The 72,089-nt window shown below is 44.1% G+C and overlaps 1 long non-coding RNA gene across 1 annotated transcript; it reads right to left on the bottom strand.

Moving 5' to 3' along the window:
• Positions 1 to 18,295: 18,295 nt before the first annotated feature.
• LOC307181226 lies at positions 18,296 to 51,141 on the bottom strand. Its single transcript, XR_013826179.1, has 4 exons — positions 51,096 to 51,141; positions 45,730 to 45,840; positions 42,282 to 42,433; positions 18,296 to 18,322 (listed from the first exon to the last, which is right to left on the bottom strand). It is a non-coding gene; the product is annotated as an uncharacterized lncRNA (long non-coding RNA).
• Between the last annotated feature and the right edge of the window lie 20,948 nt (positions 51,142 to 72,089).

The following is a 72,089-nucleotide window of genomic DNA, read 5'->3' as shown; positions in this document are numbered from 1 at the left end:
CCTGTTTGGCCCAGTTTGCAATTTCTGCGGAAGATGAACAGGAATAGTGAGAACCAATGAGAGGCTAGCTGGAGGTGTCTGGACGGGCAAATTTAACTCTCATTTCCCACCAGGAAGAGGAAATAACCAAAGGCTCAGTGCACCGTGCCGGAACCAGATTAGGGCCTGAAGCCATCCTGCGGTGTTGCGGCCAGGTCACAAGAAAGCGAGTTGAAGAAAGGAGCTCAGGGGCACTGTAATTCACAAACCTGCAGAGTTATAAATGACAGCTATCGTCCAAAAATAGACTGAAGTAAGGCTGCCAAGAGGACTTGAAAGCGGGGCAGAATTGCAGGAAACCGATTTCAGGAGGTAGACTGGAATTGCATTGAAAGCATAGGAAAAGAGGCAGAACGTCCACAATGATGCACTTGGCCAAAAAGGGCGTATGCGTTTTTTCCTGAATATATTCAGGAAAAAACGCATACGCCCTTTTTGGCCAACCAAGCAAGCTTGCAAAGGAAATCTGCACTACAATGAAGTCTCACTTCCCCCCGGTCAAAAGGGCCATCTGAAAAAAGTGTAAAATCCAGAAAGGCAGGACAGGCCATGGAGAACTGGGAGCCTTGTTATGCTGATGGGCGGGATGTAAATTGCCAACAGACACTCGGGAGAAGTGTATGGTGTTTCCTGAAACATCTAAAAAACAAAGCAACAGAGCCTAGGGCACTTCCACTTATGGTCCTATAGCTTAGGGAAATTAAAATCAAAAAGACACAGCCACCCCAAAGTTTGGGACGCCTCTGTTTACAAGAACCTCGTTTACAGTACAAGTTCAACATCGCAGAAAGTGAAAAATGGATACAGAAGTTGTGGTATTTACTTACAAAGCAATATCACTCAGCAATGAAATCTATGTCATCAGGCCCTTAGCAGCATAATGAGTGGATTCAGGTATGATGATTCTAACTGAAATAAGTCACACAGAAAAAGAAACATCATAAGATATCAGTAATACACGGAATGTAAACTTGGCTACACAGGAACAGAATTACAGAACAGAACAGGGTCTCAAATTTAGAAAACCAACTTATGCTTGCTTAAGGGGAAAGGTGAGTTGGGGTGCTGCATAAAACCAGAGATTGAAATGAGCACAGATAAAGTTCCTTAAGCCAAATATGGAATAGACAAGAGCTACTCCTTGCTCAACGAAATGGACTGAACACCGCATATTAAACGCCTAAGAATGTACCTGACTAGTAAGTATCTTAAAACCTATGGATTGCTATGTCTCCGAAAGAGAATCAAGCATGTGTACAGGGGCATAAACGCAGCAGTGATAGGATTGGAGATGTTCGGTGAGCAAATGAAGACCCTTTGAAGTCATATTGCATGGTACCCATTCCACGGGTTTCAACTACCCAGGTTTAAGGTATTCTTCCTTCAGCTAAAACATGCATGTGGAACCTAGAGTATGATCAACCATGTGATCGGGAGACGTGTTCAAATATGTCTCAGTTTTCGTACCCTGGTACTCGGATGCAACATTCCAGATGCTTTACTAACACTCTCCCCACTTGGAGAGTCAGTCCCTTTAACCTCCTGTTTGGCCCAGTTTGCAATTTCTGCGGAAGATGAACAGGAATAGCGAGAACCAATGAGAGACTAGCTGGAGGTTTCTGGACGGGCAAATTTAACTCTCATTTCCCACCAGGAAGAGGAATTAACCAAAGGCTCAGCGTGCCGTGCCGGAACCAGATTAGGGCCTGAAGCCATCCTGCGGTGTTGCGGCCAGCTCACAAGAAAGCGAGTTGAAGAAAGGAGCTCAGGGGCACTGTAATTCACAAACCTGCAGAGTTATAAATGACAGCTATCGTCCAAAAATAGACTGAAGTAAGGCTGCCAAGAGGACTTGAAAGCGGGGCAGAATTGCAGGAAACCGATTTCAGGAGGTAGACTGGAATTGCATTGAAAGCATAGGAAAAGAGGCAGAACGTCCACAATGATGCACTTGGCCAAAAAGGGCGTATGCGTTTTTTCCTGAATATATTCAGGAAAAAACGCATACGCCCTTTTTGGCCAACCAAGCAAGCTTGCAAAGGAAATCTGCACTACAATGAAGTCTCACTTCCCCCCGGTCAAAAGGGCCATCTGAAAAAAGTGTAAAATCCAGAAAGGCAGGACAGGCCATGGAGAACTGGGAGTCTTGTTATGCTGATGGGCGGGATGTAAATTGCCAACAACCACTCCGGAGAAGTGTATGGTGCTTCCTGAAACATCTAAAAAACAAAGCAACAGAGCCTAGGCACTTCCACTTATGGTCCTATAACTTAGGGAATTTAAAATAAAAAAGACACAGCCACCCCAAAGTTTGGAACGGCTCTGTTTACAAGAACCTCGTTTACAGTACAAGTTCAACATCGCAGAAAGTGAAAAATGGATAAAAAAGTTGTGGTATTTACTTAGAAAGCAATATCACTCAGCAATGAAATCTGTGTCATCAGGCCCTTAGCAGCACAATGAGTGGATTCAGGTATGATGATTCTAACTGAAATAAGTCACACAGAAAAAGAAACATCATAAGATATCAGTAATACACGGAATGTAAACTTGGCTACACAGGAACTGAATTACAGAACAGAACAGGGTCTCAAATTTAGAAAACCAACTTATGCTTGCTTAAGGGGAAAGGTGAGTTGGGGTGCTGCATAAAACCAGAGATTGAAATGAGCACAGATAAAGTTCCTTAAGCCAAATATGGAATAGACAAGAGCTACTCCTTGCTCAACGAAATGGACTCAACACCTCATATTAAACGCCTAAGAATGTACCTGACTAGTAAGTATCTTAAAACCTATGGATTGCTATATCTCCGAAAGAGAATCAAGCATGTGTACAGGGGCATAAACGCAGCAGTGATAGGATTGGAGAGGTTCGGTGAGCAAATGAAGACCCTTTGAAGTCATATTGCATGGTATCCATTCCACGGGTTTCAACTACCCAGGTTTAAGGTATTCTTTCTTCAGCTAAAACATGCATGTGGAACCTAGAGTATGATCAACCATGTGATCGGGAGACGTGTTCAAATATGTCTCAGTTTTCGTACCCTGGTACTCGGGTGCAACATTCCAGACGCTTTACTAACACTCTCCCGACTTGGAGAATCAGTCCCTTTAACCTCCTGTTTGGCCCAGTTTGCAATTTCTGCGGAAGATGAACAGGAATAGCGAGAACCAATGAGAGACTAGCTGGAGGTGTCTGGACGGGCAAATTTAACTCTCATTTCCCACCAGGACGAGGAATTAACCAAAGGCTCAGCGTGCCGTGCCGGAACCAGATTAGGGCCTGAAGCCATCCTGTGGTGTTGCGGCCAGCTCACAAGAAAGCGAGTTGAAGAAAGGAGCTCAGGGGCACTGTAATTCACAAACCTGCAGAGTTATAAATGACAGCTATCGTCCAAAAATAGACTGAAGTAAGGCTGCCAAGAGGACTTGAAAGCGGGGCAGAATTGCCGGAAACCGATTTCAGGAGGTAGACTGGAATTGCATTGAAAGCATAGGAAAAGAGGCAGAACGTCCACAATGATGCACTTGGCCAAAAAGGGCGTATGCGTTTTTTCCTGAATATATTCAGGAAAAAACGCATACGCCCTTTTTGGCCAACCAAGCAAGCTTGCAAAGGAAATCTGCACTACAATGAAGTCTCACTTCCCCCCGGTCAAAAGGGCCATCTGAAAAAAGTGTAAAATCCAGAAAGGCAGGACAGGCCATGGAGAACTGGGAGCCTTGTTATGCTGATGGGCGGGATGTAAATTGCCAACAACCACTCCGGAGAAGTGTATGGTGCATCCTGAAACATCTAAAAAACAAAGCAACAGAGCCTAGGCACTTCCACTTATGGTCCTATAGCTTAGGGAATTTAAAATCAAAAAGACACAGCCACCCCAAAGTTTGGAACGGCTCTGTTTACAAGAACCTCGTTTATAGTACAAGTTCAACATCGCAGAAAGTGAAAAATGGATAAAAAAGTTGTGGTATTTACTTAGAAAGCAATATCACTCAGCAATGAAATCTGTGTCATCAGGCCCTTAGCAGCACAATGAGTGGATTCAGGTATGATGATTCTAACTGAAATAAGTCACACAGAAAAAGAAACATCATAAGATATCAGTAATACACGGAATGTAAACTTGGCTACACAGGAACTGAATTACAGAACAGAACAGGGTCTCAAATTTAGAAAACCAACTTATGCTTGCTTAAGGGTAAAGGTGAGTTGGGGTGCTGCATAAAACCAGAGATTGAAATGAGCACAGATAAAGTTCCTTAAGCCAAATATGGAATAGACCAGAGCTACTCCTTGCTCAACGAAATGGACTCAACACCTCATATTAAAAGCCTAAGAATGTACCTGACTAGTAAGTATCTTAAAACCTATGGATTGCTATGTCTCCGAAAGAGAATCAAGCATGTGTACAGGGGCATAAACGCAGCAGTGATAGGATTGGAGAGGTTCGGTGAGCAAATGAAGACCCTTTGAAGTCATATTGCATGGTACCCATTCCACGGGTTTCAACTACCCAGGTTTAAGGTATTCTTCCTTCAGGTAAAACATGCATGTGGAACCTAGAGTATAATCAACCATGTGATTGGGAGATGTGTTCAAATATGTCCCAGTTTTCGTACCCTGGTACTCGGGTGCAACATTCCAGACGCTTTACTAACACTCTCCCGACTTGGAGAGTCAGTCCCTTTAACCTCCTGTTTGGCCCAGTTTGCAATTTCTGCGGAAGATGAACAGGAATAGCGAGAACCAATGAGAGGCTAGCTGGAGGTATCTGGACGGGCAAATTTAACTCTCATTTCCCACCAGGAAGAGGAATTAACCAAAGGCTCAGCATGCCGTGCCGGAACCAGATTAGGGCCTGAAGCCATACTGCGGTGTTGCGGCCAGCTCAAAAGAAAGCGAGTTGAAGAAAGGAGCTCAGGGGCACTGTAATTCACAAACCTGCAGAGTTATAACTGACAGCTATCGTCCAAAAATAGACTGAAGTAAGGCTGCCAAGAGGACTTGAAAGCGGGGCAGAATTGCAGGAAACCGATTTCAGGAGGTAGACTGGAATTGCATTGAAAGCATAGGAAAAGAGGCAGAACGTCCACAATGATGCACTTGGCCAAAAAGGGCGTATGCGTTTTTTCCTGAATATATTCAGGAAAAAACGCATACGCCCTTTTTGGCCAACCAAGCAAGCTTGCAAAGGAAATCTGCACTACAATGAAGTCTCACTTCCCCCCGGTCAAAAGGGCCATCTGAAAAAAGTGTAAAATCCAGAAAGGCAGGATAGGCCATGGAGAACTGGGAGCCTTGTTATGCTGATGGGCGGGATGTAAATTGCCAACAGACACTCAGGAGAAGTGTACGGTGTTTCCTGAAACATCTAAAAAACAAAGCAACAGAGCCTAGGGCACTTCCACTTATGGTCCTATAGCTTAGGGAAATTAAAATCAGAAAGACACAGCCACCCCAAAGTTTGGGACGCCTCCGTTTACAAGAACCTCGTTTACCGTACAAGTTCAATATCACAGAAAGTGAAAAATGGATAAAGAACTTGTGGTACTTACGTACAATGCAGTATCACTCAGCAATGAAATCTATGTCATCAGGCCCGTAGCAGCATCATGAGTGGATTCAGGTATGATGATTCTAACTGAAATAAGTCACACAGAAAAAGAAACATCATAAGATATCACTAATACACGGAATGTAAACTTGGCTACACAGGAACTGCATTCCAAAACAGAACAGGGTCTCAAATTTAGAAAACCAACTTATGCTTGCTTAAGGGGAAAGGTGAGTTGGGGTGCTGCATAAAACCAGAGATTGAAATGAGCACAGATAAAGTTCCTTAAGCCAAATATGGAATAGACAAGAGCTACTCCTTGCTCAACGAAATGGACTCAAAACCCCATATTAAATGCCTAAGAATGTACCTGACTAGTAAGTATCTTAAAACCTATGGATTGCTATGTCTCCAAAAGAGAATCAAGCGTGTGTACAGGGGCATAAACGCAGCAGTGATAGGATTGGAGAGGTTCGGTGAGCAAATGAAGACCCTTTGAAATCATATTGCACGGTACCCATTCCACGGGTCTCAACTCTCCAGGTTTAAGGTATGCTTCCTTCAGCTAAAACATGCATGTGGAACCCAGAGTATGATCAACCATGTGAACGGGAGACGTGTTCAAATATGTCTCAGTTTTCCTACCCTGGTACTCGGGTGCAACATTCCAGATGCTTTACTAACACTCTCCCGACTTGGAGAGTCAGTCCCTTTAACCTCCTGTTTGGCCCAGTTTGCAATTTCTGCGGAAGATGAACAGGAATAGCGAGAACCAATGAGAGGCTAGCTGGAGGTGTCTGGACGGGCAAATTTAACTCTCATTTCCCACCAGGAAGAGGAATTAACCAAAGGCTCAGCATGCCGGGCCGGAACTAGATTAGGGCCTGAAGCCATCCTGCGGTGTTGCGGCCAGCTCACAAGAAAGCGAGTTGAAGAAAGGAGCTCAGGGGCACTGTAATTCACAAACCTGCAGAGTTATAAATAACAGCTATCGTCCAAAAATAGACTGAAGTAAGGCTGCCAAGAGGACTTGAAAGCGGGGCAGAATTGCAGGAAACCGATTTCAGGAGGTAGACTGGAATTGTATTGAAAGCATAGGAAAAGAGGCAGAACGTCCACAATGATGCACTTGGCCAAAAAGGGCGTATGCGTTTTTTCCTGAATATATTCAGGAAAAAACGCATACGCCCTTTTTGGCCAACCAAGCAAGCTTGCAAAGGAAATCTGCACTACAATGAAGTCTCACTTCCCCCCGGTCAAAAGGGCCATCTGAAAAAAGTGTAAAATCCAGAAAGGCAGGACAGGCCATGGAGAACTGGGAGCCTTGTTATGCTGATGGGCGGGATGTAAATTGCCAACAGACACTTGGGAGAAGTGTATGGTGTTTCCTGAAACACCTAAAAAACAAAGCAACAGAGCCTAGGGCACTTCCACTTATGGTCCTATAGCTTAGGGAAATTAAAATCAAAAAGACACAGCCACCCCAAAGTTTGGGACGCCTCTGTTTACAAGAACCTCGTTTACCGTACAAGTTCAATATCACAGAAAGTGAAAAATGGATAAAGAACTTGTGGTACTTACGTACAATGCAGTATCACTCAGCAATGAAATCTATGTCATCAGGCCCGTAGCAGCATAATGAGTGGATTCAGGTACGATGATTCTAACTGAAATGAGTCACACAGAAAAAGAAACATCATAAGATATCAGTAATACACGGAATGGAAACTTGGCTACACAGGAACTGCATTCCAAAACAGAACAGGGTCTCAAATTTAGAAAACCAACTTATGCTTGCTTAAGGGGAAAGGTGAGTTGGGGTGCTGCATAAAACCAGAGATTGAAATGAGCACAGATAAAGTTCCTTAAGCCAAATATGGAATAGACAAGAGCTACTCCTTGCTCAACGAAATGGACTCAAAATCCCATATTAAATGCCTAAGAATGTACCTGACTAGTAAGTATCTTAAAACCTATGGATTGCTATGTCTCCAAAAGAGAATCAAGCGTGTGTACAGGGGCATAAACGCAGCAGTGATAGGATTGGAGAGGTTCGGTGAGCAAATGAAGACCCTTTGAAGTCATATTGCACGGTACCCATTCCACGGGTCTCAACTCTCCAGGTTTAAGGTATGCTTCCTTCAGCTAAAACATGCATGTGGAACCCAGAGTATGATCAACCATGTGAACGGGAGACGTGTTCAAATATGTCTCAGTTTTCCTACCCTGGTACTCGGGTGCAACATTCCAGATGCTTTACTAACACTCTCCCGACTTGGAGAGTCAGTCCCTTTAACCTCCTGTTTGGCCCAGTTTGCAATTTCTGCGGAAGATGAACAGGAATAGCGAGAACCAATGAGAGGCTAGCTGGAGGTGTCTGGACGGGCAAATTTAACTCTCATTTCCCACCAGGAAGAGGAATTAACCAAAGGCTCAGCATGCCGGGCCGGAACTAGATTAGGGCCTGAAGCCATCCTGCGGTGTTGCGGCCAGCTCACAAGAAAGCGAGTTGAAGAAAGGAGCTCAGGGGCACTGTAATTCACAAACCTGCAGAGTTATAAATAACAGCTATCGTCCAAAAATAGACTGAAGTAAGGCTGCCAAGAGGACTTGAAAGCGGGGCAGAATTGCAGGAAACCGATTTCAGGAGGTAGACTGGAATTGTATTGAAAGCATAGGAAAAGAGGCAGAACGTCCACAATGATGCACTTGGCCAAAAAGGGCGTATGCGTTTTTTCCTGAATATATTCAGGAAAAAACGCATACGCCCTTTTTGGCCAACCAAGCAAGCTTGCAAAGGAAATCTGCACTACAATGAAGTCTCACTTCCCCCCGGTCAAAAGGGCCATCTGAAAAAAGTGTAAAATCCAGAAAGGCAGGACAGGCCATGGAGAACTGGGAGCCTTGTTATGCTGATGGGCGGGATGTAAATTGCCAACAGACACTTGGGAGAAGTGTATGGTGTTTCCTGAAACATCTAAAAAACAAAGCAACAGAGCCTAGGGCACTTCCACTTATGGTCCTATAGCTTAGGGAAATTAAAATCAAAAAGACACAGCCACCCCAAAGTTTGGAACGGCTCTGTTTACAAGAACCTCGTTTACAGTACAAGTTCAACATCGCAGAAAGTGAAAAATGGATAAAGAAGTTGTGGTAATCACTTACAAAGCAATATCACTCAGCAATGAAATCTATGTCATCAGGCCCTTAGCAGCACAATGAGTGGATTCAGGTATGATGATTCTAACTGAAATAAGTCACACAGAAAAAGAAACATCATAAGATATCAGTAATACACGGAATGTAAACTTGGCTACACAGGAACTGAATTACAGAACAGAACAGGGTCTCAAATTTAGAAAACCAACTTATGCTTGCTTAAGGGGAAAGGTGAGTTGGGGTGCTGCATAAAACCAGAGATTGAAATGAGCACAGATAAAGTTCCTTAAGCCAAATATGGAATAGACAAGAGCTACTCCTTGCTCAACGAAATGGACTCAACACCGCATATTAAACGCCTAAGAATGTACCTGACTAGTAAGTATCTTAAAACCTATGGATTGCTATGTCTCCGAAAGAGAATCAAGCATGTGTACAGGGGCATAAACGCAGCAGTGATAGGATTGGAGAGGTTCGGTGAGCAAATGAAGACCCTTTGAAGTCATATTGCATGGTACCCATTCCACGGGTTTCACCTACCCAGGTTTAAGGTATTCTTCCTTCAACTAAAACATGCATGTGGAACCTAGAGTATGATCAACCATGTGATCGGGAGACGTGTTCAAATATTTCTCAGTTTTCGTACCCTGGTACTCGGGTGCAACATTCCAGACGCTTTACTAACACTCTCCCCACTTGGAGAGTCAGTCCCTTTAACCTCCTGTTTGGCCCAGTTTGCAATTTCTGCGGAAGATGAACAGGAATAGCGAGAACCAATGAGAGACTAGCTGGAGGTGTCTGAACGGGCAAATTTAACTCTCATTTCCCACCAGGAAGAGGAATTAACCAAAGGCTCAGCGTGCCGTGCCAGAACCAGATTAGGGCCTGAAGACATCCTGCGGTGTTGCGGCCAGGTCACAAGAAAGCGAGTTGAAGAAAGGAGCTCAGGGGCACTGTAATTCACAAACCTGCAGAGTTATAAATGACAGCTATCATCCAAAAATAGACTGAAGTAAGGCTGCCAAGAGGACTTGAAAGCGGGGCAGAATTGCAGGAAACCGATTTCAGGAGGTAGACTGGAATTGCATTGAAAGCATAGGAAAAGAGGCAGAACGTCCACAATGATGCACTTGGCCAAAAAGGGCGTATGCGTTTTTTCCTGAATATATTCAGGAAAAAACGCATACGCCCTTTTTGGCCAACCAAGCAAACTTGCAAAGGAAATCTGCACTACAATGAAGTCTCATTTCCCCCGGTCAAAAGGGCCATCTGAAAAAAGTGTAAAATCCAGAAAGGCAGGACAGGCCATGGAGAACTGGGAGCCTTGTTATGCTGATGGGCGGGATGTAAATTGCCAACAGACACTGGGGAGAAGTGTATGGTGTTTCCTGAAACACCTAAAAAACAAAGCAACAGAGCCTAGGGCACTTCCACTTATGGTCCTATAGCTTAGGGAAATTAAAATCAAAAAGACACAGCCACCCCAAAGTTTGGGACGCCTCTGTTTACAAGAACCTCGTTTACCGTACAAGTTCAATATCACAGAAAGTGAAAAATGGATAAAGAACTTGTGGTACTTACGTACAATGCAGTATCACTCAGCAATGAAATCTATGTCATCAGGCCCGTAGCAGCATAATGAGTGGATTCAGGTACAATGATTCTAACTGAAATAAGTCACACAGAAAAAGAAACATCATAAGATATCACTAATACACGGAATGTAAACTTGGCTACACAGGAACTGCATTCCAAAACAGAACAGGGTCTCAAATTTAGAAAACCAACTTATGCTTGCTTAAGGGGAAAGGTGAGTTGGGGTGCTGCATAAAACCAGAGATTGAAATGAGCACAGATAAAGTTCCTTAAGCCAAATATGGAATAGACAAGAGCTACTCCTTGCTCAACGAAATGAACTCAAAACCCCATATTAAATGCCTAAGAATGTACCTGACTAGTAAGTATCTTAAAACCTATGGATTGCTATGTCTCCAAAAGAGAATCAAGCGTGTGTACAGGGGCATAAACGCAGCAGTGATAGGATTGGAGAGGTTCGGTGAGCAAATGAAGACCCTTTGAAGTCATATTGCACGGTACCCATTCCACGGGTCTCAACTCTCCAGGTTTAAGGTATTCTTCCTTCAGCTAAAACATGCATGTGGAACCCAGAGTATGATCAACCATGTGATCGGGAGACGTGTTCAAATATGTCTCAGTTTTCCTCCCCTGGTACTCGGGTGCAACATTCCAGATGCTTTACTAACACTCTCCCCAGTTGGAGAGTCAGCGCCTTTAAACTCCTGTTTGGCCCAGTTTGCAATTTCTGCGGAAGATGAACAGGAATAGCGAGAACCAATGAGAGGCTAGCTGGAGGTGTCTGGACGGGCAAATTTAACTCTCATTTCCCACCAGGAAGAGGAATTAACCAAAGGCTCAGCGTGCCGTACCGGAACCAGATTAGGGCCTGAAGCCATCCTGCGGTGTTGCGGCCAGCTCAAAAGAAAGCGAGTTGAAGAAAGGAGCTCAGGGGCACTGTAATTCACAAACCTGCAGAGTTATAAATGACAGCTATCGTCCAAAAATAGACTGAAGTAAGGCTGCCAAGAGGACTTGAAAGCGGGGCAGAATTGCAGGAAACCGATTTCAGGAGGTAGACTGGAATTGCATTGAAAGCATAGGAAAAGAGGCAGAACGTCCACAATGATGCACTTGGCCAAAAAGGGCGTATGCGTTTTTTCCTGAATATATTCAGGAAAAAACGCACACGCCCTTCTTGGCCAACCAAGCAAGCTTGCAAAGGAAATCTGCACTACAATGAAGTCTCACTTCCCCCCGGTCAAAAGGGACATCTGAAAAAAGTGTAAAATCCAGAAAGGCAGGACAGGCCATGGAGAACTGGGAGCCTTGTTATGCTGATGGGCGGGATGTAAATTGCCAACAGACACTTGGGAGAAGTGTATGGTGTTTCCTGAAACATCTAAAAAACAAAGCAACAGAGCCTAGGGCACTTCCACTTATGGTCCTATAGCTTAGGGAAATTAAAATCAAGAAGACACAGCCACCCCAAAGTTTGGAACGGCTCTGTTTACAAGAACCTCGTTTACAGTACAAGTTCAACATCGCAGAAAGTGAAAAATGGATAAAGAAGTTGTGGTAATCACTTACAAAGCAATATCACTCAGCAATGAAATCTATGTCATCAGGCCCTTAGCAGCACAATGTGTGGATTCAGGTATGATGATTCTAACTGAAATAAGTCACACAGAAAAAGAAACATCATAAGATATCAGTAATACACGGAATGTAAACTTGGCTACACAGGAACTGAATTACAGAACAGAACTGGGTCTCAAATTTAGAAAACCAACTTATGCTTGCTTAAGGGTAAAGGTGAGTTGGGGCGCTGCATAAAACCAGAGATTGAAATGAGCACAGATAAAGTTCCTTAAGCCAAATATGGAATAGACAAGAGCTACTCCTTGCTCAACGAAATGGACTCAACACCGCATATTAAACGCCTAAGAATGTACCTGACTAGTAAGTATCTTAAAACCTATGGATTGCTATGTCTCCGAAAGAGAATCAAGCATGTGTACAGGGGCATAAACGCAGCAGTGATAGGATTGGAGAGGTTCGGTGAGCAAATGAAGACACTTTGAAGTCATATTGCATGGTACCCATTCCACGGGTTTCACCTACCCAGGTTTAAGGTATTCTTCCTTCAACTAAAACATGCATGTGGAACCTAGAGTATGATCAACCATGTGATCGGGAGACGTGTTCAAATATTTCTCAGTTTTCGTACCCTGGTACTCGGGTGCAACATTCCAGACGCTTTACTAACACTCTCCCCACTTGGAGAGTCAGTCCCTTTAACCTCCTGTTTGGCCCAGTTTGCAATTTCTGCGGAAGATGAACAGGAATAGCGAGAACCAATGAGAGACTAGCTGGAGGTGTCTGAACGGGCAAATTTAACTCTCATTTCCCACCAGGAAGAGGAATTAACCAAAGGCTCAGCGTGCCGTGCCAGAACCAGATTAGGGCCTGAAGACATCCTGCGGTGTTGCGGCCAGGTCACAAGAAAGCGAGTTGAAGAAAGGAGCTCAGGGGCACTGTAATTCACAAACCTGCACAGTTATAAATGACAGCTATCGTCCAAAAATAGACTGAAGTAAGGCTGCCAAGAGGACTTGAAAGCGGGGCAGAATTGCAGGAAACCGATTTCAGGAGGTAGACTGGAATTGCATTGAAAGCATAGGAAAAGAGGCAGAACGTCCACAATGATGCACTTGGCCAAAAAGGGCGTATGCGTTTTTTCCTGAATATATTCAGGAAAAAACGCATACGCCCTTTTTGGCCAACCAAGCAAACTTGCAAAGGAAATCTGCACTACAATGAAGTCTCATTTCCCCCGGTCAAAAGGGCCATCTGAAAAAAGTGTAAAATCCAGAAAGGCAGGACAGGCCATGGAGAACTGGGAGCCTTGTTATGCTGATGGGCGGGATGTAAATTGCCAACAGACACTGGGGAGAAGTGTATGGTGTTTCCTGAAACACCTAAAAAACAAAGCAACAGAGCCTAGGGCACTTCCACTTATGGTCCTATAGCTTAGGGAAATTAAAATCAAAAAGACACAGCCACCCCAAAGTTTGGGACGCCTCTGTTTACAAGAACCTCGTTTACCATACAAGTTCAATATCACAGAAAGTGAAAAATGGATAAAGAACTTGTGGTACTTACGTACAATGTAGTATCACTCAGCAATGAAATCTATGTCATCAGGCCCGTAGCAGCATAATGAGTGGATTCAGGTACAATGATTCTAACTGAAATAAGTCACACAGAAAAAAAACATCATAAGATATCAGTAATACACGGAATGTAAACTTGGCTACACAGGAACTGAATTACAGAACAGAACAGGGTCTCAAATTTAGAAAACCAACTTATGCTTGCTTAAGGATAAAGGTGAGTTGGGGCGCTGCATAAAACCAGAGATTGAAATGAGCACAGATAAAGTTCCTTAAGCCAAATATGGAATAGACAAGAGCTACTCCTTGCTCAACGAAATGGACTCAACACCGCATATTAAACGCCTAAGAATGTACCTGACTAGTAAGTATCTTAAAACCTATGGATTGCTATGTCTCCGAAAGAGAATCAAGCATGTGTACAGGGGCATAAACGCAGCAGTGATAGGATTGGAGAGGTTCGGTGAGCAAATGAAGACCCTTTGAAGTCATATTGCATGGTACCCATTCCACGGGTTTCACCTACCCAGGTTTAAGGTATTCTTCCTTCAACTAAAACATGCATGTGGAACCTAGAGTATGATCAACCATGTGATCGGGAGACGTGTTCAAATATTTCTCAGTTTTCGTACCCTGGTACTCGGGTGCAACATTCCAGACGCTTTACTAACACTCTCCCCACTTGGAGAGTCAGTCCCTTTAACCTCCTGTTTGGCCCAGTTTGCAATTTCTGCGGAAGATGAACAGGAATAGCGAGAACCAATGAGAGACTAGCTGGAGGTGTCTGAACGGGCAAATTTAACTCTCATTTCCCACCAGGAAGAGGAATTAACCAAAGGCTCAGCGTGCCGTGCCAGAACCAGATTAGGGCCTGAAGACATCCTGCGGTGTTGCGGCCAGGTCACAAGAAAGCGAGTTGAAGAAAGGAGCTCAGGGGCACTGTAATTCACAAACCTGCACAGTTATAAATGACAGCTATCGTCCAAAAATAGACTGAAGTAAGGCTGCCAAGAGGACTTGAAAGCGGGGCAGAATTGCAGGAAACCGATTTCAGGAGGTAGACTGGAATTGCATTGAAAGCATAGGAAAAGAGGCAGAACGTCCACAATGATGCACTTGGCCAAAAAGGGCGTATGCGTTTTTTCCTGAATATATTCAGGAAAAAACGCATACGCCCTTTTTGGCCAACCAAGCAAACTTGCAAAGGAAATCTGCACTACAATGAAGTCTCATTTCCCCCGGTCAAAAGGGCCATCTGAAAAAAGTGTAAAATCCAGAAAGGCAGGACAGGCCATGGAGAACTGGGAGCCTTGTTATGCTGATGGGCGGGATGTAAATTGCCAACAGACACTGGGGAGAAGTGTATGGTGTTTCCTGAAACACCTAAAAAACAAAGCAACAGAGCCTAGGGCACTTCCACTTATGGTCCTATAGCTTAGGGAAATTAAAATCAAAAAGACACAGCCACCCCAAAGTTTGGGACGCCTCTGTTTACAAGAACCTCGTTTACCGTACAAGTTCAATATCACAGAAAGTGAAAAATGGATAAAGAACTTGTGGTACTTACGTACAATGCAGTATCACTCAGCAATGAAATCTATGTCATCAGGCCCGTAGCAGCATAATGAGTGGATTCAGGTACAATGATTCTAACTGAAATAAGTCACACAGAAAAAGAAACATCATAAGATATCACTAATACACGGAATGTAAACTTGGCTACACAGGAACTGCATTCCAAAACAGAACAGGGTCTCAAATTTAGAAAACCAACTTATGCTTGCTTAAGGGGAAAGGTGAGTTGGGGTGCTGCATAAAACCAGAGATTGAAATGAGCACAGATAAAGTTCCTTAAGCCAAATATGGAATAGACAAGAGCTACTCCTTGCTCAACGAAATGAACTCAAAACCCCATATTAAATGCCTAAGAATGTACCTGACTAGTAAGTATCTTAAAACCTATGGATTGCTATGTCTCCAAAAGAGAATCAAGCGTGTGTACAGGGGCATAAACGCAGCAGTGATAGGATTGGAGAGGTTCGGTGAGCAAATGAAGACCCTTTGAAGTCATATTGCACGGTACCCATTCCACGGGTCTCAACTCTCCAGGTTTAAGGTATTCTTCCTTCAGCTAAAACATGCATGTGGAACCCAGAGTATGATCAACCATGTGATCGGGAGACGTGTTCAAATATGTCTCAGTTTTCCTCCCCTGGTACTCGGGTGCAACATTCCAGATGCTTTACTAACACTCTCCCCAGTTGGAGAGTCAGCGCCTTTAAACTCCTGTTTGGCCCAGTTTGCAATTTCTGCGGAAGATGAACAGGAATAGCGAGAACCAATGAGAGGCTAGCTGGAGGTGTCTGGACGGGCAAATTTAACTCTCATTTCCCACCAGGAAGAGGAATTAACCAAAGGCTCAGCGTGCCGTACCGGAACCAGATTAGGGCCTGAAGCCATCCTGCGGTGTTGCGGCCAGCTCAAAAGAAAGCGAGTTGAAGAAAGGAGCTCAGGGGCACTGTAATTCACAAACCTGCAGAGTTATAAATGACAGCTATCGTCCAAAAATAGACTGAAGTAAGGCTGCCAAGAGGACTTGAAAGCGGGGCAGAATTGCAGGAAACCGATTTCAGGAGGTAGACTGGAATTGCATTGAAAGCATAGGAAAAGAGGCAGAACGTCCACAATGATGCACTTGGCCAAAAAGGGCGTATGCGTTTTTTCCTGAATATATTCAGGAAAAAACGCATACGCCCTTCTTGGCCAACCAAGCAAGCTTGCAAAGGAAATCTGCACTACAATGAAGTCTCACTTCCCCCCGGTCAAAAGGGCCATCTGAAAAAAGTGTAAAATCCAGAAAGGCAGGACAGGCCATGGAGAACTGGGAGCCTTGTTATGCTGATGGGCGGGATGTAAATTACCAACAGACACTCACGAGAAGTGTATGGTGTTTCCTGAAACATCTAAAAAACAAAGCAACAGAGCCTAGGGCACTTCCACTTATGGTCCTATAGCTTAGGGAAATTAAAATCAAAAAGACACAGCCACCCCAAAGTTTGGGACGCCTCCGTTTACAAGAACCTCGTTTACAGTACAAGTTCAACATCGCAGAAAGTGAAAAATGGATAAAGAAGTTGTGGTATTTACTTACAAAGCAATATCACTCAGCAATGAAATCTGTGTCATCAGGCCCTTAGCAGCACAATGAGTGGATTCAGGTACAATGATTCTAACTGAAATAAGTCACACAGAAAAAGAAACATCATAAGATATCACTAATACACGGAATGTAAACTTGGCTACACAGGAACTGCATTCCAAAACAGAACAGGGTCTCAAATTTAGAAAACCAACTTATGCTTGCTTAAGGGGAAAGGTGAGTTGGGGTGCTGCATAAAACCAGAGATTGAAATGAGCACAGATAAAGTTCCTTAAGCCAAATATGGAATAGACAAGAGCTACTCCTTGCTCAACGAAATGAACTCAAAACCCCATATTAAATGCCTAAGAATGTACCTGACTAGTAAGTATCTTAAAACCTATGGATTGCTATGTCTCCAAAAGAGAATCAAGCGTGTGTACAGGGGCATAAACGCAGCAGTGATAGGATTGGAGAGGTTCGGTGAGCAAATGAAGACCCTTTGAAGTCATATTGCACGGTACCCATTCCACGGGTCTCAACTCTCCAGGTTTAAGGTATTCTTCCTTCAGCTAAAACATGCATGTGGAACCCAGAGTATGATCAACCATGTGATCGGGAGACGTGTTCAAATATGTCTCAGTTTTCCTCCCCTGGTACTCGGGTGCAACATTCCAGATGCTTTACTAACACTCTCCCCAGTTGGAGAGTCAGCGCCTTTAAACTCCTGTTTGGCCCAGTTTGCAATTTCTGCGGAAGATGAACAGGAATAGCGAGAACCAATGAGAGGCTAGCTGGAGGTGTCTGGACGGGCAAATTTAACTCTCATTTCCCACCAGGAAGAGGAATTAACCAAAGGCTCAGCGTGCCGTACCGGAACCAGATTAGGGCCTGAAGCCATCCTGCGGTGTTGCGGCCAGCTCAAAAGAAAGCGAGTTGAAGAAAGGAGCTCAGGGGCACTGTAATTCACAAACCTGCAGAGTTATAAATGACAGCTATCGTCCAAAAATAGACTGAAGTAAGGCTGCCAAGAGGACTTGAAAGCGGGGCAGAATTGCAGGAAACCGATTTCAGGAGGTAGACTGGAATTGCATTGAAAGCATAGGAAAAGAGGCAGAACGTCCACAATGATGCACTTGGCCAAAAAGGGCGTATGCGTTTTTTCCTGAATATATTCAGGAAAAAACGCACACGCCCTTCTTGGCCAACCAAGCAAGCTTGCAAAGGAAATCTGCACTACAATGAAGTCTCACTTCCCCCCGGTCAAAAGGGACATCTGAAAAAAGTGTAAAATCCAGAAAGGCAGGACAGGCCATGGAGAACTGGGAGCCTTGTTATGCTGATGGGCGGGATGTAAATTGCCAACAGACACTTGGGAGAAGTGTATGGTGTTTCCTGAAACATCTAAAAAACAAAGCAACAGAGCCTAGGGCACTTCCACTTATGGTCCTATAGCTTAGGGAAATTAAAATCAAGAAGACACAGCCACCCCAAAGTTTGGAACGGCTCTGTTTACAAGAACCTCGTTTACAGTACAAGTTCAACATCGCAGAAAGTGAAAAATGGATAAAGAAGTTGTGGTAATCACTTACAAAGCAATATCACTCAGCAATGAAATCTATGTCATCAGGCCCTTAGCAGCACAATGTGTGGATTCAGGTATGATGATTCTAACTGAAATAAGTCACACAGAAAAAGAAACATCATAAGATATCAGTAATACACGGAATGTAAACTTGGCTACACAGGAACTGAATTACAGAACAGAACTGGGTCTCAAATTTAGAAAACCAACTTATGCTTGCTTAAGGGTAAAGGTGAGTTGGGGCGCTGCATAAAACCAGAGATTGAAATGAGCACAGATAAAGTTCCTTAAGCCAAATATGGAATAGACAAGAGCTACTCCTTGCTCAACGAAATGGACTCAACACCGCATATTAAACGCCTAAGAATGTACCTGACTAGTAAGTATCTTAAAACCTATGGATTGCTATGTCTCCGAAAGAGAATCAAGCATGTGTACAGGGGCATAAACGCAGCAGTGATAGGATTGGAGAGGTTCGGTGAGCAAATGAAGACACTTTGAAGTCATATTGCATGGTACCCATTCCACGGGTTTCACCTACCCAGGTTTAAGGTATTCTTCCTTCAACTAAAACATGCATGTGGAACCTAGAGTATGATCAACCATGTGATCGGGAGACGTGTTCAAATATTTCTCAGTTTTCGTACCCTGGTACTCGGGTGCAACATTCCAGACGCTTTACTAACACTCTCCCCACTTGGAGAGTCAGTCCCTTTAACCTCCTGTTTGGCCCAGTTTGCAATTTCTGCGGAAGATGAACAGGAATAGCGAGAACCAATGAGAGACTAGCTGGAGGTGTCTGAACGGGCAAATTTAACTCTCATTTCCCACCAGGAAGAGGAATTAACCAAAGGCTCAGCGTGCCGTGCCAGAACCAGATTAGGGCCTGAAGACATCCTGCGGTGTTGCGGCCAGGTCACAAGAAAGCGAGTTGAAGAAAGGAGCTCAGGGGCACTGTAATTCACAAACCTGCACAGTTATAAATGACAGCTATCGTCCAAAAATAGACTGAAGTAAGGCTGCCAAGAGGACTTGAAAGCGGGGCAGAATTGCAGGAAACCGATTTCAGGAGGTAGACTGGAATTGCATTGAAAGCATAGGAAAAGAGGCAGAACGTCCACAATGATGCACTTGGCCAAAAAGGGCGTATGCGTTTTTTCCTGAATATATTCAGGAAAAAACGCATACGCCCTTTTTGGCCAACCAAGCAAACTTGCAAAGGAAATCTGCACTACAATGAAGTCTCATTTCCCCCGGTCAAAAGGGCCATCTGAAAAAAGTGTAAAATCCAGAAAGGCAGGACAGGCCATGGAGAACTGGGAGCCTTGTTATGCTGATGGGCGGGATGTAAATTGCCAACAGACACTGGGGAGAAGTGTATGGTGTTTCCTGAAACACCTAAAAAACAAAGCAACAGAGCCTAGGGCACTTCCACTTATGGTCCTATAGCTTAGGGAAATTAAAATCAAAAAGACACAGCCACCCCAAAGTTTGGGACGCCTCTGTTTACAAGAACCTCGTTTACCATACAAGTTCAATATCACAGAAAGTGAAAAATGGATAAAGAACTTGTGGTACTTACGTACAATGTAGTATCACTCAGCAATGAAATCTATGTCATCAGGCCCGTAGCAGCATAATGAGTGGATTCAGGTACAATGATTCTAACTGAAATAAGTCACACAGAAAAAAAACATCATAAGATATCAGTAATACACGGAATGTAAACTTGGCTACACAGGAACTGAATTACAGAACAGAACAGGGTCTCAAATTTAGAAAACCAACTTATGCTTGCTTAAGGATAAAGGTGAGTTGGGGCGCTGCATAAAACCAGAGATTGAAATGAGCACAGATAAAGTTCCTTAAGCCAAATATGGAATAGACAAGAGCTACTCCTTGCTCAACGAAATGGACTCAACACCGCATATTAAACGCCTAAGAATGTACCTGACTAGTAAGTATCTTAAAACCTATGGATTGCTATGTCTCCGAAAGAGAATCAAGCATGTGTACAGGGGCATAAACGCAGCAGTGATAGGATTGGAGAGGTTCGGTGAGCAAATGAAGACCCTTTGAAGTCATATTGCATGGTACCCATTCCACGGGTTTCACCTACCCAGGTTTAAGGTATTCTTCCTTCAACTAAAACATGCATGTGGAACCTAGAGTATGATCAACCATGTGATCGGGAGACGTGTTCAAATATTTCTCAGTTTTCGTACCCTGGTACTCGGGTGCAACATTCCAGACGCTTTACTAACACTCTCCCCACTTGGAGAGTCAGTCCCTTTAACCTCCTGTTTGGCCCAGTTTGCAATTTCTGCGGAAGATGAACAGGAATAGCGAGAACCAATGAGAGACTAGCTGGAGGTGTCTGAACGGGCAAATTTAACTCTCATTTCCCACCAGGAAGAGGAATTAACCAAAGGCTCAGCGTGCCGTGCCAGAACCAGATTAGGGCCTGAAGACATCCTGCGGTGTTGCGGCCAGGTCACAAGAAAGCGAGTTGAAGAAAGGAGCTCAGGGGCACTGTAATTCACAAACCTGCACAGTTATAAATGACAGCTATCGTCCAAAAATAGACTGAAGTAAGGCTGCCAAGAGGACTTGAAAGCGGGGCAGAATTGCAGGAAACCGATTTCAGGAGGTAGACTGGAATTGCATTGAAAGCATAGGAAAAGAGGCAGAACGTCCACAATGATGCACTTGGCCAAAAAGGGCGTATGCGTTTTTTCCTGAATATATTCAGGAAAAAACGCATACGCCCTTTTTGGCCAACCAAGCAAACTTGCAAAGGAAATCTGCACTACAATGAAGTCTCATTTCCCCCGGTCAAAAGGGCCATCTGAAAAAAGTGTAAAATCCAGAAAGGCAGGACAGGCCATGGAGAACTGGGAGCCTTGTTATGCTGATGGGCGGGATGTAAATTGCCAACAGACACTGGGGAGAAGTGTATGGTGTTTCCTGAAACACCTAAAAAACAAAGCAACAGAGCCTAGGGCACTTCCACTTATGGTCCTATAGCTTAGGGAAATTAAAATCAAAAAGACACAGCCACCCCAAAGTTTGGGACGCCTCTGTTTACAAGAACCTCGTTTACCGTACAAGTTCAATATCACAGAAAGTGAAAAATGGATAAAGAACTTGTGGTACTTACGTACAATGCAGTATCACTCAGCAATGAAATCTATGTCATCAGGCCCGTAGCAGCATAATGAGTGGATTCAGGTACAATGATTCTAACTGAAATAAGTCACACAGAAAAAGAAACATCATAAGATATCACTAATACACGGAATGTAAACTTGGCTACACAGGAACTGCATTCCAAAACAGAACAGGGTCTCAAATTTAGAAAACCAACTTATGCTTGCTTAAGGGGAAAGGTGAGTTGGGGTGCTGCATAAAACCAGAGATTGAAATGAGCACAGATAAAGTTCCTTAAGCCAAATATGGAATAGACAAGAGCTACTCCTTGCTCAACGAAATGAACTCAAAACCCCATATTAAATGCCTAAGAATGTACCTGACTAGTAAGTATCTTAAAACCTATGGATTGCTATGTCTCCAAAAGAGAATCAAGCGTGTGTACAGGGGCATAAACGCAGCAGTGATAGGATTGGAGAGGTTCGGTGAGCAAATGAAGACCCTTTGAAGTCATATTGCACGGTACCCATTCCACGGGTCTCAACTCTCCAGGTTTAAGGTATTCTTCCTTCAGCTAAAACATGCATGTGGAACCCAGAGTATGATCAACCATGTGATCGGGAGACGTGTTCAAATATGTCTCAGTTTTCCTCCCCTGGTACTCGGGTGCAACATTCCAGATGCTTTACTAACACTCTCCCCAGTTGGAGAGTCAGCGCCTTTAAACTCCTGTTTGGCCCAGTTTGCAATTTCTGCGGAAGATGAACAGGAATAGCGAGAACCAATGAGAGGCTAGCTGGAGGTGTCTGGACGGGCAAATTTAACTCTCATTTCCCACCAGGAAGAGGAATTAACCAAAGGCTCAGCGTGCCGTACCGGAACCAGATTAGGGCCTGAAGCCATCCTGCGGTGTTGCGGCCAGCTCAAAAGAAAGCGAGTTGAAGAAAGGAGCTCAGGGGCACTGTAATTCACAAACCTGCAGAGTTATAAATGACAGCTATCGTCCAAAAATAGACTGAAGTAAGGCTGCCAAGAGGACTTGAAAGCGGGGCAGAATTGCAGGAAACCGATTTCAGGAGGTAGACTGGAATTGCATTGAAAGCATAGGAAAAGAGGCAGAACGTCCACAATGATGCACTTGGCCAAAAAGGGCGTATGCGTTTTTTCCTGAATATATTCAGGAAAAAACGCATACGCCCTTCTTGGCCAACCAAGCAAGCTTGCAAAGGAAATCTGCACTACAATGAAGTCTCACTTCCCCCCGGTCAAAAGGGCCATCTGAAAAAAGTGTAAAATCCAGAAAGGCAGGACAGGCCATGGAGAACTGGGAGCCTTGTTATGCTGATGGGCGGGATGTAAATTACCAACAGACACTCACGAGAAGTGTATGGTGTTTCCTGAAACATCTAAAAAACAAAGCAACAGAGCCTAGGGCACTTCCACTTATGGTCCTATAGCTTAGGGAAATTAAAATCAAAAAGACACAGCCACCCCAAAGTTTGGGACGCCTCCGTTTACAAGAACCTCGTTTACAGTACAAGTTCAACATCGCAGAAAGTGAAAAATGGATAAAGAAGTTGTGGTATTTACTTACAAAGCAATATCACTCAGCAATGAAATCTGTGTCATCAGGCCCTTAGCAGCACAATGAGTGGATTCAGGTATGATGATTCTAACTGAAATAAGTCACACAGAAAAAGAAACATCATAAGATATCAGTAATACACGGAATGTAAACTTGGCTACACAGGAACTGAATTACAGAACAGAACAGGGTCTCAAATTTAGAAAACCAACTTATGCTTGCTTAAGGGTAAAGGTGGGTTGGGGTGCTGCATAAAACCAGAGATTGAAATGAGCACAGATAAATTTCCTTAAGCCAAATATGGAATAGACAAGAGCTACTCCTTGCTCAACGAAATGGACTCAACACCGCATATTAAACGCCTAAGAATGTACCTGACTAGTAAGTATCTTAAAACCTATGGATTGCTATGTCTCCGAAAGAGAATCAAGCATGTGTACAGGGGCATAAACGCAGCAGTGATAGGATTGGAGAGGTTCCGTGAGCAAATGAAGACCCTTTGAAATCATATTGCATGGTACCCATTACACGGGTCTCAACTCTCCAGGTTTAAGGTAGTCTTCCTTCAGCTAAAACATGCATGTGGAAACCAGAGTATGATCAACCATGTGAACGGGAGACGTATTCAAATATGTCTGTTTTCCTACCCTGGTACTCGGGTGCAACATTCCAGACGCTTTACTAACACTCTCCCGACTTGGAGAGTCAGTCCCTTTAACCTCCTGTTTGGCCCAGTTTGCAATTTCTGCGGAAGATGAACAGGAATAGCGAGAACCAATGAGAGGCTAGCTGGAGGTGTCTGGACGGGCAAATTTAACTCTCATTTCCCACCAGGAAGAGGAATTAACCAAAGGCTCAGCATGCCGTGCCGGAACCAGATTAGGGCCTGAAGCCATCCTGCGGTGTTGCGGCCAGGTCACAAGAAAGCGAGTTGAAGAAAGGAGCTCAGGGGCACTGCAATTCACAAACCAGCAGAGTTATAAATGACAGCTATCGTCCAAAAATAGACTGAAGTAAGGCTGCCAAGAGGACTTGAAAGCGGGGCAGAATTGCATGAAACCGATTGGCACAATGATGCCATCCTGCGGGGTGGCGGCCAGCTCAAAAGAAAGCGAGTTGAAGAAAGGAGCTCAGGGGCACTGTAATTCACAAACCTGCAGAGTTATAAATGACAGCTATCGTCCAAAAATAGACTGAAGTAAGGCTGCCAAGAGGACTTGAAAGCGGAGCAGAATTGCAGGAAACCGATTTCAGGAGGTAGACTGGAATTGCATTGAAAGCATAGGAAAAGAGGCAGAACGTCCACAATGATGCACTTGGACAAAAAGGACGTATGCGTTTTTTCCTGAATATATTCAGGAAAAAACGCATACGCCCTTTTTGGCCAACCAAGCAAGCTTGCAAAGGAAATCTGCACTACAATGAAGTCTCACTTCCCCCCGGTCAAAAGGGCCATCTGAAAAAAGTGTAAAATCCAGAAAGGCAACAGGCCATTGAGAACTGGGAGCCTTGTTATGCTGATGGGCGGGATGTATATTGCCAACAGACACTTAGGAGAAGTGTATGGTGTTTCCTGAAACATCTAAAAAACAAAGCAACAGAGCCTAGGGCACTGCCACTTATGGTCCTATAGCTTAGGGAAATTTAAATCAAAAAGACACAGCCACCCCAAAGTTTGGGACGCCTCTGTTTACAAGAACCTCGTTTACAGTACAAGTTCAACATCGCAGAAAGTGAAAAATGGATAAAGAAGTTGTGGTATTTACTTACAAAGCAATATCACTCAGCAATGAAATCTGTGTCATCAGGCCCTTAGCAGCACAATGAGTGGATTCAGGTATGATGATTCTAACTGAAATAAGTCACACAGAAAAAGAAACATCATAAGATATCAGTAATACACGGAATGTAAACTTGGCTACACAGGAACTGAATTACAGAACAGAACAGGGTCTCAAATTTAGAAAACCAACTTATGCTTGCTTAAGGGGAAAGGTGAGTTGGGGTGCTGCATAAAACCAGAGATTGAAATGAGCACAGATAAAGTTCCTTAAGTCAAATAAGGAATAGACAAGAGCTACTCCTTGCTCAACGAAATGGACTCAACACCGCATATTAAACGCATAAGAATGAACCTGACTAGTAAGTATCGTAAAACCTATGGATTGCTATGTCTCCAAAAGAGAATCAAGCATGTGTACAGGGGCATAAACGCAGCAGTGATAGGACTGGAGAGGTTCGGTGAGCAAATGAAGACCCTTTGAAGTCATATTGCATGGTACCCATTACACGGGTCTCAACTCTCCAGGTTTAAGGTATTCTTCCTTCAGCTAAAACATGCATGTGGAACCCAAGTATGATCAACCATGTGAACGGGAGACGTGTTCAAATATGTCTCAGTTTTCGTCCCCTGGTACTCGGGTGCAACATTCCAGACGCTTTACTAACACTCTCCCCACTTGGAGAGTCAGCGCCTTTAACCTCCTGTTTGGCCCAGTTTGCAATTTCTGCAGAAGATGAACAGGAATAGCGAGAACCAATGAGAGGCTAGCTGGAGGTGTCTGGACGGGCAAATTTAACTCTCATTTCCCACCAGGAAGAGGAAATAACCAAAGGCTCAGCGTGCCGTGCCGGAACCAGATTAGGGCCTGAAGCCATCCTGCGGTGTTGCGGCCAGGTCACAAGAAAGCGAGTTGAAGAAAGGAGCTCAGGGGCACTGTAATTCACAAACCTGCAGAGTTATAAATGACAGCTATCGTCCAAAAATAGACTGAAGTAAGGCTGCCAAGAGGACTTGAAAGCGGGGCAGAATTGCAGGAAACCGATTTCAGGAGGTAGACTGGAATTGCATTGAAAGCATAGGAAAAGAGGCAGAACGTCCACAATGATGCACTTGGCCAAAAAGGGCGTATGCGTTTTTTCCTGAATATATTCAGGAAAAAACGCATACGCCCTTTTTGGCCAACCAAGCAAGCTTGCAAAGGAAATCTGCACTACAATGAAGTCTCACTTCCCCCGGTCAAAAGGGCCATCTGAAAAAAGTGTAAAATCCAGAAAGGCAGGACAGGCCATGGAGAACTGGGAGCCTTGTTATGCTGATGGGCGGGATGTAAATTGCCAACAACCACTCGGGAGAAGTGTATGGTGTTTCCTGAAACATCTAAAAAACAAAGCAACAGAACCTAGGGCACTTCCACTTATGGTCCGATAGCTTAGGGAAATTAAAATCAAAAAGACACAGCCACCCCAAAGTTTGGAACAGCTCTGTTTACAAGAACCTCGTTTACAGTACAAGTTCAACATCGCAGAAAGTGAAAAATGGATAAAGAAGTTGTGGTATTTACTTACAAAGCAATATCACTCAGCAATGAAATCTGTGTCATCAGGCCCTTAGCAGCACAATGAGTGGATTCAGGTATGATGATTCTAACTGAAATAAGTCACACAGAAAAAGAAACATCATAAGATATCAGTAATACACGGAATGTAAACTTGGCTACACAGGAACTGAATTACAGAACAGAACAGTGTCTCAAATTTAGAAAACCAACTTATGCTTGCTTAAAGGTAAAGGTGGGTTGGGGTGCTGCATAAAACCAGAGATTGAAATGAGCACAGATAAATTTCCTTAAGCCAAATATGGAATAGACAAGAGCTACTCCTTGCTCAATGAAATGGACTCAACACCGCATATTAAACGCCTAAGAATGTACCTGACTAGTAAGTATCTTAAAACCTATGGATTGCTATGTCTCCGAAAGAGAATCAAGCATGTGTACAGGGGCATAAACGCAGCAGTGAAAGGATTGGAGAGGTTCTGTGAGCAAATGAAGACCCTTTGAAGTCATATTGCATGGTACCCATTCCACGGGTTTCAACTACCTAGGTTTAAGGTATTCTTCCTTCAGCTAAAACATGCATGTGGAACCTAGAGTATGATCAACCATGTGATCGGGAGACGTGTTCAAATATGTCTCAGTTTTCATACCCTGGTACTCGGGTGCAACATTCCAGACGCTTTACTAACACTCTCCCCACTTGGAAAGTCAGCGCCTTTAACCTCCTGTTTGGCCCAGTTTGCAATTTCTGCGGAAGATGAACAGGAATAGCGAGAACCAATGAGAGGCTAGCTGGAGGTGTCTGGACGGGCAAATTTAACTCTCATTTCCCACCAGGAAGAGGAAATAACCAAAGGCTCAGCGTGCCGTGCCAGAACCAGATTAGGGCCTGAAGCCATCCTGCAGTGTAGCGGCCAGGTCACAAGAAAGCGAGTTGAAGAAAGGAGCTCAGGGGCACTGCAATTCACAAACCAGCAGAGTTATAAATGACAGCTATCGTCCAAAAATAGACTGAAGTAAGGCTGCCAAGAGGACTTGAAAGCGGGGCAGAATTGCATGAAACCGATTGGCACAATGATGCCATCCTGCGGGGTGGCGGCCAGCTCAAAAGAAAGCGAGTTGAAGAAAGGAGCTCAGGGGCACTGTAATTCACAAACCTGCAGAGTTATAAATGACAGCTATCGTCCAAAAATAGACTGAAGTAAGGCTGCCAAGAGGACTTGAAAGCGGAGCAGAATTGCAGGAAACCGATTTCAGGAGGTAGACTGGAATTGCATTGAAAGCATAGGAAAAGAGGCAGAACGTCCACAATGATGCACTTGGACAAAAAGGACGTATGCGTTTTTTCCTGAATATATTCAGGAAAAAACGCATACGCCCTTTTTGGCCAACCAAGCAAGCTTGCAAAGGAAATCTGCACTACAATGAAGTCTCACTTCCCCCCGGTCAAAAGGGCCATCTGAAAAAAGTGTAAAATCCAGAAAGGCAACAGGCCATTGAGAACTGGGAGCCTTGTTATGCTGATGGGCGGGATGTATATTGCCAACAGACACTTAGGAGAAGTGTATGGTGTTTCCTGAAACATCTAAAAAACAAAGCAACAGAGCCTAGGGCACTGCCACTTATGGTCCTATAGCTTAGGGAAATTTAAATCAAAAAGACACAGCCACCCCAAAGTTTGGGACGCCTCTGTTTACAAGAACCTCGTTTACAGTACAAGTTCAACATCGCAGAAAGTGAAAAATGGATAAAGAAGTTGTGGTATTTACTTACAAAGCAATATCACTCAGCAATGAAATCTGTGTCATCAGGCCCTTAGCAGCACAATGAGTGGATTCAGGTATGATGATTCTAACTGAAATAAGTCACACAGAAAAAGAAACATCATAAGATATCAGTAATACACGGAATGTAAACTTGGCTACACAGGAACTGAATTACAGAACAGAACAGGGTCTCAAATTTAGAAAACCAACTTATGCTTGCTTAAGGGGAAAGGTGAGTTGGGGTGCTGCATAAAACCAGAGATTGAAATGAGCACAGATAAAGTTCCTTAAGTCAAATAAGGAATAGACAAGAGCTACTCCTTGCTCAACGAAATGGACTCAACACCGCATATTAAACGCATAAGAATGAACCTGACTAGTAAGTATCGTAAAACCTATGGATTGCTATGTCTCCAAAAGAGAATCAAGCATGTGTACAGGGGCATAAACGCAGCAGTGATAGGACTGGAGAGGTTCGGTGAGCAAATGAAGACCCTTTGAAGTCATATTGCATGGTACCCATTACACGGGTCTCAACTCTCCAGGTTTAAGGTATTCTTCCTTCAGCTAAAACATGCATGTGGAACCCAAGTATGATCAACCATGTGAACGGGAGACGTGTTCAAATATGTCTCAGTTTTCGTCCCCTGGTACTCGGGTGCAACATTCCAGACGCTTTACTAACACTCTCCCCACTTGGAGAGTCAGCGCCTTTAACCTCCTGTTTGGCCCAGTTTGCAATTTCTGCAGAAGATGAACAGGAATAGCGAGAACCAATGAGAGGCTAGCTGGAGGTGTCTGGACGGGCAAATTTAACTCTCATTTCCCACCAGGAAGAGGAAATAACCAAAGGCTCAGCGTGCCGTGCCGGAACCAGATTAGGGCCTGAAGCCATCCTGCGGTGTTGCGGCCAGGTCACAAGAAAGCGAGTTGAAGAAAGGAGCTCAGGGGCACTGTAATTCACAAACCTGCAGAGTTATAAATGACAGCTATCGTCCAAAAATAGACTGAAGTAAGGCTGCCAAGAGGACTTGAAAGCGGGGCAGAATTGCAGGAAACCGATTTCAGGAGGTAGACTGGAATTGCATTGAAAGCATAGGAAAAGAGGCAGAACGTCCACAATGATGCACTTGGCCAAAAAGGGCGTATGCGTTTTTTCCTGAATATATTCAGGAAAAAACGCATACGCCCTTTTTGGCCAACCAAGCAAGCTTGCAAAGGAAATCTGCACTACAATGAAGTCTCACTTCCCCCCGGTCAAAAGGGCCATCTGAAAAAAGTGTAAAATCCAGAAAGGCAGGACAGGCCATGGAGAACTGGGAGCCTTGTTATGCTGATGGGCGGGATGTAAATTGCCAACAACCACTCGGGAGAAGTGTATGGTGTTTCCTGAAACATCTAAAAAACAAAGCAACAGAACCTAGGGCACTTCCACTTATGGTCCGATAGCTTAGGGAAATTAAAATCAAAAAGACACAGCCACCCCAAAGTTTGGAACAGCTCTGTTTACAAGAACCTCGTTTACAGTACAAGTTCAACATCGCAGAAAGTGAAAAATGGATAAAGAAGTTGTGGTATTTACTTACAAAGCAATATCACTCAGCAATGAAATCTGTGTCATCAGGCCCTTAGCAGCACAATGAGTGGATTCAGGTATGATGATTCTAACTGAAATAAGTCACACAGAAAAAGAAACATCATAAGATATCAGTAATACACGGAATGTAAACTTGGCTACACAGGAACTGAATTACAGAACAGAACAGTGTCTCAAATTTAGAAAACCAACTTATGCTTGCTTAAAGGTAAAGGTGGGTTGGGGTGCTGCATAAAACCAGAGATTGAAATGAGCACAGATAAATTTCCTTAAGCCAAATATGGAATAGACAAGAGCTACTCCTTGCTCAATGAAATGGACTCAACACCGCATATTAAACGCCTAAGAATGTACCTGACTAGTAAGTATCTTAAAACCTATGGATTGCTATGTCTCCGAAAGAGAATCAAGCATGTGTACAGGGGCATAAACGCAGCAGTGAAAGGATTGGAGAGGTTCTGTGAGCAAATGAAGACCCTTTGAAGTCATATTGCATGGTACCCATTCCACGGGTTTCAACTACCTAGGTTTAAGGTATTCTTCCTTCAGCTAAAACATGCATGTGGAACCTAGAGTATGATCAACCATGTGATCGGGAGACGTGTTCAAATATGTCTCAGTTTTCATACCCTGGTACTCGGGTGCAACATTCCAGACGCTTTACTAACACTCTCCCCACTTGGAAAGTCAGCGCCTTTAACCTCCTGTTTGGCCCAGTTTGCAATTTCTGCGGAAGATGAACAGGAATAGCGAGAACCAATGAGAGGCTAGCTGGAGGTGTCTGGACGGGCAAATTTAACTCTCATTTCCCACCAGGAAGAGGAAATAACCAAAGGCTCAGCGTGCCGTGCCAGAACCAGATTAGGGCCTGAAGCCATCCTGCAGTGTAGCGGCCAGGTCACAAGAAAGCGAGTTGAAGAAAGGAGCTCAGGGGCACTGCAATTCACAAACCAGCAGAGTTATAAATGACAGCTATCGTCCAAAAATAGACTGAAGTAAGGCTGCCAAGAGGACTTGAAAGCGGGGCAGAATTGCATGAAACCGATTGGCACAATGATGCCATCCTGCGGTGTTGCGGCCAGCTCAAAAGAAAGCGAGTTGAAGAAAGGAGCTCAGGGGCACTGTAATTCACAAACCTGCAGAGTTATAAATGACAGCTATCGTCCAAAAATAGACTGAAGTAAGGCTGCCAAGAGGACTTGAAAGCGGGGCAGAATTGCAGGAAACCGATTTCAGGAGGTAGACTGGAATTGCATTGAAAGCATAGGAAAAGAGGCAGAACGTCCACAATGATGCACTTGGCCAAAAAGGGCGTATGCGTTTTTTCCTGAATATATTCAGGAAAAAACGCATACGCCCTTTTTGGCCAACCAAGCAAGCTTGCAAAGGAAATCTGCACTACAATGAAGTCTCACTTCCCCCCGGTCAAAAGGGCCATCTGAAAAAAGTGTAAAATCCAGAAAGGCAGGACAGGCCATGGAGAACTGGGAGCCTTGTTATGCTGATGGGCGGGATGTAAATTGCCAACAACCACTCGGGAGAAGTGTATGGTGTTTCCTGAAACATCTAAAAAACAAAGCAACAGAACCTAGGGCACTTCCACTTATGGTCCTATAGCTTAGGGAAATTAAAATCAAAAAGACACAGCCACCCCAAAGTTTGGAACAGCTCTGTTTACAAGAACCTCGTTTACAGTACAAGTTCAACATCGCAGAAAGTGAAAAATGGATAAAGAAGTTGTGGTATTTACTTACAAAGCAATATCACTCAGCAATGAAATCTGTGTCATCAGGCCCTTAGCAGCACAATGAGTGGATTCAGGTATGATGATTCTAACTGAAATAAGTCACACAGAAAAAGAAACATCATAAGATATCAGTAATACAAGGAATGTAAACAGGGCTACACAGGAACTGAATTACAGAACAGAACAGTGTCTCAAATTTAGAAAACCAACTTATGCTTGCTTAAGGGTAAAGGTGGGTTGGGGTGCTGCATAAAACCAGAGATTGAAATGAGCACAGATAAATTTCCTTAAGCCAAATATGGAATAGACAAGAGCTACTCCTGCTCAATGAAATGGACTCAACACCGCATATTAAACGCCTAAGAATGTACCTGACTAGTAAGTATCTTAAAACCTATGGATTGCTATGTCTCCGAAAGAGAATCAAGCATGTGTACAGGGGCATAAACGCAGCAGTGAAAGGATTGGAGAGGTTCTGTGAGCAAATGAAGACCCTTTGAAGTCATATTGCATGGTACCCATTCCACGGGTTTCAACTACCTAGGTTTAAGGTATTCTTCCTTCAGCTAAAACATGCATGTGGAACCTAGAGTATGATCAACCATGTGATCGGGAGACGTGTTCAAATATGTCTCAGTTTTCGTACCCTGGTACTCGGGTGCAACATTCCAGACGCTTTACTAACACTCTCCCCACTTGGAAAGTCAGCGCCTTTAACCTCCTGTTTGGCCCAGTTTGCAATTTCTGCGGAAGATGAACAGGAATAGCGAGAACCAATGAGAGGCTAGCTGGAGGTGTCTGGACGGGCAAATTTAACTCTCATTTCCCACCAGGAAGAGGAAATAACCAAAGGCTCAGCGTGCCGTGCCAGAACCAGATTAGGGCCTGAAGCCATCCTGCAGTGTAGCGGCCAGGTCACAAGAAAGCGAGTTGAAGAAAGAGCTCAGGGGCACTGCAATTCACAAACCAGCAGAGTTATAAATGACAGCTATCGTCCAAAAATAGACTGAAGTAAGGCTGCCAAGAGGACTTGAAAGCGGGGCAGAATTGCATGAAACCGATTGGCACAATGATGCCATCCTGCGGTGTTGCGGCCAGCTCAAAAGAAAGCGAGTTGAAGAAAGGAGCTCAGGGGCACTGTAATTCACAAACCTGCAGAGTTATAAATGACAGCTATCGTCCAAAAATATACTGAAGTAAGGCTGCCAAGAGGACTTGAAAGCGGAGCAGAATTGCAGGAAACCGATTTCAGGAGGTAGACTGGAATTGAATTGAAAGCATAGGAAAAGAGGCAGAACGTCCACAATGATGCACTTGGACAAAAAGGACGTATGCGTTTTTTCCTGAATATATTCAGGAAAAAACGCATACGCACTTTTTGGCCAACCAAGCAAGCTTGCAAAGGAAATCTGCACTACAATGAAGTCTCACTTCCCCCCGGTCAAAAGGGCCATCTGAAAAAAGTGTAAAATCCAGAAAGGCAACAGGCCATTGAGAACTGGGAGCCTTGTTATGCTGATGGGCGGGATGTATATTGCCAACAGACACTTGGGAGAAGTGTATGGTGTTTCCTGAAACATCTAAAAAACAAAGCAACAGAGCCTAGGGCACTGCCACTTATGGTCCTATAGCTTAGGGAAATTTAAATCAAAAAGACACAGCCACCCCAAAGTTTGGGACGCCTCTGTTTACAAGAACCTCGTTTACAGTACAAGTTCAACATCGCAGAAAGTGAAAAATGGATAAAGAAGTTGTGGTATTTACTTACAAAGCAATATCACTCAGCAATGAAATCTGTGTCATCAGGCCCTTAGCAGCACAATGAGTGGATTCAGGTATGATGATTCTAACTGAAATAAGTCACACAGAAAAAGAAACATCATAAGATATCAGTAATACACGGAATGTAAACTTGGCTACACAGGAACTGAATTACAGAACAGAACAGGGTCTCAAATTTAGAAAACCAACTTATGCTTGCTTAAGGGTAAAGGTGAGTTGGGGTGCTGCATAAAACCAGAGATTGAAATGAGCACAGATAAAGTTCCTTAAGTCAAATATGGAATAGACAAGAGCTACTCCTTGCTCAACGAAATGGACTCAACACCGCATATTAAACGCCTAAGAATGTACCTGACTAGTAAGTATCGTAAAACCTATGGATTGCTATGTCTCCAAAAGTGAATCAAGCATGTGTACAGGGGCATAAACGCAGCAGTGATAGGATTGGAGAGGTTCGGTGAGCAAATGAAGACCCTTTGAAGTCATATTGCATGGTACCCATTACACGGGTCTCAACTCTCCAGGTTTAAGGTATTCTTCCTTCAGCTAAAACATGCATGTGGAACCCAAGTATGATCAACCATGTGAACGGGAGACGTGTTCAAATATGTCTCAGTTTTCGTCCCCTGGTACTCGGGTGCAACATTCCAGACGCTTTACTAACACTCTCCCCACTTGGAGAGTCAGCGCCTTTAACCTCCTGTTTGGCCCAGTTTGCAATTTCTGCGGAAGATGAACAGGAATAGCGAGAACCAATGAGAGGCTAGCTGGAGGTGTCTGGACGGGCAAATTTAACTCTCATTTCCCACCAGGAAGAGGAATTAACCAAAGGCTCAGCGTGCCGTGCCGGAACCAGATTAGGGCCTGAAGCCATCCTGCGGTGTTGCGGCCAGGTCACAAGAAAGCGAGTTGAAGAAAGGAGCTCAGGGGCACTGTAATTCACAAACCTGCAGAGTTATAAATGACAGCTATCGTCCAAAAATAGACTGAAGTAAGGCTGCCAAGAGGACTTGAAAGCGGGGCAGAATTGCAGGAAACCGATTTCAGGAGGTAGACTGGAATTGCATTGAAAGCATAGGAAAAGAGGCAGAACGTCCACAATGATGCACTTGGCCAAAAAGGGCGTATGCGTTTTTTCCTGAATATATTCAGGAAAAAACGCATACGCCCTTTTTGGCCAACCAAGCAAACTTGCAAAGGAAATCTGCACTACAATGAAGTCTCACTTCTCCCCGGTTAAAAGGGGCATCTGAAAAAAGTGTAAAATCCAGAAAGGCAGGACAGGCCATGGAGAACTGGGAGCCTTGTTATGCTGATGGGCGGGATGTAAATTGCCAACAGACACTCAGGAGAAGTGTATGGTGTTTCCTGAAACATCTAAGAAACAAAGCAACAGAGCCTAGGGCACTTCCACTTATGGTCCTATAGCTTAGGGAAATTAAAATCAAAAAGACACAGCCACCCCAAAGTTTGGGACGCCTCCGTTTACAAGAACCTCGTTTACCGTACAAGTTCAATATCACAGAAAGTGAAAAATGGATAAAGAACTTGTGGTACTTACGTACAATGCAGTATCACTCAGCAATGAAATCTATGTCATCAGGCCCGTAGCAGCATCATGAGTGGATTCAGGTACGATGATTCTAACTGAAATAAGTCACACAGAAAAAGAAACATCATAAGATATCAGTAATACACGGAATGTAAACTTGGCTACACAGGAACTGCATTCCAAAACAGAACAGGGTCTCAAATTTAGAAAACCAACTTATGCTTGCTTAAGGGGAAAGGTGAGTTGGGGTGCTGCATAAAACCAGAGATTGAAATGAGCACAGATAAAGTTCCTTAAGCGAAATATGGAATAGACAAGAGATACTCCTTGCTCAACGAAATGGACTCAACACCCCATATTAAACGCCAAAGAATGTACCTGACTAGTAAGTATCTTAAAACCTATGGATTGCTATGTCTCCGAAAGAGAATCAAGCATGTGTACAGGGGCATAAACGCAGCAGTGATAGGATTGGAGAGGTTCGGTGAGCAAATGAAGACCCTTTGAAGTCATATTGCATGGTACCCATTACACGGGTCTCAACTCTCCAGGTTTAAGGTATTCTTCCTTCAGCTAAAACATGCATGTGGAACCCAGAGTATGATCAACCGTGTGAACAGGAGACGTGTTCAAATATGTCTCAGTTTTCCTCCCCTGGTACTCGGGTGCAACATTCCAGACGCTTTACTAACACTCTCCCCACTTGGAGAGTCAGCACCTTTAACCTCCTGTTTGGCCCCGTTTGCAATTTCTGCGGAAGATGAACAGGAATAGGGAGAACCAATGAGAGACTAGCTGGAGGTGTCTGGACGGGCAAATTTAACTCTCATTTCCCACCAGAAAGAGGAAATAACCAAAGCCTCAGCATGCCGTGCCGGAACCAGATTAGGGCCTGAAGCCATCCAGCGGTGTTGCAGCCAGCTCACAAGAAAACGAGTTGAAGAAAGGAGCTCAGGGGCACTGTAACTCACAAACCTGCAGAGTTATAAATGACAGCTATCGTCCAAAAATAGACTGAAGTAAGGCTGCCAAGAGGACTTGAAAGCGGGGCAGAATTGCAGGAAACCGATTTCAGGAGGTAGACTGGAATTGCATTGAAAGCATAGGAAAAGAGGCAGAACGTCCACAATGATGCACTTGGCCAAAAAGGGCGTATGCGTTTTTTCCTGAATATATTCAGGAAAAAACGCATACGTCCTTTTTGGCCAACCAAGCAAGCTTGCAAAGGAAATCTGCACTACAATGAAGTCTCACTTCCCCCCGGTCAAAAGGGCCATCTGAAAAAAGTGTAAAATCCAGAAAGGCAGGACAGGCCATGGAGAACTGGGAGCCTTGTTATGCTGATGGGCGGGATGTAAATTGCCAACAGACACTCGGGAGAAGTGTATGGTGTTTCCTGAAACATCGAAAAAACAAAGCAACAGAGCCTAGGGCACTTCCACTTATGGTCCTATAGCTTAGGGAGATTAAAATCAAAAAGACACAGCAACCCCAAAGTTTGGGACGCCTCTGTTTACAAGAACCTCGTTTACAGTACAAGTTCAACATCGCAGAAAGTGAAAAATGGATAAAGAAGTTGTGGTATTTACTTACAAAGCAATGTCACTCAGCAATGAAATCTATGTCATCAGGCCCTTAGCAGCACAATGAGTGGATTCAGGTATGATGATTCTAACTGAAATAAGTCACACAGAAAAAGAAACATCATAAGATATCAGTAATACACGGAATGTAAACTTGGCTACACAGGAACTGAATTACAGAACAGAACAGGGTCTCAAATTTAGAAAACCAACTTATGCTTGCTTAAGGGGAAAGGTGAGTTGGGGTGCTGCATAAAACCAGAGATTGAAATGAGCACAGATAAAGTTCCTTAAGCCAAATATGGAATAGACAAGAGCTAGTCCTTGCTCAACGAAATGGACTCAACACCGCATATTAAACGCCTAAGAATGTACCTGACTAGTAAGTATCTTAAAACCTATGGATTGCTATGTCTCCGAAAGAGAATCAAGCATGTGTACAGGGGCATAAACGCAGCAGTGATAGGACTGGAGAGGTTCGTGAGCAAATGAAGACCCTTTGAAGTCATATTGCATGGTACCCATTCCACGGGTTTCAACTACCCAGGTTTAAGGTATTCTTCCTTCAGCTAAAACATGCATGTGGAACCTAGAGTATGATCAACCATGTGATCGGGAGGCGTGTTCAAATATGTCTCAGTTTTCGGACCCTGGTACTCGGGTGCAACATTCCAGACGCTTACTAACACTCTCCCCACTTGGAGAGTCAGTCCCTTTAACCTCCTGTTTGGCCCAGTTTGCAATTTCTGTGGAAGATGAACAGGAATAGCGAGAATCAATGAGAGACTACCTGGAGGTGTCTGGATGGGCAAATTTAACTCTCATTTCCCACCAGGAAGAGGAAATAACCAAAGGCTCAGCGTGCCGTACCGGAACCAGATTAGGGCCTGAAGCCATCCTGCAGTGTTGCGGCCAGCTCAAAAGAAAGCGAGTTGAAGAAAGGAGCTCAGGGGCACTGTAATTCACAAACCTGCAGAGTTATAAATGACAGCTATCGTCCAAAAATAGACTGAAGTAAGGCTGCCAAGAGGACTTGAAAGCGGGGCAGAATTGCAGGAAACCGATTTCAGGAGGTAGACTGTAATTGCATTGAAAGTATAGGAAAAGAGGCAGAACGTCCACAATGATGCACTTGGCCAAAAAGGGCGTATGCGTTTTTTCCTGAATATATTCAGGAAAAAACGCATACGCCCTTTTTGGCCAACCAAGCAAGCTTGCAAAGGAAATCTGCACTACAATGAAGTCTCACTTCCCCCCGGTCAAAAGGGCCATCTGAAAAAAGTGTAAAATCCAGAAAGGCAGGACAGGCCATGGAGAACTGGGAGCCTTGTTATGCTGATGGGCGGGATGTAAATTGCCAACAACCACTCGGGAGAAGTGTATGGTGTTTCCTGAAACATCTAAAAAACAAAGCAACAGAACCTAGGGCACTTCCACTTATGGTCCTATAGCTTAGGGAAATTAAAATCAAAAAGACACAGCCACCCCAAAGTTTGGAACGGCTCTGTTGACAAGAACCTCGTTTACAGTACAAGTTCAACATCGCAGAAAGTGAAAAATGGATAAAGAAGTTGTGGTATTTACTTACAAAGCAATATCACTCAGCAATGAAATCTATGTCATCAGGCCCTTAGCATCACAGTGAGTGGATTCAGGTATGATGATTCTAACTGAAGTAAGTCACACAGAAAAAGAAACATCATAAGATATCAGTAATACACGGAATGTAAACTTGGCTACACAGGAACTGAATTACAGAACAGAACAGGGTCTCAAATTTAGAAAACCAACTTATGCTTGCTTAAGGGTAAAGGTGAGTTGGGGTGCTGCATAAAACCAGAGATTGAAATGAGCACAGATAAAGTTCCTTAAGTCAAATATGGAATAGACAAGAGCTACTCCTTGCTCAACGAAATGGACTCAACACCGCATATTAAACGCCTAATGTACCTGACTAGTAAGTATCGTAAAACCTATGGATTGCTATGTCTCCAAAAGAGAATCAAGCATGTGTACAGGGGCATAAACGCAGCAGTGATAGGATTGGAGAGGTTCGGTGAGCAAATGAAGACCCTTTGAAGTCATATTGCATGGTACCCATTCCACGGGTCTCAAATCTCCAGGTTTAAGGTATTCTTCCTTCAGCTAAAACATGCATGTGGAACCCAAGTATGATCAACCATGTGAACGGGAGACGTGTTCAAATATGTCTCAGTTTTCCTCCCCTGGTACTCGGGTGCAACATTCCAGATGCTTTACTAACACTCTCCCCACTTGGAGAGTCAGTGCCTTTAACCTCCTGTTTGGCCCAGTTTGCAATTTCTGCGGAAGATGAACAGGAATAGCGAGAACCAATGAGAGGCTAGCTGGAGGTGTCTGGACGGGCAAATTTAACTCTCATTTCCCACCAGGAAGAGGAAATAACCAAAGGCTCAGCGTGCCGTACCGGAACCAGATTAGGGCCTAAAGCCATTCTGCGGTGTTGCGGCCAGCTCAAAAGAAAGCGAGTTGAAGAAAGGAGCTCAGGGGCACTGTAATTCACAAACCTGCAGAGTTATAAATGACAGCTATCGTCCAAAAATAGACTGAAGTAAGGCTGCCAAGAGGACTTGAAAGCGGGGCAGAATTGCAGGAAACCGATTTCAGGAGGTAGACTGGAATTGCATTGAAAGCATAGGAAAAGAGGCAGAACGTCCACAATGATGCACTTGGCCAAAAAGGGCGTATGCGTTTTTTCCTGAATATATTCAGGAAAAAACGCATACGCCCTTTTTGGCCAACCAAGCAAGCTTGCAATGGAAATCTGCACTACAATGAAGTCTCACTTCCCCCCGGTCAAAAGGGCCATCTGAAAAAAGTGTAAAATCCAGAAAGGCAGGACAGGCCATGGAGAACTGGGAGCCTTGTTATGCTGATGGGCGGGATGTAAATTGCCAACAACCACTCGGGAGAAGTGTATGGTGTTTCCTGAAACATCTAAAAAACAAAGCAACAGAGCCTAGGGCACTTCCACTTATGGTCCTATAGCTTAGGGAATTTAAAATCAAAAAGACACAGCCACCCCAAAGTTTTGAACGGCTCTGTTTACAAGAACCTCGTTTACAGTACAAGTTCAACAACGCAGAAAGTGAAAAATGGATAAAAAAGTTGTGGTATTTACTTACAAAGCAATATTACTCAGCAATGAAATCTGTGTCATCAGGCCCTTAGCAGCACAATGAGTGGATTCAGGTATGATGATTCTAACTGAAGTAAGTCACACAGAAAAAGAAACATCATAAGATATCAGTAATACACGGAATGTAAACTTGGCTACACAGGAACTGAATTACAGAACAGAACAGGGTCTCAAATTTAGAAAACCAACTTATGCTTGCTTAAGGGTAAAGGTGAGTTGGGGTGCTGCATAAAACCAGAGATTGAAATGAGCACAGATAAAGTTCCTTAAGTCAAATATGGAATAGACAAGAGCTACTCCTTGCTCAACGAAATGGACTCAACACCGCATATTAAACGCCTAAGAATGTACCTGACTAGTAAGTATCTTAAAACCTATGGATTGCTATGTCTCCGAAAGAGAATCAAGCATGTGTACAGGGGCATGAACGCAGCAGTGATAGGATTGGAGAGGTTCGGTGAGCAAATGAAGACCCTTTGAAGTCATATTGCATGGTACCCATTACACGGGTCTCAACTCTCCAGGTTTAAGGTATTCTTCCTTCAGCTAAAACATGCATGTGGAACCCCGCGTATGATCAACCGTGTGAACGGGAGACGTGTTCAAATATGTCTCAGGTTTCCTCCCCTGGTACTCGGGTGCAACATTCCAGACCCTTTACTAACACTCTCCCGACTTGGAGAGTCAGCGCCTTTAACCTCCTGTTTGGCCCAGTTTGCAATTTCTGCGGAAGATGAACAGGAATAGCGAGAACCAATGAGAGACTAGCTGGAGGTGTCTGGACGGGCAAATTTAACTCTCATTTCCCACCAGGAAGAGGAAATAACCAAAGGCTCAGCGTGCCGTGCCGGAACCAGATTAGGGCCTGAAGCCATCCTGCGGTGTCGCGGCCAGGTCACAAGAAAGCGAGTTGAAGAAAGGAGCTCAGGGTCTCTGTAATTCACAAACCTGCATAGTTATAAATGACAGCTATCGTCCAAAAATATACTGAAGTAAGGCTGCCAAGAGGACTTGAAAGCGGGGCAGAATTGCAGGATACCGATTTCAGGAGGTAGACTGGAATTGCATTGAAAGCATAGGAAAAGAGGCAGAACGTCCACAATGATGCACTGTGCCAAAAGGGCGTATGCGTTTTTTCCTGAATATATTCAGGAAAAAACGCATACGCCCTTTTTGGCCAACCAAGCAAGCTTGCAAAGGAAATCTGCACTACAATGAAGTCTCACTTCCCCCCGGTCAAAAGAGCCATCTGAAAAAAGTGTAAAACCCAGAAAGGCAGGACAGGCCATGGAGAACTGGGAGCCTTGTTATGCTGATGGGCGGGATGTAAATTGCCAACAGACACTCGGGAGATGTGTATGGTGTTTCCTGAAACATCTAAAAAACAAAGCAACAGAGCCTAGGGCACTTCCGCTTATGGTCCTATAGCTTAGGGAAATTAATATCAAAAAGACACAGCAACCCCAAAATTTGGGATGGCTCTTTTTACAGAAATCTCTTCTACGGCACAAGTTAAATATCCCAGAGAGCAAATAATGGATAAAGAAGTTGCGATACTTATGTACAACAGAATACCACTCAGCAATGAAATCTATGTCACCAGGCCCGTACCAGCATAATGAGTGCATTGAGGCACGATGATTCTAAGTGAAATAAGTCACACAGAAAAAGAAACATCATAAGGTATCACTAATACACGGAATGTGAACTTGGCTACACATGAACTGAATTACAAAACAGAACAGGGTCTCAAGTTTAGAAAACCAACTTATGCCTGCTTAAGGGGGAAGGTGAGTTGGGGTGCTGCATAAAAGCAGAGTTTGAAATTAGCACAGATACCGTTCCATAAGCCAAATATGTAATAGACAAGAGCTACCCCTTGCTCAACGAAATGGATTCAACAATGAGGTATCACCTCACACCTGGTAGAATAGGCATCATTGAAAATCTACAAACAAAAAATGCTGGAAATGGTGTGGAGAAAAGGAACCCTCTTCCACTATTGTTGGGAATATAAATTGATACAGTCATTATGGAGAACAATATGGAATTTCTTAAGAAACTAACAATAGAATTACCATATGATACAGCAATCCCAGTACTGGACATATACCCAGACAAAACCATAAATCAAAATGAGTCATTCACCGCAATGTTCATTGCATCACTATTTACAATATCGAGGTAATGGAAGCAACCTAAATGCCCACAGACAGACGAATGCATAAAGCTGTGGTACATATATAAAATGGAATATTACTAAGCCATGAAAAGGAATGAAATTGGGTCATTTGTAGAGACGTCGATGGATCTAGAGACTGTCATACAGAGTGAAGTAAGTCAGAAAGAGAAAAACAAATCTTGTATATTCATGCATATATGTGGAACCTAGAAAAACTGTACAGATTAACCATTTTGCAAGGCATAAATAGAGCAACAGATGTAGACAACAAACGTATGGACAACAAGGGGGGAAAGCTGTTGGGGGGGTGGTGGTGGGAGGAGTTGAGAGACTGGGATTGGCATGTATACATTTATATGTATAAAATAGATAACCAATAAGAACCTGCTGTATAAAAATATAAAATAAAATTCAAAATTAAAAAGAAATAAAATTTAAAAAATAAAACAGAAAAAACAATTATTCCCTGCACATACATGTATTTATATGAATAAATTATTTCCATGCTTATATCTGTAAATACAAAAAAGAGGAATAAAATCTACCTTGAACCAAAAACGAAAAAGAGAAAAAAAACACAGAACCCACCAGTTCCACAGAGGAAAACCGTATCAGGGCACTTGCTCCAGTTGTAAACAATTCTGAAGTTGGTCAGTGGTGGGGAATCGTCTCCCATTCAGCCAGCAGCCCCCACGCAACAAGCGTCCTCATTGCAAAGCTGGGGCACCGTGCCGAGGCATCTGTGAGTAAACGTGAGCTGAGCCCCAGGCCAGTTGCTGCTGAACTATTCCCACCCGTCCCAGGTAAAACACCTGAATATATACAAGGACTTGAAAGCCTAGAGGAAGGGCCATAGAGCCACACGAGTGACAGCATGCCGGCCGACTTGGTGCCTGCAGGCCAGCCAGGATGGTCCTGGCCCTGGGTGCTCTTCTGGAAGATTTCCATTTCCCTGCCTGAGATACCCGTCCTGTCCCTGCCCCCACTGCTTTTTTCCTTCCTCACCTCTGCCCAGGGAGAAATTCCAGCAGCAGGTATGGGTGACACATCCTCTTCTTTAGCAGGTGGCAGCCTGGCAACTGCTGCAGAAAGTCCAGCAGAGCCCCACTCACACTGGGCCACCCACAAAGCCGTGGCCTCTCACTCCCTCCCACCAGCCCAGCCCCGAGACTGCTGACAGGGCAGAGAAAATGGCGTCAGGCATGGCTGCAGGGGCTCTTGCTGCCTGGAGTGGTATTTATATTGATCTCAACCCAGGCACACCTGGGGAGGGCTGGCCGGCACGGTAAGGCTGCCCAGGTCAGCCAATCATCACCCCTCAGGGGCTCACAGTTGCAGAAAATGGAACTTGCTGAACCGGCCAGGTCCAAGGAACAGGTGTGGGCTCCTGAGAGTCAGGATAGACAAGGGGCTGCAGCTTTGGCTTGTTTTCTAATCATTTTATCTGGCCCATGAGTGGGAGACAACTTCAAGAAAACCCTCTCCTAATGAGAGGAACCCAGGAGTCAGGCAGAGGAGGAGTGGGTGGTGGTTGGAGACAGAGGCCTGGTGCCCCGGGTGCAGTGGAAGTCTCTGGAAGACCAGGTGGAGGGAGGCCTCACGGAGTGATGCCCAGGGTCACAGACCTGTCGCAGCTGCTGTTTGTTAGTTCAAGTCCTGCTCTGAGGTGCTCTGTGTCAGCTCTGAGCGACAGGTGAGCTGGGGGTGCTCTGCAATGAGGGCTATGTGCACAGTTCCTGTGTGCCCAGCCCTGCCACGGTACCTGCAAGGGTAGCTCTGTATCCTGGGAGGGGCCTGACCACGAGAGCCCCGTGGGCTGGGGTGGGGGTGGGGTACCTGCCCAGGTGAGCTCCATATTCTGGGATTGGTCTGACCACGAGAGCCCCATGGGCCACTGGGGACCTGGTAAAGGATGTCAGGACAGTCAGTGAAGCCACCGAGGATATACCTCCAGTTGCTCCTAATTCCTACACCCTGCTGGTCATTCTACCAACCACCAGGACATGGTATTCTGTATTAGTCTTCAATGATGCCTTCTTTTGTATTCCATTAGTCCCAGAGTCACAAGAAATTTTGGCTTGTGAGTGGCAGGACTCAACATACAACTAAAACAATACTTCCGGGCCGTCTGGCCCCAAGGGTGCAAAAATTCCCACACCATCTTTGGGGAAAGCTTAGCTAAAGACCTAAAAGTTCTACCTCTGGAAAAGGAAACCCTCCTTCAATATGCAGACGACATTCTGATCACCAGCCCTACTAAGGAGGCCTCTGAACTACCAAGCCAATAAAGGATAGAAGTTGTCCAAGAAAAAGCTCAAATATCACAGACTGCGGTGACCTGCCTGGGCTTCATTCTCACAGAAGGTCAGAGAAGCCCATCCCAGGAAAGGGAAGAAACCATTTTCAGCCTTACCCCTTTCTAAAACTAGAAGACAGCTTAGGGGTTCCTGGGGAGGCCAGGGTTTGCTGCTTCTGGATCCCTAACTACAGTCTACTAGCTGGGCCTCTATATGAAACACTGAAAGGAAAAGATGATGATCCTTTTGAATAGAATCCAGAAGTGGCCTTTCAAGAATGGAAAGAGCAGTCAATTCAGACCCTTGCCCTGGAACTCCCTAATTTAGCTAAACTCTTTGACCTTTACATTCCCGGTGAAAGGTGAATCGCCATTGGAGAATTAGTGCAAAAACTGGGACCACTTGAAATGGAACAATGCAAGAATGCCATCCAGGTAGGATAAACTACGGTCACTAAGGGGCTTGGCCCACTGCCACATCTGGCCAAGATACTGGCGGTATCTAAAAACCTGGAAATCAGCAGCCCAAAAGGCCACCTCCCTCCTAAGGGAAAAGGACCCCACGTGGTGATCCTAACCACCAACCATGCCCTGAAGTTGCAGGGTTCGCTCCGTGGGCACACCGACCTCGAGTGAGGAGGCCCTCCAACTCCAACATCCAGAGAGATAACCGGGGGCAACAGGGCACCATGACGACTCGTGTGAACATCACTTGACCTGGAGTTTCTCTCATAAAACAACAAGAGTGTGTCCCAAAAGAGTAGACTACTGCTTGCAGGACTTACTGCACCCAGAGGGGAGCTAATAATCTTGGCGGGGGAACAGTATACCACACTGTCACCATAGAAAAGCCTACAGACACCGTGATGATGGTGGCCAATAAGACCGGCTGGACTCCTGTTTACTTCAAAAGGCTGTTGACTCAGTAGCCATCATGGTCCTTGATCACCACTGACCCTGGACTGTCTGGGAGTTGAGCGGGCAGGGCTCTGACACCTGGTGCTGTTTGTACGTTAATTCAGGGGCCTAACTGAAGAAAGCGCAGACTACTGGTCAGAGCATCTAGGCTGGCAGAGACGGTCAGCCTAAGGTGGCCGAACAAATGTGGGGCGGGGTGAAACCGGCCCCCACAGCGTCTCTGCACATCTCTTTCCTGGACCCTTAAAGGTCATTAGAATCTATAACACTTCCAATGCTGGTGCTCAGGTGGACGAGCAGGGAGGCAGGGGTCCTGGGGACAATCAACGTCACCGGGAGGCTGCTGGGGAGAAGCTCTGACCCTCGCCCCAGGGTATGAGGGCTCCCAACTCAGCACTCAGCAGTTACAGAAGAAGGGTCTGCACCCTCAGCACTCCAAGAATGAGGAACGGGACAAAAGGCAGAGGAGGGGTTTGTCCCCAGCAAAGCCCATTAAAAATCCCTGGGAGATAAAAATAGAATCTGGGCAATAAAGTCAAGTCTAACCTTTTTTATCCTTTGTGCTTTGTCTAATTTCACGTGCTCCTAGGGTCCCGCATGCAGAGGTTCCACACCCGGCACTTCAGACCAGATTTCCTAGTGCAGAATGGCTGGGTCGACACCTCAGCTCCTGGGGCCCAGTGCAGACTCCACGATATAGAGCCTGAGCTACAGCCAACCCAGCCCTCGAGAGCTCCGCCGCCTCCCTCCCTCCCACTGACTCTGACAGGATCTCTACACAGCAGCCCAGCCCACAGCCCACGGGGTAGTGCATGCTCTCACCTCTCCATTCTCTGATCAAAATATAAAGTTTCCTTTGCTTGTGAACCAAACTCAGTCTCGATCTGTTGGCCCCAATGACACTGGGCAGGGGGACACTTGTTGGGGTCCACTCTGGAGGATCAGTAACAGAAATTGAGACTATTGTAACCTCAATGAACAGATGTGTGAGCCAAACTGTAGTTAACATAGAACAGTGTATAAGGCTCGGGTAAAATAAGATGTTTTTAACACTTCCATTTGATATTTCCATCACTTTTTATAAGCAAGTTCAGTGAAAAGGTTTGTCTTATTTGTCAGGTCAATATTAGAGAAACGAAGTGATTTCTTTCCAAGGATGTACAGCTAATAATCTTGGTTAAACCTTCAATCTTGTTTTAAATGCTTTTCCATTGAAAATGATACCTCTCTTTCAGCTCCCCCATTTCTGAGAAGTATAAAATCTTATAATTTATTATTACCAAAGGGGAAAGGTGGGAGGAGGGATAAATTAACAGTTTGGAATTAACACATACACACTGCTATGTATAAAATAGATCATCAACAAGGAACTACTGTATAGCACAGGGAACTACACTCAACATTTTGCAATAACCTATAAGGGGAAATAATCTGAAAAAGAATAGATATTTTTATTGACATCATCTATCAATGACAGTTAAAGTGTAGCCTAAGGGAAGCTGGTGGTGAGTGCTTCTGACCCTGAAGACTTCAATCATCTAAAGTTTGGACTCTGCCTACTTCCCAAGGCCCTTAATGAACATATGTGTAGCCGTAGCTTAAAAACTTCCCCAGTTTGGGTTTCGGGGAGACACTGATTTTGAAAAAGCCCTGGTGTTCTCCTTACATGAATGGGACTCTTCCTACTGCTAAAACATGTCTGTCACACCCAGAGGATGGTATACCGTCTGATCGGGAAGAGTTTGGAAAAGGCATCTCATCTCCTCATCTCCTGGTGCTCGGGTTCACCCCTCCAGCGTCTTTACTAACAGTCTCCCCACTTGGAGATGTCAGCACTGTCAACATCCTGTTGCGTACAGTTTGGAATTTGTCCAGAGGATGAAGCGGAAGGATGAGGAACAATGAGAGACAAGTCCTAGGTGTTCAGACAGGCACATGTCACTCTAATTTCCAATCAGGAAGACGGATTGACCAAAGGCTAGGGTTGCCCATGGAAACAGTATAGGGCTTGAGGAAATCCCGCTGCTTTGTGGCCAGTTCCCATAAACACGAGTTGAACAATGGAACTCAGGGGCAGTAAAATTCACAAAACTGCAGAGTTGAAAATATCCATCACTGAAAAATGTCTTGAGGAAAGTCAGAGAAAAGGACTTGTAAGCAAGGGAGAGTGGCAGGAAAGGGATTTGAGGAGGTAGAAAGGACTCGCCATTAAGCACAAGAAAAGGAGCTGAACATTGCCAACATTGCAGTTGGCCAAAAAGGGTGTATGCGTTCTTTTCTGTATATATTCAAGAAAAGGGCATACACTTTTTTAGCCAACCAAACAGGTGGGCACTGGAAGTCAATACTACAAAAGATATCACTTCGCATCAGTCAGAAGAGCCATCCTCATAAAGCGTAAACAACAGAAATGCAGGACAGGGCAACGAGAAGAGGGAGCCCTGTGAGACTTATAGTGGAAATGTATATTGCCAACGGCCATTCTGGAGAAGTGTATTGTGTTTACTAAAGCATCTAAAAAATGAGCTACAGAGCATAGGGCACTTGCACTCATGGGCGTATATCTTGGGAAAAACAAAAATCGAGAGGACACAGGCACCCCAATGTTTACCCCCTCTCTGTTTAAAAGATCCTCGACTAGGATATAACTTAAATGTCTCTGGAGGGAAAAAATGGATAGAGATGTGGTACTTAGGTAGAGTGGAATATTATTCAGCCTGGAAATCAATGAAATATGGCCAGTTGTAACGACTCCGGAGGAGTTACGTATGATCATTCTAAGTGACAGAATTCAAAAAGAAAAAGACACATATCATAAGATATCACTTAAAGGTGGAATCCAAAATGGCTACACATGAAATAAATTACAAAACAAAAACATAGTCAAATATGTAGAAAACACGCATAAGGCTGCTAAACGGGAAAGGTGGGGAGGGGTGAGGCATCATCCAGGAGGTTGAAATTAGCAAAGATACCATTCCAAATACCAAACTGATAATCAACAAGGCCTACACGGTAGCTAAAAGAACTGCACTCAGCACACTCAAGTCACCGGAAAAGAATATATACGACTGGTAAGAATCTGAAAAAGAATTTATTGATGTCTCTCTGTACGTGAATCAAGTGGATGTACAGCAGCAAGAAACAGAGCTTTGAAAATCAGCTGTAACCAATATAGTAATAAATTGAAAAAAATAAACGACAGAGAGACAGAGAAAACCTCTTACAACTTTTCCTCAGGGACGGTGATGCAACATGGATTGAACACATCTAGACCCACAGCAGGATGAGACATAAGGCTGGAAACTGTTTGCACTAAGAGAAATGTGAGGTTGGGTGAGGAAATGCACACCCTTTAAAGTAATACTACCTGGTACCCATTCAATGGGTCCCAAATCTGCAGGTTCAAGGGATCTTCCTACAGCTAAAACATGCATGGAAAACCCAGAGGACTGTACACCATGTGATCGGGAGATGTGTCTAAAATGCACCTCATTTATCCTCTCCTGGTGCTCCTGTTCACCATTCCAGCCACGCTACTTAGAATCTCCCCACTTGGAGAATCAGCACATTTAAACTTCTGTTTCACACATTTTGCAAATTGTGAGGAGGATGAACGGGAAGAGGGGGAACCAATGAGAGAAGAGTTGTAGGGGTTTGGACGGGCACATATCACTCTAATTTCCCATTAAGAATAAGAATTAAAGAAAGGCTCAGCCTGCCTCGCCGGAGCCAAAATAGGGCCTGAAGCAATCCTGTGGGTTTGAGGCCAGCTCACAAAAGAGCAACTTAAAAAATGGAGCTCAGGGTCACTGCAATTCACAAACCTGCAGAGTTATAAATGAAAACTAACGTCCAAAAATATGTTGAGGTAAGGCAAAGAAGAGGATCTGAATGCAAGACAGAATTGCAAGAAACAGATTTCAAGAGATAGATTGGACTCGTCTTTAACGCACATGAAAAGCGGCAGAATTTCGACAATGATGCAGTTGGCCCAAAAGGGCGTATGCGTTTTTTCCTGATTATATCCAGGAAAAAACGCATACGCACTTTATGGGCAACGAAGCAAGCAAGCAATGCAAATGTGCACAACAAAGAAGTCTCACTTCCCACCGGTCAAAAGGGCCATCCTAAAAAATTGTAAAAACCAGAAATGCAGGACAGGCCATGGAGAACAGGGAGCCTTTATACGCTGATGGGCAGTGTGTGAACTGCCGAGAGCCACTCTGGAGAAGTGTATGGTGGTTCCTAAATCATCTAAAAAACAGAGCTACAGAGCATAGGACACTTCCAATCATGGGAGTATATCTAGGGAAGTCTAAAAATCAACAAGACACAAGCACACCACAGTTTAGGGCTACTCTGTTTACAAGAACCTCAACTTCAGTACACCTTAAATATCCCAGGAAAGAGAACAATGGATAAAGAAGATGTGGTACTTATGTACAATGGAATATCTCTTCACCATGAAATCAATGTAATAAGGCTAGTAGAAGGATAAAGAGTGGATTTAGGTCCGATAATACTACTTGAAATAAGTCAAACAGAAAAAGAAACATATCATAAGATATCACTTATAGAGGGAGGGTAAATATGGCTGCACAAGAAATGAATTACAGAACAGAACAGTGTCTCACATTTAGAAAACACACTTATGTCAGCTTAAGGGGAAAGGAGAGGTGGGGTGATGCATAAAACCAGAGTTTGAAATTAGCACAGATACCGTTCAATAAACCAAATAGGTATTAGACAAGATCTACACCTTGCTCAATGAACAGGCCTCAACACACCCTATACACCGCAGAGAAATATATCTGAGGAATAAGAATCTTAAAACCCATGTATTGATATATCTCCATAAGGGAATCAAGTGTGTGCAGAGCGGCACAAACACAGCAGTGAAAAGGAGCTAAACCCCATTATAGAAATAAATTTTAAAAACAAAACGCTGAAACAATGAAAGAGAGAAAAATTCTTACAAAATTCGCTCAGGGGCTGTGATGCAACCTGGATTGACCACATATAAACCCACAGCTGGATAAGACATAAGGCTGGACACTTGGGGCTGACAGGATTGGTGAGCTTTGGTGAGCAACTGCCGAAAGTTTAATGCAATACTTCATGCTACTCAGTCCAAGGGTCCCAACACTCCAGGTTGAAGGGAATCTTCCTACAGCTAAACCATGCTTGGGAAACCCAGCTACTGGTATACCATATGATCGGGAAAGGTTTCTAAAACGCACCTCATTTTTCCTCTCCTGGGGCTCCGGATCGACATTCCAGCCACTTTACTAACAACATCCCCACATGGAGTCAATGCCTTTAAGTTCTGGTATCGCACAGTCTGCAGTTAGTGCAGAGGATGAATGGGAATAGGGGGAACCAGTGAGAAACTAGCTGTAGCGGTTTCAATGGGCACATGTCACTCTAATATCACATCAGTAAGAAGAATTAACCAAAGGCACAGCAGGTGCCCCAGAAGAAAAATAGGGCTTCAAGGAATCCTGTGGTTATGGGGCAATACCACAAAAATAAGAGCTAAAAAATGGAGCTAAGGGCCACTGCAATTCAAAAACCTGCAGAGTTATAAAGGCCAACTATTTTTAAAAAATATATTGAGGTAAGGCTATGAAGAGGCATTGAAAGCAAGGCAGAATTGCAGGAAACCGATTTCAGGAGGTAGACTGGAATTGCATTGAAAGCATATGAAGAGTCAGAAACTCGACAATGATGCACTTGGCCAAAAAGGGCGTAGGTGTTTTTTCCTGAATATATTCAGGAAAAAACGCATACGCACTTTTTGGCCAACCAAGCAAGCTTGCAAAGGAAATCTGCACTACAATGAAGTCTCATTTCCACCTGGTCAAAAGGGCCATCTGAAAAAAGTGTAAAATCCATAAAGGCACGACAGGCCATGGAGAACTGGGAGCCTTCTTATGCTGATGGGCGGGATGTAAATTGCCAACAGCCACTCTGGAGAAGTGTATGGTGTTTCCTGAAACATCTAAAAAACAAAGCAACAGAACCTAGGGCACTTCCACTTATGGTCCTATAGCTTAGGGAAATTAAAATCAAAAAGACACAGCCACCCCAAAGTTTGGGACGGCTCTGTTTACAAGAACCTCGTTTACAGTACAAGTTCAATATCGCAGAAAGTGAAAAATGGATAAAGAACTTGTGGTACTTACGTACAATGCAATATCACTCAGCAATGAAATCTATGTCATCAGGCCCGTAGCAGCATAATGAGTGCATTCAGGTATGATGATTCGAAATGAAATAAGTCACACAGAAAAGAAACATCATAAGGTATCACTAATACACAGAATGTGAACTTGGCTACACATGAACTGAATTACAAAACAGAACAGTGTCTCAAGTTTAGAAAACCAACTTATGCTTGCTTAAGGGGAAGGTGAGTTGGGGTGCTGCATAAAACCAGAGATTGAAATGAGCACAGATAAAGTTCCTTAAGCCAAATATGGAATAGACAAGAGCTACTCCTTGCTCAACGAAATGGACTCAACACCCCATATTAAACGCCTAAGAATGTACCTGACTAGTAAGTATCTTAAAACCTATGGATTGTTATGTCTCCGAAAGAGAATCAAGCATGTGTACAGGGGCATAAACGCAGCAGTGATAGGATTGGAGAGGTTCGGTGAGCAAATGAAGACCCTTTGAAGTCATATTGCATGGTACCCATTACACGGGTCTCAACTCTCCAGGTTTAAGGTATTCTTCCTTCAGCTAAAACATGCATGGGGAACCCAGAGTATGATCAACCGTGTGAACGGGAGACGTGTTCAAATATGTCTCAGTTTTCCTCCCCTGGTACTCGGGTGCAACATTCCAGACGCTTTACTAACACTCTCCCCACTTGGAGAGTCAGCACCTTTAACCTCCTGTTTGGCCCCGTTTGCAATTTCTGCGGAAGATGAACAGGAATAGGGAGAACCAATGAGAGACTAGCTGGAGGTGTCTGGACGGGCAAATTTAACTCTCATTTCCCACCAGAAAGTGGAAATAACCAAAGGCTCAGCATGCCGTGCCGGAACCAGATTAGGGCCTGAAGCCATCCAGCGGTGTTGCAGCCAGCTCACAAGAAAACGAGTTGAAGAAAGGAGCTCAGGGGCACTGTAACTCACAAACCTGCAGAGTTATAAATGACAGCTATCGTCCGAAAATAGACTGAAGTAAGGCTGCCAAGAGGACTTGAAAGCGGGGCAGAATTGCAGGAAACCGATTTCAGGAGGTAGACTGGAATTGCATTGAAAGCATAGGAAAAGAGGCAGAACGTCCACAATGATGCACTTGGCCAAAAAGGGCGTATGCGTTTCTTCCTGAATATATTCAGGAAAAAACGCATACGTCCTTTTTGGCCAACCAAGCAAGCTTGCAAAGGAAATCTGCACTACAATGAAGTCTCACTTCCCCCCGGTCAAAAGGGCCATCTGAAAAAAGTGTAAAATCCAGAAAGGCAGGACAGGCCATGGAGAACTGGGAGCCTTGTTATGCTGATGGGCGGGATGTAAATTGCCAACAGACACTCGGGAGAAGTGTATGGTGTTTCCTGAAACATCGAAAAAACAAAGCAACAGAGCCTAGGGCACTTCCACTTATGGTCCTATAGCTTAGGGAAATTAAAATCAAAAAGACACAGCCACCCCAAAGTTTGGGACGGCTCTGTTTACAAGAACCTCGTTTACAGTACAAGTTCAACATCGCAGAAAGTGAAAAATGGATAAAGAAGTTGTGGTATTTACTTACAAAGCAATATCACTCAGCAATGAAATCTATGTCATCAGGCCCTTAGCAGCACAATGAGTGGATTCAGGTATGATGATTCTAACTGAAATAAGTCACACAGAAAAAGAAACATCATAAGATATCAGTAATACACGGAATGTAAACTTGGCTACACAGGAACTGAATTACAGAACAGAACAGGGTCTCAAATTTAGAAAACCAACTTATGCTTGCTTAAGGGGAAAGGTGAGTTGGGGTGCTGCATAAAACCAGAGATTGAAATGAGCACAGATAAAGTTCCTTAAGCCAAATATGGAATAGACAAGAGCTAGTCCTTGCTCAACGAAATGGACTCAACACCGCATATTAAACGCCTAAGAATGTACCTGACTAGTAAGTATCTTAAAACCTATGGATTGCTATGTCTCCGAAAGAGAATCAAGCATGTGTACAGGGGCATAAACGCAGCAGTGATTGGACTGGAGAGGTTCGTGAGCAAATGAAGACCCTTTGAAGTCATATTGCATGGTACCCATTTCACGGGTTTCAACTACCCAGGTTTAAGGTATTCTTCCTTCAGCTAAAACATGCATGTGGAACCTAGAATATGATCAACCATGTGATCGGGAGGCGTGTTCAAATATGTCTCAGTTTTCGGACCCTGGTACTCGGGTGCAACATTCCAGACGCTTACTAACACTCTCCCCACTTGGAGAGTCAGTCCCTTTAACCTCCTGTTTGGCCCAGTTTGCAATTTCTGCGGAAGATGAACAGGAATAGCGAGAATCAATGAGAGACTACCTGGAGGTGTCTGGATGGGCAAATTTAACTCTCATTTCCCACCAGGAAGAGGAATTAACCAAAGGCTCAGCGTGCCGTGCCAGAACCAGATTAGGGCCTGAAGACATCCTGCGGTGTTGCGGCCAGGTCACAAGAAAGCGAGTTGAAGAAAGGAGCTCAGGGGCACTGTAATTCACAAACCTGCAGAGTTATAAATGACAGCTATCGTCCAAAAATAGACTGAAGTAAGGCTGCCAAGAGGACTTGAAAGCGGGGCAGAATTGCAGGAAACCGATTTCAGGAGGTAGACTGGAATTGCATTGAAAGCATAGGAAAAGAGGCAGAACGTCCACAATGATGCACTTGGCCAAAAAGGGCGTATGCGTTTTTTCCTGAATATATTCAGGAAAAAACGCATACGCCCTTTTTGGCCAACCAAGCAAACTTGCAAAGGAAATCTGCACTACAATGAAGTCTCACTTCTCCCCGGTTAAAAGGGGCATCTGAAAAAAGTGTAAAATCCAGAAAGGCAGGACAGGCCATGGAGAACTGGGAGCCTTGTTATGCTGATGGGCGGGATGTAAATTGCCAACAGACACTCAGGAGAAGTGTATGGTGTTTCCTGAAACATCTAAGAAACAAAGCAACAGAGCCTAGGGCACTTCCACTTATGGTCCTATAGCTTAGGGAAATTAAAATCAAAAAGACCCAGCCACCCCAAAGTTTGGGACGCCTCCGTTTACAAGAACCTCGTTTACCGTACAAGTTCAATATCACAGAAAGTGAAAAATGGATAAAGAACTTGTGGTACTTACGTACAATGCAGGATCACTCAGCAATGAAATCTATGTCATCAGGCCCGTAGCAGCATCATGAGTGGATTCAGGTATGATGATTCTAACTGAAATAAGTCACACAGAAAAAGAAACATCATAAGATATCAGTAATACACGGAATGTAAACTTGGCTACACAGGAACTGCATTCCAAAACAGAACAGGGTCTCAAATTTAGAAAACCAACTTATGCTTGCTTAAGGGGAAAGGTGAGTTGGGGTGCTGCATAAAACCAGAGATTGAAATGAGCACAGATAAAGTTCCTTAAGCCAAATATGGAATAGACAAGAGCTACTCCTTGCTCAACGAAATGGACTCAACACCCCATATTAAACGCCAAAGAATGTACCTGACTAGTAAGTATCTTAAAACCTATGGATTGCTATGTCTCCGAAAGAGAATCAAGCATGTGTACAGGGGCATAAACGCAGCAGTGATAGGATTGGAGAGGTTCGGTGAGCAAATGAAGACCCTTTGAAGTCATATTGCATGGTACCCATTACACGGGTCTCAACTCTCCAGGTTTAAGGTATTCTTCCTTCAGCTAAAACATGCATGTGGAACCCAGAGTATGATCAACCATGTGAACGGGAGACGTGTTCAAATATGTCTCAGTTTTCCTCCCCTGGTACTCGGGTGCAACATTCCAGACGCTTTACTAACACTCTCCCCACTTGGAGAGTCAGCACCTTTAACCTCCTGTTTGGCCCCGTTTGCAATTTCTGCGGAAGATGAACAGGAATAGCGAGAACCAATGAGAGACTAGCTGGAGGTGTCTGGACGGGCAAATTTAACTCTCATTTCCCACCAGAAAGAGGAAATAACCAAAGGCTCAGCATGCCGTGCCGGAACCAGATTAGGGCCTGAAGCCATCCAGCGGTGTTGCAGCCAGCTCACAAGAAAACGAGTTGAAGAAAGGAGCTCAGGGGCACTGTAACTCACAAACCTGCAGAGTTATAAATGACAGCTATCGTCCGAAAATAGACTGAAGTAAGGCTGCCAAGAGGACTTGAAAGCGGGGCAGAATTGCAGGAAACCGATTTCAGGAGGTAGACTGGAATTGCATTGAAAGCATAGGAAAAGAGGCAGAACGTCCACAATGATGCACTTGGCCAAAAAGGGCGTATGCGTTTTTTCCTGAATATATTCAGGAAAAAACGCATACGTCCTTTTTGGCCAACCAAGCAAGCTTGCAAAGGAAATCTGCACTACAATGAAGTCTCACTTCCCCCCGGTCAAAAGGGCCATCTGAAAAAAGTGTAAAATCCAGAAAGGCAGGACAGGCAATGGAGAACTGGGAGCCTTGTTATGCTGATGGGCGGGATGTAAATTGCCAACAGACACTCGGGAGAAGTGTATGGTGTTTCCTGAAACATCGAAAAAACAAAGCAACAGAGCCTAGGGCACTTCCACTTATGGTCCTATAGCTTAGGGAAATTAAAATCAAAAAGACACAGCCACCCCAAAGTTTGGGACGGCTCTGTTTACAAGAACCTCGTTTACAGTACAAGTTTAACATCGCAGAAAGTGAAAAATGGATAAAGAAGTTGTGGTATTTACTTACAAAGCAATATCACTCAGCAATGAAATCTATGTCATCAGGCCCTTAGCAGCACAATGAGTGGATTCAGGTATGATGATTCTAACTGAAATAAGTCACACAGAAAAAGAAACATCATAAGATATCAGTAATACACGGAATGTAAACTTGGCTACACAGGAACTGAATTACAGAACAGAACAGGGTCTCAAATTTAGAAAACCAACTTATGCTTGCTTAAGGGGAAAGGTGAGTTGGGGTGCTGCATAAAACCAGAGATTGAAATGAGCACAGATAAAGTTCCTTAAGCCAAATATGGAATAGACAAGAGCTACTCCTTGCTCAACGAAATGGACTCAACACCGCATATTAAACGCCTAAGAATGTACCTGACTAGTAAGTATCTTAAAACCTATGGATTGCTATGTCTCCGAAAGAGAATCAAGCATGTGTACAGGGGCATAAACGCAGCAGTGATAGGACTGGAGAGGTTCGTGAGCAAATGAAGACCCTTTGAAGTCATATTGCATGGTACCCATTCCACGGGTTTCAACTACCCAGGTTTAAGGTATTCTTCCTTCAGCTAAAACATGCATGTGGAACCTAGAGTATGATCAACCATGTGATCGGGAGGCGTGTTCAAATATGTCTCAGTTTTCGGACCCTGGTACTCGGGTGCAACATTCCAGACGCTTACTAACACTCTCCCCACTTGGAGAGTCAGTCCCTTTAACCTCCTGTTTGGCCCAGTTTGCAATTTCTGCGGAAGATGAACAGGAATAGCGAGAATCAATGAGAGACTACCTGGAGGTGTCTGGATGGGCAAATTTAACTCTCATTTCCCACCAGGAAGAGGAATTAACCAAAGGCTCAGCGTGCCGTGCCAGAACCAGATTAGGGCCTGAAGACATCCTGCGGTGTTGCGGCCAGGTCACAAGAAAGCGAGTTGAAGAAAGGAGCTCAGGGGCACTGTAATTCACAAACCTGCAGAGTTATAAATGACAGCTATCGTCCAAAAATAGACTGAAGTAAGGCTGCCAAGAGGACTTGAAAGCGGGGCAGAATTGCAGGAAACCGATTTCAGGAGGTAGACTGGAATTGCATTGAAAGCATAGGAAAAGAGGCAGAACGTCCACAATGATGCACTTGGCCAAAAAGGGCGTATGCGTTTTTTCCTGAATATATTCAGGAAAAAACGCATACGCCCTTTTGGCCAACCAAGCAAACTTGCAAAGGAAATCTGCACTACAATGAAGTCTCACTTCTCCCCGGTTAAAAGGGGCATCTGAAAAAAGTGTAAAATCCAGAAAGGCAGGACAGGCCATGGAGAACTGGGAGCCTTGTTATGCTGATGGGCGGGATGTAAATTGCCAACAGACACTCAGGAGAAGTGTATGGTGTTTCCTGAAACATCTAAGAAACAAAGCAACAGAGCCTAGGGCACTTCCACTTATGGTCCTATAGCTTAGGGAAATTAAAATCAAAAAGACACAGCCACCCCAAAGTTTGGGACGCCTCCGTTTACAAGAACCTCGTTTACTGTACAAGTTCAATATCACAGAAAGTGAAAAATGGATAAAGAACTTGTGGTACTTACGTACAATGCAGTATCACTCAGCAATGAAATCTATGTCATCAGGCCCGTAGCAGCATCATGAGTGGATTCAGGTACGATGATTCTAACTGAAATAAGTCACACAGAAAAAGAAACATCATAAGATATCAGTAATACACGGAATGTAAACTTGGCTACACAGGAACTGCATTCCAAAACAGAACAGGGTCTCAAATTTAGAAAACCAACTTATGCTTGCTTAAGGGGAAAGGTGAGTTGGGGTGCTGCATAAAACCAGAGATTGAAATGAGCACAGATAAAGTTCCGTAAGCCAAATATGGAATAGACAAGAGCTACTCCTTGCTCAACGAAATGGACTCAACACCCCATATTAAACGCCAAAGAATGTACCTGACTAGTAAGTATCTTAAAACCTATGGATTGCTATGTCTCCGAAAGAGAATCAAGCATGTGTACAGGGGCATAAACGCAGCAGTGATAGGATTGGAGAGGTTCGGTGAGCAAATGAAGACCCTTTGAAGTCATATTGCATGGTACCCATTACACGGGTCTCAACTCTCCAGGTTTAAGGTATTCTTCCTTCAGCTAAAACATGCATGTGGAACCCAGAGTATGATCAACCGTGTGAACGGGAGACGTGTTCAAATATGTCTCAGTTTTCCTCCCCTGGTACTCGGGTGCAACATTCCAGACGCTTTACTAACACTCTCCCCACTTGGAGAGTCAGCACCTTTAACCTCCTGTTTGGCCCCGTTTGCAATTTCTGCGGAAGATGAACAGGAATAGGGAGAACCAATGAGAGACTAGCTGGAGGTGTCTGGACGGGCAAATTTAACTCTCATTTCCCACCAGAAAGAGGAAATAACCAAAGGCTCAGCATGCCGTGCCGGAACCAGATTAGGGCCTGAAGCCATCCAGCGGTGTTGCAGCCAGCTCACAAGAAAACGAGTTGAAGAAAGGAGCTCAGGGGCACTGTAACTCACAAACCTGCAGAGTTATAAATGACAGCTATCGTCTAAAAATAGACTGAAGTAAGGCTGCCAAGAGGACTTGAAAGCGGGGCAGAATTGCAGGAAACCGATTTCAGGAGGTAGACTGGAATTGCATTGAAAGCATAGGAAAAGAGGCAGAACGTCCACAATGATGCACTTGGCCAAAAAGGGCGTATGCGTTTTTTCCTGAATATATTCAGGAAAAAACGCATACGTCCTTTTTGGCCAACCAAGCAAGCTTGCAAAGGAAATCTGCACTACAATGAAGTCTCACTTCCCCCCGGTCAAAAGGGCCATCTGAAAAAAGTGTAAAATCCAGAAAGGCAGGACAGGCCATGGAGAACTGGGAGCCTTGTTATGCTGATGGGCGGGATGTAAATTGCCAACAGACACTGGGGAGAAGTGTATGGTGTTTCCTGAAACATCGAAAAAACAAAGCAACAGAGCCTAGGGCACTTCCACTTATGGTCCTATAGCTTAGGGAGATTAAAATCAAAAAGACACAGTCACCCCAATGTTTGGGACGCCTCTGTTTACAAGAACCTCGTTTACAGTACAAGTTCAACATCGCAGAAAGTGAAAAATGGATAAAGAAGTTGTGGTATTTACTTACAAAGCAATATCACTCAGCAATGAAATCTATGTCATCAGGCCCTTAGCAGCACAATGAGTGGATTCAGGTTTGATGATTCTAACTGAAATAAGTCACACAGAAAAAGAAACATCATAAGATATCAGTAATACACGGAATGTAAACTTGGCTACACAGGAACTGAATTACAGAACAGAACAGGGTCTCAAATTTAGAAAACCAACTTATGCTTGCTTAAGGGGAAAGGTGAGTTGGGGTGCTGCATAAAACCAGAGATTGAAATGAGCACAGATAAAGTTCCTTAAGCCAAATATGGAATAGACAAGAGCTACTCCTTGCTCAACGAAATGGACTCAACACCCCATATTAAACGCCAAAGAATGTACCTGACTAGTAAGTATCTTAAAACCTATGGATTGCTATGTCTCCGAAAGAGAATCAAGCATGTGTACAGGGGCATAAACGCAGCAGTGATAGGATTGGAGAGGTTCGGTGAGCAAATGAAGACCCTTTGAAGTCATATTGCATGGTACCCATTACACGGGTCTCAACTCTCTAGGTTTAAGATATTCTTCCTTCAGCTAAAACATGCATGTGGAACCCAGAGTATGATCAACCGTGTGAACGGGAGACGTGTTCAAATATGTCTCAGTTTTCCTCCCCTGGTACTCGGGTGCAACATTCCAGACGCTTTACTAACACTCTCCCCACTTGGAGAGTCAGCACCTTTAACCTCCTGTTTGGCCCCGTTTGCAATTTCTGCGGAAGATGAACAGGAATAGGGAGAACCAATGAGAGACTAGCTGGAGGTGTCTGGACGGGCAAATTTAACTCTCATTTCCCACCAGGAAGAGGAAATAACCAAAGGCTCAGCATGCCGTGCCGGAACCAGATTAGGGCCTGAAGCCATCCAGCGGTGTTGCAGCCAGCTCACAAGAAAACGAGTTGAAGAAAGGAGCTCAGGGGCACTGTAACTCACAAACCTGCAGAGTTATAAATGACAGCTATCGTCCAAAAATAGACTGAAGTAAGGCTGCCAAGAGGACTTGAAAGCGGGGCAGAATTGCAGGAAACCGATTTCAGGAGGTAGACTGGAATTGCATTGAAAGCATAGGAAAAGAGGCAGAACGTCCACAATGATGCACTTGGCCAAAAAGGGCATATGCGTTTTTTCCTGAATATATTCAGGAAAAAACGCATACGCCCTTTTTGGCCAACCAAGCAAACTTGCAAAGGAAATCTGCACTACAATGAAGTCTCACTTCTGCCTGGTTAAAAGGGCCATCTGAAAAAAGTGTAAAATCCAGAAAGGCAGGACAGGCCATGGAGAACTGGGAGCATTGTTATGCTGATGGGCGGGATGTAAATTGCCAACAGACACTCAGGAGAAGTGTATGGTGTTTCCTGAAACATCTAAGAAACAAAGCAACAGAGCCTAGGGCACTTCCACTTATGGTCCTATAGCTTAGGGAAATTAAAATCAAAAAGACACAGTCACCCCAAAGTTTGGGACGCCTCCGTTTACAAAAACCTCGTTTACCGTACAAGTTCAATATCACAGAAAGTGAAAAATGGATAAAGAACTTGTGGTACTTACGTACAATGCAGTATCACTCAGCAATGAAATCTATGTCATCAGGCCCGTAGCAGCATAATGAGTGGATTCAGGTACGATGATTCTAACTGAAATAAGTCACACAGAAAAAGAAACATCATAAGATATCAGTAATACACGGAATGTAAACTTGGCTACACAGGAACTGCATTCCAAAACAGAACAGGGTCTCAAATTTAGAAAACCAACTTATGCTTGCTTAAGGGGAAAGGTGAGTTGGGGTGCTCCATAAAACCAGAGATTGAAATGAGCACAGATAAAGTTCCTTAAGCCAAATATGGAATAGACAAGAGCTACTCCTTGCTCAACGAAATGGACTCAACACCCCATATTAAACGCCAAAGAATGTACCTGACTAGTAAGTATCTTAAAACCTATGGATTGCTATGTCTCCGAAAGAGAATCAAGCATGTGTACAGGGGCATAAACGCAGCAGTGATAGGATTGGAGAGGTTCGGTGAGCAAATGAAGACCCTTTGAAGTCATATTGCATGGTACCCATTCCACGGGTTTCAACTACCCAGGTTTAAGGTATTCTTCCTTCAGCTAAAACATGCATGTGGAACCCAGAGTATGATCAACCATGTGATCGGGAGACGTGTTCAAATATGTCTCAGTTTTCGTACCCTGGTACTCGGGTGCAACATTCCAGACGCTTTACTAACACTCTCCCGACTTGGAGAGTCAGTCCCTTTAACCTCCTGTTTGGCCCCGTTTGCAATTTCTGCGGAAGATGAACAGGAATAGCGAGAACCAATGAGAGACTAGCTGGAGGTGTCTGGACGGGCAAATTTAACTCTCATTTCCCACCAGGAAGAGGAATTAACCAAAGGCTCAGCGTGCCGTGCCAGAACCAGATTAGGGCCTGAAGCCATCCTGCGGTGTTGCGGCCAGCTCACAAGAAAGCGAGTTGAAGAAAGGAGCTCAGGGGCACTGTATTTCACAAACCTGCAGAGTTATAAATGACAGCTATCGTCCAAAAATAGACTGAAGTAAGGCTGCCAAGAGGAATTGAAAGCGGGGCAGCATTGCAGGAAACCGATTTCAGGAGGTAGACTGGAATTGCATTGAAAGCATAGGAAAAGAGGCAGAACGTCCACAATGATGCACTTGGCGAAAAAGGGCGTATGCGTTTTTTCCTGAATATATTCAGGAAAAAATGCATACGCCCTTTTTGGCCAACCAAGCAAGCTTGCAAAGGAAATCTGCACTACAATGAAGTCTCACTTCCCCCCGGTCAAAAGGGCCATCTGAAAAAAGTGTAAAATCCAGAAAGGCAGGACAGGCCATGGAGAACTGGGAGCCTTGTTATGCTGATGGGTGGGATGTAAATTGCCAACAGACACTTGGTAGAAGTGTATGGTGTTTCCTGAAACATCTAAAAAACAAAGCAACAGAACCTAGGGCACTTCCACTTATGGTCCTATAGCTTAGGGAAATTAAAATAAAAAAGACACAGCCACCCCAAAGTTTGGGACGGCTCTGTTTACAAGAACCTCGTATACAGTACAAGTTCAACATCGCAGAAAATGAAAAATGGATAAAGAAGCTGTGGTATTTACTTACAAAGCAATAACACTCAGCAATGAAATCTATGTCATCAGGCCCTTAGCAGCACAATGAGTGGATTCAGGTATGATGATTCTAACTGAAATAAGTCACACAGAAAAAGAAACATCATAAGATATCAGTAATACACGGAATGTAAACTTGGCTACACAGGGACTGAATTACAGAACAGAACAGGGTCTCAAATTTAGAAAACCAACTTATGCTTGCTTAAGGGGAAAGGTGAGTTGGGGTGCTGCATAAAACCAGAGATTGAAATGAGCACAGATAAAGTTCCTTAAGCCAAATATGGAATAGACAAGAGCTACTCCTTGCTCAATGAAATGGACTCAACACCCCATATTAAACGTCTAAGAATGTACCTGACTAGTAAGTATCTTAAAACCTATGGATTGCTATGTCTCCGAAAGAGAATCAAGCATGTGTACAGGGGCATAAACGCAGCAGTGATAGGATTGGAGAGGTTCGGTGAGCAAATGAAGACCCTTTGAAGTCATATTGCATGGTACCCATTCCACGGGTTTCAACTACCCAGTTTTAAGGTATTCTTCCTTCAGCTAAAACATGCATGTGGAACCTAGAGTATGATCAACCATGTGATCGGGAGACGTGTTCAAATATGTCTCAGTTTTCGTACCCTGGTACTCGGGTGCAACATTCCAGACGCTTTACTAACACTCTCCCGACTTGGAGAGTCAGTCCCTTTAACCTCCTGTTTGGCCCAGTTTGCAATTTCTGCGGAAGATGAACAGGAATAGCGAGAACCAATGAGAGACTAGCTGGAGGTGTCTGGACAGGCAAATTTAACTCTCACTTCCCACCAGGAAGAGGAATTAACCAAAGGCTCAGCGTGCCATGCCAGAACCAGATTAGGGCCTGAAGCAAATCCTGCGGTGTTGCGGCCAGGTCACAAGAAAGCGAGTTGAAGAAAGGAGCTCAGGGGCACTGTAATTCACAAACCTGCAGAGTTATAAATGACAGCTATCGTCCAAAAATAGACTGAAGTAAGGCTGCCAAGAGGACTTGAAAGCGGGGCAGAATTGCAGGAAACCGATTTCAGGAGGTAGACTGGAATTGCATTGAAAGCATAGGAAAAGAGGCAGAACGTCCACAATGATGCACTTGGCCAAAAAGGGCGTATGCGTTTTTTCCTGAATATATTCAGGAAAAAACGCATACGCCCTTTTTGGCCAAGCAAGCAAGCTTGCAAAGGAAATCTGCACTACAATGAAGTCTCACTTCCCCCCGGTCAAAAGGGCCATCTGAAAAAAGTGTAAAATCCAGAAAGGCAGGACAGGCCATGGAGAACTGGGAGCCTTGTTATGCTGAAGGGCGGGATGTAAATTGCCAACAACCACTCGGGAGAAGTGTATGGTGTTTCCTGAAACATCTAAAAAACAAAGCAACAGAACCTAGGGCACTGCCACTTATGGTCCTATAGCTTAGGGAAATTAAAATCAAAAAGACACAGCCACCCCAATGTTTGGAACGGCTCTGTTTACAAGAACCTCGTTTACAGTACAAGTTCAACATCGCAGAAAGTGAAAAATGGATAAAGAAGTTGTGGTATTTACTTACAAAGCAATATCACTCAGCAATGAAATCTGTGTCATCAGGCCCTTAGCAGCACAATGAGTGGATTCAGGTATGATGATTCTAACTGAAATAAGTCGCACAGAAAAAGAAACATCATAAGATATCAGTAATACACGGAATGTAAACTTGGCTACACAGGAACTGAATTACAGAACAGAACAGGGTCTCAAATTTAGAAAACCAACTTATGCTTGCTTAAGGGTAAAGGTGAGTTGGGGTGCTGCATAAAACCAGAGATTGAAATGAGCACAGATAAAGTTCCTTAAGCCAAATATGGAATAGACAAGAGCTAGTCCTTGCTCAACGAAATGGACTCAACACCGCATATTAAACGCCTAAGAATGTACCTGACTAGTAAGTATCTTAAAACCTATGGATTGCTATGTCTCCGAAAGAGAATCAAGCATGTGTACAGGGGCATAAACGCAGCAGTGATAGGACTGGAGAGGTTCGGTGAGCAAATGAAGACCCTTTGAAGTCATATTGCATGGTACCCATTACACGGGTCTCAACTCTCCAGGTTTAAGGTATTCTTCCTTCAGCTAAAACATGCATGTGGAACCCAGAGTATGATCAACCATGTGATCGGGAGACGTGTTCAAATATGTTTCAGTTTTCCTCCCCTGGTACTCGGGTGCAACATTCCAGACGCTTTACTAACACTCTCCCCACTTGGAGAGTGAGTGCCTTTAATCTCCTGTTTGGCCCAGTTTGCAATTTCTGCAGTAGATGAACAGGAATAGGGAGAACCAATGAGAGACAAGCTGGAGGTGTCTGGACGGGCAAATTTAACTCTCATTTCCCACCAGGAAGAGGAAATAACCAAAGGCTCAGCGTGTCGTGCCGGAACAAGATTAGGGCCTGAAGCCATCCTGCGGTGTTGCGGCCAGGTCACAAGAAAGCAAGTTGAAGAAAGGAGCTCAGGGGCACTGTAATTCACAAACCTGCAGAGTTATAAATGACAGCTATCGTCCAAAAATAGATTGAAGTAAGGCTGCCAAGAGGACTTGAAAGCGGGGCAGAATTGCAGGAAACCGATTTCAGGAGGTAGACTGGAATTGCATTGAAAGCATAGGAAAAGAGGCAGAACGTCCACAATGATGCACTTGGCCAAAAAGGGCGTATGCGTTTTTTCCTGAATATATTCAGGAAAAAACGCATACGCCCTTTTTGGCCAACCAAGCAAGCTTGCAAAGGAAATCTGCACTACAATGAAGTCTCACTTACCCCCAGTCAAAAGGGCCATCTGAAAAAAGTGTAAAATCCAGAAAGGCAGGACAGGCCATGGAGAACTGGGAGCCTTGTTATGCTGATGGGCGGGATGTAAATTGTCAACAGACACTCGGGAGAAGTGTATGGTGTTTCCTGAAACATCTAAAAAACAAAGCAACAGAGCCTAGGGCACTGCCACTTATGGTCCTATAGCTTAGGGAAATTAAAATCAAAAAGACACAGCCACCCCAAAGTTTGGGACGCCTCTGTTTACAAGAACCTCGTTTACAGTACAAGTTCAACATCGCAGAAAGTGAAAAATGGATAAAGAAGTTGTGGTATTTACTTACAAAGCAATATCACTCAGCAATGAAATCTGTGTCATCAGGCCCTTAGCATCACAATGAGTGGATTCAGGTATGATGATTCTAACTGAAATAAGTCACACAGAAAAAGAAACATCGTAAGATATCATTAATACACGGAATGTAAACTTGGCTACACAGGAACTGAATTACAGAACAGAACAGGGTCTCAAATTTAGAAAACCAACTTATGCTTGCTTAAGGGGAAAGGTGAGTTGGGGTGCTGCATAAAACCAGAGATTGAAATGAGCACAGATAAAGTTCCTTAAGTCAAATATGGAATAGACAAGAGCTACTCCTTGCTCAACGAAATGGACTCAACACCGCATATTAAACGCCTAAGAATGTACCTGACTAGTAAGTATCGTAAAACCTATGGATTGCTATGTCTCCAAAAGAGAATCAAGCACGTGTACAGGGGCATAAACGCAGCAGTGATAGGATTGGAGAGGTTCGGTGAGCAAATGAAGACCCTTTGAAGTCATATTGCATGGTACCCATTACACGGGTCTCAACTCTCCAGGTTTAAGGTATTCTTCCTTCAGCTAAAACATGCATGTGGAACCCAAGTATGATCAACCATGTGAACGGGAGACGTGTTCAAATATGTCTCAGTTTTCCTCCCCTGGAACTCGGGTGCAACATTCCAGACGCTTTACTAACGCTCTCCCGACTTGAAGATTCAGTGTCTTTAACCTCCTGTTTGGCCCAGTTTGCAATTACTGCGGAAGTTGAAGAGGAATAGGGAGAACCAATGAGAGACTAGCTGGAGGTGTCTGGACGGGCAAATTTAACTCTTATTTCCCACCAGGAAGAGGAATTAACCAAAGGCTCAGCGTGCCGTGCCGGAACCAGATTAGGGCCTGAAGCCATCCTACGGTGTTGCGGCCAGGTCACAAGAAAGCGAGTTGAAGAAAGGAGCTCAGGGGCACTGTAATTCACAAACCTGCAGAGTTATAAATGACAGCTATCGTCCAAAAATAGACTGAAGTAAGGCTGCCAAGAGGACTTGAAAGCAGGGCAGAATTGGAGGAAACCGATTTCAGGAGGTAGACTGGAATTGCATTGAAAGCATAGGAAAAGAGGCAGAACGTCCACAATGATGCACTTGGCCAAAAAGGGCGTATGCGTTTTTTCCTGAATATATTCAGGAAAAAACGCATACGCACTTTTTGGCCAACCAAGCAAGCTTGCAAAGGAAATCTGCACTACAATGAAGTCTCACTTCCCCCCGGTCAAAAGGGCCATCTGAAAAAGGTGTAAAATCCAGAAAGGCAGGACAGGCCATGGAGAACTGGGAGCCTTGTTATGCTGATGGGCGGGATGTAAATTGCCAACAGACACTAGGGAGAAGTGTATGGTGTTTCCTGAAACATCTAAAAAACAAAGCAACAGAACCTAGGGCACTTCCACTTATGGTCCTATAGCTTAGGGAAGTTAAAATCAAAAACACACAGCCACCCCAAAGTTTGGGAAGCCTCTGTTTACAAGAACCTCGTTTACCGTACAAGATCAATATCACAGAAAGTGAAAAATGGATAAAGAACTAGTGGTACTTACGTACAATGCATTATCACTCAGCAATGAAATCTATGTCATCAGGCCCGTAGCAGCATAATGAGTGCATTCAGGTACGATGATTCTAACTGAAATAAGTCACACAGAAAAAGAAACATCATAAGATATCACTAATAAACGGAATGGAAACTTGGCTACACAGGAACGGAATTACAGAACAGAACAGGGTCTCAAATTTAGAAAACCAACTTATGCTTGCTTAAGGGGAAAGGTGAGTTGGGGTGCTGCATAAAACCAGAGATTGAAATGAGCACAGATAAAGTTCCTTAAGCCAAATATGGAATAGACAAGAGCTACTCCTTGCTCAACGAAATGGACTCAACACCGCATATTAAACGCCTAAGAATATAACTGACTAGTAAGTATCTTAAAACCTATGGATTGTTATGTCTCCGAAAGAGAATCAAGCATGTGTACAGGGGCATAAACGCAGCAGTGATAGGACTGGAGAGGTTCGGTGAGCAAATGAAGACCCTTTGAAGTCATATTGCATGGTACCCATTCCACGGGTTTCAACTACCCAGGTTTTAGGTATTCTTCCTTCAGCTAAAACATGCATGTGGAACCCAGAGTATGATCAACCATGTGATCGGGAGACGTGTTCAAATATGTCTCAGTTTTCGTACCCTGGTACTCGGGTGCAACATTCCAGACGCTTTACTAACACTCTCCCGACTTGGAGAGTCAGTCCCTTTAACCTCCTGTTTGGCCCAGTTTGCAATTTCTGCGGAAAATGAACAGGAATAGCGAGAACCAATGAGAGACTAGCTGGAGGTGTCTGGACGGGCAAATTTAACTATCATTTCCCACCAGGAAGAGGAATTAACCAAAGGCTCAGCGTGCCGTGCCGGAACCAGATTAGGGCCTGAAGCCATCCTGCGGTGTTGCGGCCAGGTCACAAGAAAGCGAGTTGAAGAAAGAGCTCAGGGGCACTGTATTTCACAAACCTGCAGAGTTATAAATGACAGCTATCGTCCAAAAATAGATTGAAGTAAGGCTGCCAAGAGGACTTGAAAGCGGGGCAGAATTGCAGGAAACCGATTTCAGGAGGTAGACTGGAATTGCATTGAAAGCATAGGAAAAGAGGCAGAACGTCCACAATGATGCACTTGGCCAAAAAGGGCGTATGCGTTTTTTCCTGAATATATTCAGGAAAAAACGCATACGCCCTTTTTGGCCAACCAAGCAAGCTTGCAAAGGAAATCTGCACTACAATGAAGTCTCACTTACCCCCAGTCAAAAGGGCCATCTGAAAAAAGTGTAAAATCCAGAAAGGCAGGACAGGCCATGGAGAACTGGGAGCCTTGTTATGCTGATGGGCGGGATGTAAATTGCCAACAGACACTCGGGAGAAGTGTATGGTGTTTCCTGAAACATCTAAAAAACAAAGCAACAGAGCCTAGGGCACTGCCACTTATGGTCCTATAGCTTAGGGAAATTAAAATCAAAAAGACACAGCCACCCCAAAGTTTGGGACGCCTCTGTTTACAAGAACCTCGTTTACAGTACAAGTTCAACATCGCAGAAAGTGAAAAATGGATAAAGAAGTTGTGGTATTTACTTACAAAGCAATATCACTCAGCAATGAAATCTATGTCATCAGGCCCTTAGCATCACAATGAGTGGATTCAGGTATGATGATTCTAACTGAAATAAGTCACACAGAAAAAGAAACATCGTAAGATATCATTAATACACGGAATGTAAACTTGGCTACACAGGAACTGAATTACAGAACAGAACAGGGTCTCAAATTTAGAAAACCAACTTATGCTTGCTTAAGGGGAAAGGTGAGTTGGGGTGCTGCATAAAACCAGAGATTGAAATGAGCACAGATAAAGTTCCTTAAGTCAAATATGGAATAGACAAGAGCTACTCCTTGCTCAACGAAATGGACTCAACACCGCATATTAAACGCCTAAGAATGTACCTGACTAGTAAGTATCGTAAAACCTATGGATTGCTATGTCTCCAAAAGAGAATCAAGCACGTGTACAGGGGCATAAACGCAGCAGTGATAGGATTGGAGAGGTTCGGTGAGCAAATGAAGACCCTTTGAAGTCATATTGCATGGTACCCATTACACGGGTCTCAACTCTCCAGGTTTAAGGTATTCTTCCTTCAGCTAAAACATGCATGTGGAACCCAAGTATGATCAACCATGTGAACGGGAGACGTGTTCAAATATGTCTCAGTTTTCCTCCCCTGGAACTCGGGTGCAACATTCCAGACGCTTTACTAACGCTCTCCCGACTTGAAGATTCAGTGCCTTTAACCTCCTGTTTGGCCCAGTTTGCAATTACTGCGGAAGTTGAAGAGGAATAGGGAGAACCAATGAGAGACTAGCTGGAGGTGTCTGGACGGGCAAATTTAACTCTTATTTCCCACCAGGAAGAGGAATTAACCAAAGGCTCAGCGTGCCGTGCCGGAACCAGATTAGGGCTTGAAGCCATCCTACGGTGTTGCGGCCAGGTCACAAGAAAGCGAGTTGAAGAAAGGAGCTCAGGGGCACTGTAATTCACAAACCTGCAGAGTTATAAATGACAGCTATCGTCCAAAAATAGACTGAAGTAAGGCTGCCAAGAGGACTTGAAAGCAGGGCAGAATTGGAGGAAACCGATTTCAGGAGGTAGACTGGAATTGCATTGAAAGCATAGGAAAAGAGGCAGAACGTCCACAATGATGCACTTGGCCAAAAAGGGCGTATGCGTTTTTTCCTGAATATATTCAGGAAAAAACGCATACGCACTTTTTGGCCAACCAAGCAAGCTTGCAAAGGAAATCTGCACTACAATGAAGTCTCACTTCCCCCCGGTCAAAAGGGCCATCTGAAAAAGGTGTAAAATCCAGAAAGGCAGGACAGGCCATGGAGAACTGGGAGCCTTGTTATGCTGATGGGCGGGATGTAAATTGCCAACAGACACTAGGGAGAAGTGTATGGTGTTTCCTGAAACATCTAAAAAACAAAGCAACAGAACCTAGGGCACTTCCACTTATGGTCCTATAGCTTAGGGAAGTTAAAATCAAAAACACACAGCCACCCCAAAGTTTGGGAAGCCTCTGTTTACAAGAACCTCGTTTACCGTACAAGATCAATATCACAGAAAGTGAAAAATGGATAAAGAACTAGTGGTACTTACGTACAATGCATTATCACTCAGCAATGAAATCTATGTCATCAGGCCCGTAGCAGCATAATGAGTGCATTCAGGTACGATGATTCTAACTGAAATAAGTCACACAGAAAAAGAAACATCATAAGATATCACTAATAAACGGAATGGAAACTTGGCTACACAGGAACGGAATTACAGAACAGAACAGGGTCTCAAATTTAGAAAACCAACTTATGCTTGCTTAAGGGGAAAGGTGAGTTGGGGTGCTGCATAAAACCAGAGATTGAAATGAGCACAGATAAAGTTCCTTAAGCCAAATATGGAATAGACAAGAGCTACTCCTTGCTCAACGAAATGGACTCAACACCGCATATTAAACGCCTAAGAATATAAATGACTAGTAAGTATCTTAAAACCTATGGATTGTTATGTCTCCGAAAGAGAATCAAGCATGTGTACAGGGGCATAAACGCAGCAGTGATAGGACTGGAGAGGTTCGGTGAGCAAATGAAGACCCTTTGAAGTCATATTGCATGGTACCCATTCCACGGGTTTCAACTACCCAGGTTTTAGGTATTCTTCCTTCAGCTAAAACATGCATGTGGAACCCAGAGTATGATCAACCATGTGATCGGGAGACGTGTTCAAATATGTCTCAGTTTTCGTACCCTGGTACTCGGGTGCAACATTCCAGACGCTTTACTAACACTCTCCCGACTTGGAGAGTCAGTCCCTTTAACCTCCTGTTTGGCCCAGTTTGCAATTTCTGCGGAAAATGAACAGGAATAGCGAGAACCAATGAGAGACTAGCTGGAGGTGTCTGGACGGGCAAATTTAACTATCATTTCCCACCAGGAAGAGGAATTAACCAAAGGCTCAGCGTGCCGTGCCGGAACCAGATTAGGGCCTGAAGCCATCCTGCGGTGTTGCGGCCAGGTCACAAGAAAGCGAGTTGAAGAAAGAGCTCAGGGGCACTGTAATTCACAAACCTGCAGAGTTATAAATGACAGCTATCGTCCAAAAATAGATTGAAGTAAGGCTGCCAAGAGGACTTGAAAGCGGGGCAGAATTGCAGGAAACCGATTTCAGGAGGTAGACTGGAATTGCATTGAAAGCATAGGAAAAGAGGCAGAACGTCCACAATGATGCACTTGGCCAAAAAGGGCGTATGCGTTTTTTCCTGAATATATTCAGGAAAAAACGCATACGCCCTTTTTGGCCAACCAAGCAAGCTTGCAAAGGAAATCTGCACTACAATGAAGTCTCACTTCCCCCCGGTCAAAAGGGCCATCTGAAAAAAGTGTAAAATCCAGAAAGGCAGAACAGGCCATGGAGAACTGGGAGCCTTGTTATGCTGATGGGCGGGATGTAAATTGCCAACAGACACTCGGGAGAAGTGTATGGTGTTTCCTGAAACATCTAAAATACAAAGCAACAGAGCCTGGGGCACTGCCACTTATGGTCCTATAGCTTAGGGAAATTAAAATCAAAAAGACACAGCCACCCCAAAATTTGGGACGCCTCTGTTTACAAGAACCTCGTTTACAGTACAAGTTCAACATCGCAGAAAGTGAAAAATGGATAAAGAAGTTGTGGTATTTACTTACAAAGCAATATCACTCAGCAATGAAATCTATGTCATCAGGCCCTTAGCATCACAATGAGTGGATTCAGGTATGATGATTCTAACTGAAATAAGTCACACAGAAAAAGAAATATCGTAAGATATCAGTAATACACGGAATGTAAACTTGGCTACACAGGAACTGAATTACAGAACAGAACAGGGTCTCAAATTTAGAAAACCAACTTATGCTTGCTTAAGGGGAAAGGTGAGTTGGGGTGCTGCATAAAACCAGAGATTGAAATGAGCACAGATAAAGTTCCTTAAGTCAAATATGGAATAGACAAGAGCTACTCCTTGCTCAACGAAATGGACTCAACACCGCATATTAAACGCCTAAGAATGTACCTGACTAGTAAGTATCGTAAAACCTATGGATTGCTATGTCTCCAAAAGAGAATCAAGCATGTGTACAGGGGCATAAACGCAGCAGTGATAGGATT

The sequence above is a fragment of the Stenella coeruleoalba genome, assembly GCF_951394435.1.
Source record: "Stenella coeruleoalba genome assembly, contig: scaffold_64, whole genome shotgun sequence".
In the NCBI taxonomy this organism is placed as follows: domain Eukaryota; kingdom Metazoa; phylum Chordata; class Mammalia; order Artiodactyla; family Delphinidae; genus Stenella; species Stenella coeruleoalba.
The sequence above is the reverse complement of the archived record's forward strand: the minus strand, read 5'-3'. Positions and strand labels throughout refer to the sequence as shown.